Raw genomic sequence first — 65,529 nt, forward strand, 5'->3', positions numbered from 1 at the left:
CCAGCGGCCCCCAAGGCTGTTATAAACTATATTACCGGAGGTCCATCTGACGAGGAATACGACTCTAGGCGAAAAAGGCAAAAATTGTTGCGAGCCGCATCAATACGCGAACGCATAAACTCCATCCGGCCTGGGCTAACAGGAGAGGCCCTCGCCCCATAGATGGAACCATCATTTTTCCACCAGTAGATCCCACCCGGACACTGCAACCGCATCGCGACGCCCTCATCTTGTCCCTGGAAATTGGAGACTTTGATGTGCGGCGTATCTTGATTGACCCAGGCAGTTCGGCCGATCTTGTGCAAGCATCGGTCGTGGGCCACATGGGACACACTCTCACAGGCCTCGAAAACCCTGGACGAATCCTATCCGGATTCAATGGGTCGTCAACTACATCTTTGGGAGACATTGTACTGCCGGTCCAAGCAGGCCCAGTCACTCTCAACGTACAGTTTTCAGTAGTACAGGAGCTGTCACCCTTCAATGTCATTTTGGGACGCACATGGCTTCACTACATGAAAGCTATCCCCTCTACATACCATCAAATGGTGAGTTTTCTCACCAACGATGGCCAAATCGACCTATATGGCAGCCAATTAGCCGCTCGCCAATGCTATCAAATAGCACGTGAAGCAGGGGCTAACCAGGAGGATGCATCTCCCCCTGAACCCAGCATTGCACATGACCAATAGCAATTATTGGGTCCGGTGGACAAAGATCCCCCGGTAGCAGATCCCTTACAAACAATCCAAATTTCGGAGGAAAACGATCACCTCACGAACATCAGTTCCCTCATGACACAAGAAGAAACTCAGGGCATGCAAAATATTCTCAGACAGAACCATGACACCTTCGCATGGGCACATTCTGACATGAGGGGAATCCATCCCTCCATTGCATCTCACAGGCTTAACGTCTTTTCAACTGCCAGACCCGTCCGGCAGAGGATTAGGCGCTTTCACCCGGAGAGACAAAGAATCATCCGGAATGAGATTGACAAATTGCTCGAAGCCGGATTCATCAGAGAAGTGTCTTATCCGGATTGGTTGGCAAACGTAGTCGTGGTACCCAAAAAAGAAGGAAAATGGCGAGTTTGTGTAGATTACACCAATCTCAACAATGCGTGTCCAAAAGACAGTTTTCCCTTACCGCGAATAGATCAGATTGTGGATTCCACTTTCGGGCAAGGGATGCTCTCTTTCTTGGATGCCTTCTCCGGATATCATCAAATCCCCATGTCCTCGGATGACGAAGAAAAAACAGCATTCATAACGCCACACGGCCTCTATTGCTATAAAGTCATGCCATTCGGACTCAAAAATGTTGGCGCCACTTATCAAAGATTGATGACTAAAATCTTCAAACCTCTGATAGGCCACTCAGTAGAGGTATATATTGACGATATCGTGGTTAAAAGCAAAACTCGAGAACAACATATCCTTCATTTGCAAGAAGTTTTTCACCTCTTACGAAGGTATGACATGAAGCTAAATCCTTCTAAATGCGCCTTTGGCGTGAGTGCCGGCAAATTTCTAGGATTTATGGTTAGCCAAAGGGGCATAGAAGTCAGCCCGGATCAAGTCAAGGCAGTTATGGAAACACCTCCTCCCAGGAACAAGAAGGAGATACAACGTCTCACAGGCAAGCTCGTTGCGTTAGGACGTTTCATAGCCCGCTTTACTGATGAGTTGCGACCCTTCTTCTTGGCAATACGAAAAGCTGGAGCGCATGGGTGGACGGACAGTTGCCAAAGCGCTTTGGAAAGGATTAAGCATTGTCTTATGCAACCACCCATCTTGAGCAGCCCCATCCCAAAAGAGAAATTATACATGTATCTGGCAGTGTCAGAATGGGCAATCAGTGCCGTTCTATTCCGCTGCCCATCACCCAAGGAGCAGAAGCCCATCTACTATGTCAACAGGGCATTGGCAGACGTAGAAACCAGATATTCAAAAATGGAGCTAACAGCCTTAGCCCTTCGAAGCGCTGCCCAAAAGCTCCGGCCCTATTTTCAAGCTCACTCGGTGATCGTGTTGACTGATCAACCCCTTCGCAACATTCTGCACAAGCTAGATTTAACCGGGAGAATGCTACAATGGGCCATCGAATTAAGCGAGTTTGGAATTGAATTCCAACCAAGGCTGTCCATGAAAGGCCAGGTAATGGCTGACTTCGTGCTAGAATATTCCCGAAAACCCGGCCAGCATGATGAATCAAGTAAAAAAGAATGGTGGACTCTGCGAGTTGACGGAGCCTCAAGTTCATCAGGCTCTGGAGTCGGGCTCTTATTGCAGTCCCCAACTGGGGAACATTTGGAACAAGCCATCCGGCTGGGATTCTCTGCCTCTAACAATGAAGCAGAGTATGAGGCTATCTTGTCCGGATTGGACCTCGCTCTTGCTCTATCCGTCTCCAAACTCCGGATCTTCAGCGACTCACAACTCGTGGTAAAACATGTCCAGGAGGAATATGAGGCTAAGGACGCACGCATGGCGCGATACTTAGCTAAAGTAAGAAACACCTTGCAGCAATTCGCTGAATGGACAATCGAAAAAATCAAGCGAGCTGACAATAGGCGCGCTGACGCTTTGGCTGGCATAGCTGCCTCCCTCCCTATCAAGGAAGCCATTCTACTGCCCATACATGTGCAAACCAACCCCTCTGTCTCAGAAATATCAATCTGCAATACCATTGAGGCACCCCAAGCGGGCGGCCAAGAATGGATGAATGACATCACCGAATATATCCGGACAGGAATTCTACCCGGAGATCCCAAACAGGCACACAAAGTCCGGGTGCAAGCTGCCCGTTTTACCTTAATAGGGGGGCACCTGTACAAGCGATCCTTCACAGGACCATACCTTCGGTGCCTAGGGCATTCGGAAGTTCAATATGTGTTGGCTGAGTTACATGAGGGAATATGCGGAAATCATTCGGGAGGACGATCTCTGGCACATAGAGCCCATTCACAAGGATACTATTGGCCAACAATGAAGAAAGACGCGGCAACATATGTCAAAAGATGTGATAAATGTCAAAGGCATGCTCCCATTCCACATATGCCATCAACAACGTTAAAATCAATCTCAGGTCCGTGGCCCTTCGCACAGTGGGGCATGGACATAGTGGGACCTCTCCCAGCTGCACCTGTCCAAAAGAAATTTTTGCTTGTTGCCACAGATTATTTCAGTAAGTGGGTGAAAGCTGAAGCATATGCTAGCATCAAAGACAAGGATGTCACCAAGTTTGTATGGAAAAATATTATCTGCCGTTTTGGAATTCCCCAAACCATCATAGCCGACAATGGTCCACAATTTGATAGCATTGCATTCAGAAATTTCTGTTCGGAGCTGAATATCCGGAACTCATACTCCACACCACGGTATCCTCAAAGCAACGGGCAAGCAGAAGCCACAAACAAAACCCTAATCAATGCCCTAAAGAAAAGGCTTGAGCAAGTTAAAGGGAAGTGGGTGGAAGAGCTACCCGGTGTCCTATGGGCCTACCGAACTACACCCGGACGGCCGACAGGAAATACTCCTTTCGCTCTTGCATATGGAATGGATGCAGTCATTCCTACCGAAATAGGTCTCCCTACTATCCGGACTGACGCAGCAAAACAAAGTGATGCAAACATGGAATTAGGAAGAAATTTGGATTGGACGGATGAAGTGAGGGAAAGTGCGGCCATCCGGATGGCAGATTATCAACAAAGGGCATCAGCACATTACAATCGCAAAGTCAGGCCAAGAGGCTTCAAAAATGGTACGTTGGTCCTTAGAAAAGTTTTTGAAAATACTACTGAAGTGGGTGCAGGGAAGTTCCAAGCCAACTAGGAAGGACCTTATATAGTGTCTAAAGCAAGTGACAATGGAGCCTATCATTTACAAAAGCCAGACGGAACTCCATTACTTAGACCGTGGAATGTGTCTAATTTAAAGCAGTATTATCAATAAGAAAGCCAAGACAAGTTCAAATGAGAAAAGAAGTATTTTTATTGACATAGCTAAAAATATGTACAAAGGAGGTCTCCGGACCACAAAAAATACAGAAGGAAGATTACAGAAGAAGTTACAAAAAGAGATAAACTATCAGGGAGCAGGCTTGTCATGAAGTTTCTTTTCTTCACCCGGAGGAATTGAAGGCACGTCCCGCTTGATACCGTTCTTCTTCATGCAGCACCGATACCCAAAGATGAACGTATCATCCACTTGTTTTTTATATTCTGCTTCAATTTCCTCCCTCTCTGCAGCAAACTCCCGTTCTAGCTCCTCTTTTTGTGCAACCAAGCGTAGCTGCAAATCTTCCCTCTGTTTCTTTTCGATAGAAACTTTTGTCCGGAGTTGCCTCACCTCCCCCCTCAAACCAACCAACTCATCTGATGCCTCAAGCAGACGGGCATGCATTGATTCCTCCCGGCCCTTTGCATCAGCCAAATCTGCCCGGAGGGCCTCATTCTCCCCCCGGGCGGCGGATAAGCTGGCTTCAGCCTCCGCCAGTCTCAGACGCAATTGATCTTCAGCATCTTTGCGCCGAGTGGCGAAGGCCTTCACATAATCAGTAGTCCGCAGCAAGTCAGTAAAAAGATCGTATTGATTGGCCATGCCGCGGAGACCACTCACCAGCTGCAAACAAATAGCCCAGCAAGAAAAGCAAAGTTAGAAATCACACATCGGAATGACAATCAAAAAGCACAAAAACAGTTTTACCGTTTCCACCATCTCGAACATTTGGGCTGAAGGCTTGACAAGGGGCAAGCCGGGTGGAATCTGTTTTAGCTTCTCTTCCAACTCCGCGTAGCTAAAAGGGCTAGCAGAGGTGCAAGATACATCATTAACAGGATCCCCCCCTGATGAGGCAAGAGAAGAGCACTCTTGTTCCGGATTCGGGACCTCAACATCTACGGCCGGATGGACATCCCCGTGTGCAACCTCAGCATTTACGGCCGGATGGACCTCCCCGGGTGCAACCTCAGCCGGGACCACCACCGGGATGGCTGGTCTCTCAGTTACCATCTCCACTTCACCCCCCTCCGGATGAGCGTCGTGGGCAGATGAGCAACTAACTTCAATCTCTTGAAGCCGCCCGAGAAGTCCGGACCTCAGATTGCGCACCGAGCGAGGCTTCTTTGAGGGTGGCCCCGTCACCAGAACAAGAGCCAGTCGGTCCGGATCGTCAGAGGGCTGACTCTGGCTTTCTGTTCCCGCTTCCTCCATGGGGGTCGCACAAACGGCCTTAGCTGCATCAGCATCCGAATTGCGGGAGTCCGGATGGTTGACAGACGCAGCTTCCTCAGCCAAATTCGCTAGACGCGCAACCGCTGCCAGGGAGGTGCTTGAGTGGTTCAGCCCCGCAAGGTGTCCGGACCCGCTTGAGATGGAATGAGGGGCAGCATTCACTGGCTCCTCTATCATGACCTCCGCCTCGTGGATAATGGGCGGAGGAGCAAATTCCATGGGAGGAGTGGGCTCCCTCACGTCTTTCCCATTTTTCTTCACCAGCTTCCTCATTTTCACTGGAGTTTTCTCTAGAGGGGAATCTGCGTCATGTTTCTGTCCGGGAGCCTTCCGAAGGGTCCCTTCGTTCTTCTTCTTCTCCCGATCCTCCAGAAGAAGTCGACGTTTTTTAGCGTCAGCCTCTTTTAACGCCTCGTAAATCGGGAAATCCTTCACGGTATAATGTTCCCCAGGAACAACCTCCTTTGGCATCTTCCTGGGGAGAATATTGATGACATATTCTCGGGGCTCCCGGACGACCGCCGTCAGGTTCCGCGCTGTCAGCAGCGTCTTGCACTGCCTTTCCTTGGCGTCTATCTCGAACAATTTGCAGAGACAGCCAAAGAACGTCTTTTCCACCCAGTCCACAAGATGGCCCCTCAATTCCGGACCTACATTAACAGCAACAAAAGATGAGAATATCATCCGGAAAAGTCAACAAAAAATCAACAAAGTAAAAGTCGGACAATAGTCACAAAGCAAACCTACCCGGAACCACTAAGGAGTAGTTTGGAGAGAAAGGCCTCGCCGGATGCTCCAAAAGCCTCGCCCATGCACCCCGGACCACCACGTGTCCCGTCGCCCCTCCCTTTGTCGAATCTGGCAGCTCCGTCACCAGTTGGAGGGAGGGCAGGTGTGCGAACATGCTGAAGATGTCAGATTTTACCTTTTTCAAAGAATACACAAAAAACACCTCCAGCAGCGTGAGATCGAGGTTGTACAACATGTTTATGACGCTGCATCCCATCAGCACCCGGACAATGTTGGGATGAACGAAGACGGGTGGAATCTGGGTAAAGTGGAGGAACTCCTTGAACAACGGCGGTAGAGGGAACCGGAGCCCCGCGTTGAATTGTTCCTTCGAGAAGATCATGGTTTTTTCTTCTGCTTTCTCAGAAGGCACAAGCACCCTCCCATTCAGCAGTTCGACAGCCACGTTATCCGGGATACAGAACCGTTCCCGGAATTCCTTCGCATCCAGCTTATCTATCGCCTTTCCACGAACTTCGCTAGCCCGGGAGGATGAAACAGTCTTTTTTGCAGCCATTTTTTACCACAAACACAAACCAAAATCTACACACAAAGAAGCGCAATGGGTAAAAACACCAGTAACCCAAAAAATACACAAACCCTAACCCAAAAGCAGTCAGAAAAAACCCCAAAGAACCCCAGAACACCAACAAAATGCCAAAATTCAAAACAACAGACGCAAATGACTTGCCCAGAACAAATGCCCAAACCAACCAAAAACCAAGACCAAAGCACCAACAAACGCATCAAAAGGAGCAGCAACAGCAAAAGTACACGTACCAAACGAAGCTTTGAAGAAGAAAGGTTGCTGTCTCGATACAAAATCACCGGTACAAAAGCGTTTTCAAGTTTCTTTACTCAAAGAAGCAAAGAACACAACAAAAGCGAGAAGAAAAAAGGCTCTCAAAAGAATGCAGTAGAAAAAATGAAAAAGAAGGTATAGTGCGCTATTTATAGGGGGACCAGCCCTCGGAAAGCCAAACGTCCAAACAGCGCTATCATTGAAACAACATGCTGCCTGGGAATTCCCAGAGTCGACGGCTCATCATAAATGCCTTTTATGGCTTCCGCACCCCCACTCGCCACGTGGCCCAGTCAGACGAAAAGACCGCTTCAAAATTCAAAAAGCCAGTTATTTTTTTAACCCGCCCATTTTTTGGGCAAAATAGGCAAGTTAAAAAGGGGGGCAATGTAGGGACCCCTCCCTCTGGGAAACACGTGGCACGCACCTCACAGTGGCACGTGGCACGTGTTATCAGCCGGACCATCGTTATCCGGATTCTCCTAAAGATATACATAAGGCAGCTCTCCTGTCCGGACCGCCTCAAGGAAAGGCAAATGACGTTTCAACTTCTCCTATCCAAGGAAGAGCAAACGTCGCTGGCAAAGCACAGACATCCGGACAACCTTCATAAATGTATCCGCTCCACGATACATCCGGGTAATTAGCATATGCCACCCGGATATAATCGTCCGGATCATCAATCAAAGTAAAGCAAGTCTTACACGCTATCACGACAGCCAGCTATGGCCCACATCCCATGACCTGCAGAATGAGAAGACAAGAGGAAGTGACAGCAAGTCACTTCCCACGATCATTCTACATAATCACTTCCCACGATCTCTGACAGCCGCATCACCTACCATGGTTTCTGACAGCCGTTCGTAGGGTGATAATGCTCCTACCGACACCTATTATCATCATCACAACATAAAATATCTCCTCACCATTAATGAGAGGAACAGTACCCCTGAAGCTATATATATATGCCCTCGCACGAAGAAGAGGAATCCTCCTGGTAACCTTTTAATACCTGGTAAAAGGCCAACTGATTTATATTCCTCTCTCTGACCATGGCTAACAAAACCATCGGAGGGTGCGTCCGGACACCCTGTCCGGATGCCTTCTTGCAGGTATAACGGCTGGATCAAGAACCTTTATGGGTTGAGATCACGCGTCCATCCATCTATCAACTACCTGGATCACCAAAGACGTGAGACATCAACATCTATGATGATCAAAGTAGTATTTATATCATCCAAAAAGTAGTACATAAGATAGTTAAAGTTAGTACCTATATCATCGAAAGGTAATACGTGAATGGTTAAAGGTAGTATATTTGATCAAAAAAGTATATGAAATATTAATTATTTTTAGATAACTACATAAAATTTGTATTTTTTTAAACTTGAGTCCTTATTCTATGGTTTTTTATTTTTTTTATATGAGTATGAAAACACATTTTTCTCAAAAGTGTTTTATCCAAAATAGGAATGGCAACGGGGCGGGTTCGGGACGGGTCGCCACCATCCCAACCCCGCCCCGTTTAGCAAAACCAATTCCCATCCCCGTCTCGTTTAAAAAATTAAACGGGGCGGGGCGGGGCGGGTATGGGAAATTCCCATACCCGCCCCGCCTCGCCCCGTTTAGCTTTTTTTTTTTTGTTTAATTACTTTAAAAAATTTTAATTACATTAAAATAAATATATTTTATAAATAATAAAAATATTTTATTTTTTATAACTTATTTTATTAAAAAAATTTATTATTATCTATATATTAAAAATAGTAAAATTTAAATTTAAATTAAATTAAATTAAATTAAATTTTAAAATTAATTTTATATGTAAACGGGGCGGGGCGGGATGGGGTAATACCCGAACCCGTCCCGGGTTTAAAAAAAAATCTCATACCCATCCCAAACCCGGTTAATAAATTTTAACCCCGTCCCATTAGGGGCGGGGCTAGACGGGTACCGGATAAAACCTGCCCCGTTGCCATCCCTAATCCAAAAGTATCTTTCAGAGAATCATGTACTTAAAGTCATTTGACAAGTAATTTTAGAAAGTGTTTGTTATCATTTAAGTGTTAAAAATGTCAAAAACATTTTCTATAATTACTACCAAACTTACTCTAAGTATTTCTTAAAACACTACAAGTGATTTTTAAATTTTTTAAAAATATTTCTTAAATTTTATCAAAACAATTAGTTATTTTTTAAAAAATATTCTTTAAACTAAAAGTACATTTGACAGTAATTTTATGAAGTATTTCTAACATTTTTAACACTTGAAAAAATGTATTATTTAAGTGTTAGAAATATTAGAAACTCTAAAAATAATTCAAATTTCATACATTAACTAATTAAAATTAATACCTAAAATGATCAAAGTACCTATATAATAAAAAAAAAGTAGTAGATAAGATAGTTAAAGTTAATACATATATCATCAAAAGATAGTACGTGAATGGTCATAGGTATTTTATTTGACCAAAAAAATATATGAAATATTAATTATTTTTAAATAACTACATAAAATTTGTATTTTTTTAAACCGAACCCTTATTTTATGCTTTTTTTTTTTCTTTTATGAGTGTATGAAAACACATTTTTATCAAAGCGTTTTATCTAAAAGTATTTTTAAGATAATCATATATTAAAAACTTATTTGATAAGTAATTTTATAAATTATTTTTAATATTTCTAACACTAAAAACATTTTTTACTCTAAGTATTTCTTAAAACACTATAAGTGATTTTTTATATTTTTAAAAATGTTTCTTAAATTTTATCAAAATAGCTAATTAATTTTTCAAAAATACCTTTTAGATTAAAAATACTCATTAAAATAAATCAAATGTTATCGATTTTATCAAAATTATTAGACATATCACAATTATCTCTATCTTTGCTACAAAAACGAAAGTACTTGTCTTCTTATGAATAATGGGATAATTGATGGGAAGTCGCCACGCTAGGGTTTTGGGTCAAAGAGGAAGGGGTTAGTCGTGGCGATGTCTTGAGGCAAAAGACAGAGGAATCAACCACCTTATTTTTCTTTTATTTTTTATTAAATAATTATATATATATAAATTTATTCACTTGCCACGTGGAACAAACCAAGAATTGTTTGGGTTAGCAATTAGGATTTGTAATTAATACGATCCATCATTGTTACTCTCCAAAACTAGTAACAAATTGGTTGCAAAAAGTTGGTTTCACCAGAATTAAGGTATTCTCTAGAGGGATTACGATTCTCCAAGGCCCAAGCCAACCGATTCCCAGGAAACGAAAGTCCAAACGCGGGATACAAAGGGAAAAAAAAGGAGGAAAGTTCCACTCCTTGGCTCCTTGACCCCACAGCCTTTTCCCATCACCAATTCCATCAGAAATCTAATTCCGCCAAAACCGATTCCAACAGATCTCCATTACCTTTTCAAATTCCAAAAGTCTCTTAATCTCAATCAAATGTGAAGAGATTCTCAATTTGAGGGCGAGTATAGGGAGAGTCCAGAGCGAGGAAGAAGAAATTACAGTGGATCTAGTTCGATCCGTCCTCAATCGGAGAGAGACAGATGACGATTCTGTATGCGTTGGTGGCGAGGGGATCCCTGGTGTTGGCGGAGTTCAGCGGAACGTCGACGAATGCGAGCGCGATCGCGAGGCAAATTCTCGAGAAAATTCCGGGGGACAACGATAGCAATGTTTCCTACTCTCAAGATCGCTATATTTTTCATGTGAAGCGCACCGATGGCCTCACCGTTCTCTGCATGGCCGACGACACCGCCGGAAGTAAGATTTTTCTTCGTCTTCTCTTTTGATTTGTGGATTTGTTTTGTGTTTTAAGTTTTTGAATTTGAATTTACTTGATATGTTGTGGATCAAACCCTAATTTTTTCAGGAATATTTTGAATTTTTGTTGAATTTTTTTCTTTCCCTGATTTATTGGTCAATAAACACTCTGAACGTTTTTTGGAATTTGGTCGTGAAGACATCAGTGATCAGACTGATGGGGATAATAGGAATTTTCAAAATCAAACTTTGATTTAAACTTCACTGAGGCTAGTTTTGGATTATTCGTGTGAGAAGATCAATTGCCTCGCCCCATCGATTTTGAGGCAGGATTAGGATTATCTTTATTGAGAACTGGCCAGGTACGAGATGGGGTTTTTACATTCAACCCTTGCTTAAGCTAGGATCGAGTTTGATATTTTTCATTCTTGGTATTATTTTCAAATTTTTATGGCCATAGTTTTGTTTGCAAATATATGACATCTAGGAGCATATTGTCATTCACTGCATTTACTAGGATCGGATTGGGATTAATTTCAGAAGGTTGGAATTTTTTCTTTTTTCATTTTCCATTGGCAGAAGAACATGTAAAAAGCAGGGACCCTAAGTATAGGGTAGGCATAGAAAAATGCCAAAACAACAAAACAAAAAAGAAAGAAAAAAAGGAAGCCACCTCATACATGCATACAATCACTCACTCGCCCACTAGGGCACCCCAAGCATAGGGGAGGTATAGAAAAGCTGCCAAAAAAAAAAGAAGTAAGCCACCTCATACACGCACAAAATCAAACACTATCTCACTATCTAGCACTCAACCAATCTATAAATTCTAACAAGAATATGGGGTTATTTTGAATATGTTGGTGAGTCAATTGGAATAGGGAACAAATAAGGGAGCCCTTTAGTGCTTGATTTGAATTCCATCAAAGGATCTTTGGTTTTGTTCCTCCCAAATCATCCATAACAGGCAAAGAGGAGTTGTCCTCCAAATCTTCCTTCTATTTTTGCTCATGAAACCCTCGCAACATCCTTTTAGCATATAATTCATAGAAGAAGAAAGGACCCAAGAGATGCTGAAGAGAGAAAACAAAAAATGCCAAACCATTCCACAATGGATGACCATGTGGTTAGCAGCTTCTTCTGAACTCTTGCATAAACAATAATGATTAGCCAACAAACATCTTCTTTGCCTAAGCTAATCTAAGGTCAGGATCTTTTTCCCATGCAGCCTCCTAAGCAAAAAAGGCTACATTTAAGGGCTCCCGAGAGTTCCACACTACATTCAAGTGAAAATACACTCCTCTATCAGACTCTAAGGTAGAAAAGAAAGATCTGACCAGGAACTTCTCACTCTTGCTAGCTTTCCAAGTCAAGTCATCTTTGTCCTTGGTGCACTTCCTAAACACTTGAAGCCTCCTAAGTAACTCCTCAAAGCCATCCAATTCCCAATCTTGAAATTGTCTTATGAAGCCCGGGTTCCACACAACCTACCCTCTTGCAACCTCTTGAGCATTCACCACCCATGCCTCCTTATTAGCTGCAAAGGAGAAAAGAGAGGGGAAGAAATCCTTTAAAGGAGCATCCCTGCACCAAACTCTTGCCAAAATTTGAGTCTTCTCCCATTGCCTACCAAAAATCTTGTTATAGCCTGTATTAAAATGGACTATGGTTGTGTTGCGTCAGGAGGGTGCCTGTATTAAATTGTCTGGATTCCAAAACTTTTTTTTAGTCTGTGTTAAGTTTATCATTCTTAAATGTACTAGCCAAATGACAGAACTAGTGATCAATTTGGAGCAGATGACATGGGTTAAATCCTATCCTTCAACCTAAAAGGAAATTTAGGAGTAGCATATATGTGGAAGCCATTTTGAACGCACTTCTAATGCTTACTCAAAGTATTCTTGTATCAGTGAATAAGAAGCTGCAGACTTCAATCTTTTTTCCGGGTCCTTTTTATTTTATTTTAATTTTTTCGGAACATATGGTTGGTTGATTGCCTATAAAAAAATCTAGAGTTAGAGTATGTATTTCTATATACATTTAGGGTACAAGTGTGTATTTTATTGGGTCAGATATGCATGTTCCAATACATTATAGCTCCCCAGGATGGGAATTGGATATCCGATTCTCTTTTTTGGTTCATGGATAGAATTGTGTCCCAAACTTGATATATCTTATCCATTTGTTTGGTCTGCTGATGGAACTGTATCCTGAACCAAATAGGATGTCCCAGCCAAGTTTGGCTGCAAGAAAACATCTGAGAGAACAAAAGTACAAATACATGCTCAATACTACTTTAGAATTTTTTATTATTTTTTTTATTTTTCTATTTTACACATAATTTGGAAATGATTATTATATAGAAACTGGCTATTTAAACAGTGGTGAAGGATGTTATCTGGTGGCTAGCAATAGCCAGCAAAGACAATCTAGCTTTTGCAATGGTGAGAGATAGTAAAAAACTTTTCATTTGTGAATGGAGACAAGAGTCTGCATCAATCTTATATACTTAGATATGATATACCACCTATCAAATGGAATAGTTTTATCCCACCATGGGGGATAAATAGTTTGAGTAAATATTTACTGACACATATATCTGCCCAAACAATGCTACCAAGCAACAGATATAATTATTCATATCTTATCTGGTTCCGTATCTTGTTTGCCAAATACAACCAGTGTGACTCTGGTTTTAGAGCATTTCTTGGTCCAGCTGCTACTCCCAAATAATGAATTTACCATACTAAGCTTTGATATTTTATCGTGCAGGGAGAATTCCTTTTGCATTTCTTGAAGACATTCATCAGAGATTTGTGAGAACTTATGGTCGTGCAGTTCATTCAGCTCAGGCTTATGCAATGAATGATGATTTTTCAAGGGTTCTGAGCCAGCAAATGGAATATTACTCAAATGATCCAAATGCAGATAGGATAAACCGGTTAAAAGGTGAAATGGGTCAGGTGAGTTTTTAATGCTTATATGAACTTAGTTTTACTATTCTTGTGCTCATTAGTTTCTCTTTTTGTGTCTTATTGCTTTATGGGAAGAATTGCCATTCCTTTGGGCTTCATGTGCTGGCCTAAGGGTCCAGACTTATGAGTGCTTCAATTTTCACCTTGGTTAATTGCAATGCATGATTTATCCCGGATAGTACTTGTGTGTGTGTGTGTGTGTATCTCTTTGTGCTGCTTGGATAATGAGTATGTTGGATTAGGCTTCTCCATAAATATAAAGATGTGCTCTTGATTCATTTTTGACCTTTTAAAAACGTTGTAGCATGTCAAGGTTCATTTTCTTTAGACTATGTTCAGTTCATTCAAATATATTGTAGTGTATGAAGGCAGTTAATGACATTATTTTTTACCTTCTAAAAAAGTTGTAGCATATTTCATTCAAATATGTTATGTTCATTCAAATATGTTGTAGTGTATAAAGGCAGTTGAAGACATTCTATTTGGTCTTTTGATTTGACAGGTACGCAATGTCATGATAGAGAATATTGATAAAGTTTTAGACAGAGGTGATCGCTTGGAGTTGCTGGTTGATAAAACTGCTAATATGCAAGGAAATACATTTCGATTCAGAAAACAAGCCCGTCGTTTTAGAAGCACTGTGTGGTGGAGAAATGTCAAACTCACGTATGTGCTCTATACTACTATCTCGTCATATATGTTAACACTTGCACTAGGACAAGATTCTGAGTATCATTCTTTTTTGCGGCCACATTTAGGAGCAAAATTACTGGTTGCAAAATGGGGTAGAAACCTTCTTTTAGATGACTCATTTAAAGTAACTCTCATGAAAGTTTAGCCTAAAACTAAATACCAGGATGATTTACCTGTTTCTTGCCTATCAAGCGAATTTAATGATCACTTGTAGAAGTAATTAATCATCCCATTACCAATGAGCTGTGGTATCACCAGAGGATTTCATGTGATCCAAGAGTCTGAGATAGTTGTTGGGTTTTCAAGCTCTCTGAGGTATAGTACAATTATGTATCAGTATGAGTACTGGGGCAATAATTTTTCCCATCAAAAGTAAAAGTTGTTGTACAATGGTCTTCTTATGATTAGGATTTGAACATATAGTCTATTAGTCTATGAGAAAGATGGTATATCATGGTATGCTTTGAAATTATGTAAGATTTTTCCTGGTTGTTGGTGAGATCTAGATTATTTTTAGTTCTCTTTTATAGCAAATGCAGATTTTGTAACTTAAATATGTTTATATAAGGTCCAAACTGACTGCCAAATGAATTTCAAAGCCTTAATTTTAAACAGTTGCTATGAATGTAATTTAGCATAACCTTACTATGATAAGATGGAAACTCCCATATTTTCTTGATAGGATGTTGAATATTGTGTTTTGTCGTGCACTGATAAAATGCTTTCTATCTTGCAGGGTTGCACTGATAATAATCCTCCTCGTTATTGTATATGTCATACTGGCTTTTGCTTGCCATGGGCTTGCACTTCCTTCTTGCGTTAAGTGAGGGTGGTTGTGGAGTGAGCTTTGCTTGAGTTTCTTGTTTTCTTTTATTTTATTTATTTCTCTCCTTTTATTTTTCGGTTCTGTGGATTCTTCTCTTTCAGTTTCCTCTGCTGCAAGTTCCCTTGTTTGTGTAATTTAAAAGACTCATCATCCTCCTTGTCTTCGTGCATGTCTTTGTCCCTCATTCATGGAAAACTTGAACAGGGTTTGTGGCTTGTATGTTTCTTGAAGCCATTGAGTTGATAATTAATATTTATGGACTAATTTTTACTACAAATATTCTCTATAACCAGATTCTTCCATTGGGATTTTGGATGGACCAAGTAAACCACTATTACTGTTGTTTGGAAGATGAGGACTGCTACGCCAGGGTTGAAAATGTTTTTATTCAATGTCTTCCACTAGTAGTATCTACTTAAGATGTACCAAATTCTTACTGGCATATCCCTTCAAGTGATAAATAAACATTTTAAATTGCACTATGCTACTGTTTGCATGCCAAACGAACCAAGCTCTGATTATAAAAGGAGAAGTGAAGGTATCAGCAATAACTGGTTTTTATTATGGGACAGCTCATGATATTCGTGTCTATCTATGATGTGCCTCTACATCTAGTATTGGGTAGACGTAACTGTCTTAGTCTCCTGTATCATTTGTTTTATTCTTCTGGAACAATCGGTATATAAATATCTTGTATGATACCCTTGCACAACACCAACATTTACATTTACGTTTTTTTTTTCTCTATTTTTAATTTAATTCTACTTTAAACCTGAGTTTTGTCGCTTCTCTTACACCTCTTTTATAATTCCAAGAAGAAGGGGAAGGGAATTTGTCACATATATTTGATTTTCTATTATATCACCAAAAAATTTCATCCCTTCTCATGTCAATTGAAAAAGGAGCACGTTAAACGCATCCGGGTATTGCGATTATCAGATTGCAAAATCTTTCCCAGGTAAAGGAAAAGAGAAGAAGTGAATGTGAAGATTACGGAAGCTGATATGAGTTGGAAAACGCATGTGACATGGGAAGTGATATTGGTGTCAGACGCTTCCAACAAACCTCTCCATCGGTTGTCGTGTCGGCCTCCGCTTCCAGAACGAAGTTTCTCATGTGAAAAAACGGTTTTCGCAGAAATGATCCAACCAAACATAAACCTGCAATAGAAGGGTTATAGCCACAAAAAATTCCTTCCTGAATTTCTTCACAAGATAACCAGCCCCCCTGGGGGCTAAGAATGTGGGATTTGCAGGGCAAAAAGTGGCATTTAGGATGGTTAGGAGCAAATATCCATATATAAGGAAGCAGTGTTGATTTAACAAATATTTATATATTTCATGCTAATAACTACATTAGTAGTCCATGCACATTTTATGTTCTTATGTCACATTTCCTCTAAAACACTGAACTTGTTCAACAACCCTTGCAATTCATCCAATACTACTTTATAATGTTGTTGAGACAGTGCCCCTTCTTCCACAAGGGGAATGGCACGTTTATATAGATTATTTTGCCAATGCACTGGGTTATACACATCAATATCACCAGAGCCATGATCTACAACATACCTGCACTTGAAGTCCTTACTCCATCGAGGCAAAATGTAACGACTCGGGATTTCTTCCACACCATTATAATTTAGGACAGTTAATGCATGCCTGCACAAATATCCTTTAAAGTTGAACAAACTGCAAATGCATCGGATGTCTACCTGTGTTGTCTCATACAAAACCTCGTAATACCTAACCACTTTCTCCTTTCCTTCAACTTCAACTCTTTCCTTGACCATGTATGTTATTATCGGTCCATTAACGCTCACCTGCTTTGTGTTGAAGCAAGAGTACATTCCCTCAACCTCTGATTGGAGCTTCATAAATATCGCCTTTGTGTACATCTTGGAAAGCTGCACCTCGAAATTACATTTTGTTTTCAGCTCAAAACTTGAAGTTCTTGATTCTAGATCTGCCATGGCTTCTTTCAGGTGCTTCCTATGTAGAGCTAAATCATACTTATCAACAAATTCCTTAAAGGATGTATGTTTATGTATATAACCATCAAAAAATGCATTCAAGCCATCGTTTTCTTGGACAGGAATCATTCCTGCAAAAAATGTGTCTTTCAAGTAAACTGGAACCCATCGTTGCCGATCTTCATACAATGTCTGAAGCCATTTATTATCCCCAAGGTTGTGCCGTTTGATCATATCAGCCCAAGAAGTTTCAAACTCGGCTATCTTTAAGGATTCATAAACTGCTTTATTCATTTGCCTTTTAATTGTTTCAAATCCCTTCAGTCCTCCTAACTTCTCTGGAACTCGTTGCATGATATACCACAAACAATAACAATGTCGAGCTCCTGGAAAGACCTCAGAAATGGCATTTTGCAATGGTTTACACTGGTCAGTAATAATAACTTGGGGAGGGCGGCCTAGCATGCATGTAAGCCATGCCCGAAAAATCCACACAAAGTACTCCACCGACTCATGTCCAAGGAAGCCACAGCCCAACAGTACAGATTGCCCATGGTGGTTCATTCCAACAAATGAAATCAGAGGGATCTCAAATTTGTTTGCCAAGCAGCTTGTGTCAATTGCAACTGTGTCACAAAAGTAACCATATGCAGCCCTGGACCTGGCATCTGCCCAAAATACATTCCTCAACCGCCCTTCATCATCAAGATCCATCAAGTAAAAGAAGTTTGGGTTTGTCAACTTCATTCGACAGAAGTAGTTGTAAACTGCATGTGCATCCCCTTCTTTAAGATCCAAATGCTTAGAGTGATCAACAGGATTCAAACTCTCTCCCTCATTAACATTTGTGTACCCATTGCACCCGGAATCCACAACAGCTGTTCGATACAACTTAATAGTATGTACTTCTGTGACAGGCTCTGATGGGGGCTGTGCTTTTTTGGCTGCAAGAATCATTTTCTTATGTGACTTATAAAATCGCTTGATTTGTGGACTCACCTGATGGTTGTGTTCAAGCTCAACTTCAACTATTCTCCATCTTTTAGAGTCCACCAGTCTAATGACTATCATTGCAGGACAGCCAGTTCTTGTTTCTGGTCTTGGATGGTTTGCTTCGCTCTTTTTCTTGAAACCAGCACTGCTGCAGCTAAGTTTTGCTCTATATCGTTCTTTTCTCTTTGATCTAAACCACGAATTGCTTACTCGAATGCCAAAACCCTGCTCCTTAGCATAAAGATTATAAAAATCATAAGCTTCATCAAAAGAATCAAACTCCAAACCCACGGTAGGTAGTGGGGGTTCCTTCTTAGACTGTGTTTCGCTAGTTTCATCATAATGTTCCACCGTGATGCTGTCTCCCTCAATCTCATACTCATCACCTTCATCAAATACGGGCTCACTGTTGAGACAAACTTCTTCCATCTGAAAAACAAATTCAATCCCATTTTCTTTAACAAGTATTGAGAAGCAGACATGCAACCAGAACAAGAAGCAAAAATTACTGATGTTCTTTTTAATAAGTGAACCAAAAAGCTGATTTATTTTGCATATTCTTTTATGTTCTTTTCTTTTCTTTCACTCATTCAAAAAAAAAAGAAGAAAAAAAAAATCCCAAAGCAACAATTATTTATCAAAGACTCAGTAAAAGCAAATTACACATGTGCAAACATTCATCCACAGAAAGAGAAGATGAAGGAGAAGCTATTATTAGAAAAAGGTTATCCTTAGAAATGTATCAGACAATTTGCAAATAACAGTAAAGTTTGACTCCTTTGAGTTTGTAATGAAGTCACATTTTGTATTTGATCTAATGTCTACAATCTTGACAATGCCCACTTGACTAGACATCCCACGAAATAAGAATGTCTTGTGTCTGATCCTCACTTTTCTGTCCCATTCATAATTAGACACTAATCTGATGTCTACAATCTTGACAATGCCCTCTGGACTAGACATCCCATAAAATGAGAAGAAAAAAACCTTAATTTGGCAAGTGGGCTGGGGAGCTAGGTCAGTTCAAGGAGTTGAATTCCCTAAAGGCATGAGCTCATGCCCAAGTTGGTAGAGTTTATATGCACTTGCTCTCAACCCACAGGTTGGAGCTCCCAGAGCAGTATCCTCTAAAGATACCCATTAATTGATGAAAAATTTCATTGAGCGCTCTGCAAGAAAGAATTTCCAGTTTACATACATAGCCAAAGTTGCTTTCCTTTTTAATTTTAAACAACAAATTGGATGCCAATATTGATGTCAAACAAACCATAGTCCTTGGAAGGCCATTGCACAAGTTTTCTTACACTTTCCCATTTTACCCATTTCTTGGTGGATGATGATGCAAAAACCTTTTTTTTTTTTACCCTTCAAGCTCAATTCCCAAATCTCTACATGGTGGAAAGATGAAGAAACTTCCCTATCTATTCTTTGTTGACCTCTCTCCATCTTCATTTCAGAACTTCAAATTTTCTCTTAAATTTTTTATAAGAAACAACAGAAATTCATAGGATAATAATTTTCATTTGAAATTTACAGCCTCTCTTCTAAGGTAAAGCCTTCATTTGGCTTGTAGCTAATAATAAAGCTAATACCAACCATATGCTTTAGTTAAAAGACCTTACAAAACCTATAGCATGCCACTGTGTTATGTACATGAGGAGTAATGAACCAATTGGCAATTTTTTTCTTCATCTCCTTGTAGCTTTGGAGCTTTGGCATAGGTGATTCAGCATGATGGGACAAACTAGATCTCCCCCAAGAGTATGAAATATATGATAATTATCTTCTTTGAGGGTTTTGGGGGACTGCTAAGAGGCTGGGTGCTATGGTGTGTGGATAGCCTTACTTCAGTAACAACAAATTTGGCAAGAAAGGAGTGTCAGAATTTTTTAGGATAGATGGAGGTTGGTGGATACAATGTGGGATTTGGTTTTCTTCTTCTCCGCTCTTTTGACTTCTGTATCCCAAAGCTTTTGTAGACATGCCCTTAAGCCTCCTTCTGATACATTGGAACTTTCTCTGTAGGTCCAAAGGATACTTGAGGAGAAGCATCAGGTTTGGATTCCACCTTAAGAGGGTACTGGTAAGTTAAATTTTGATGGGAACTCCAAGGGCAGTCGAAGGCAAATAGGGATTGGAGAAGTGATTAGAGATCACAGTGATACTAAGGTTAAAAGTCTTTTCCAAGGCTGCTGGTCAAGTTTGGCCATTGCTGCGAAGATCCTAGCACCTTTGGAGATCCTAGGATATAACTCTGTTCAATTTCTTGGTGGAGAGAGATGTGATTACTGTCATCTAGTGGGACATCCAAAGAGAAAAGAGGGCCTAAGATGTAATATTGGTGACTTTGCCAAATTATTGGTGCCGTTAGAGACTCGAGATGCTCTATCTCTTGGACTCCCCATTAGCTCATAGCATTAATGATCTTTCAACCAAGAAAAGAGCCAGGGAGTTGGTTCCTTTTGTAGGAGAATTTTTACCTCCACAAGTTGTACAGCTTTTTTTGCATTTGCACAGTATTTAATATCCCAGTTTCAGTTTATGCAGCTTGGTCATTTATCTCTTGTAGCAGTTCATATCTGTTTTTCATTATAATTGTTTTTATCAAGTTTTATATATTTTGGAAGGATTCCCCATCATTCTTTATAATTATTAATAGCTAAAGTCGCTTTCTTCATTACTTGTTTTTATTTATCATTAGCTTGTAATTACATGTAACAAGCATAATCATTTGTGAACCTATGATTACATGTAACAAGCATACATGCATACATACACATGGAGCTCTAGGGGCATTCTAAACCTAAAGGTATTTTAACATCAACACTCCACACTCTCCCTCCTGCTCTTGATCATATTTGGTCCATTAGAAAGAAATATGACCCATATTTTAACTGTTGTATCACTTGTTGCTTTGCTATATCATAGATAAGTGTGTTGCTTGATGTGCAGAAACAAGAGTGTGGGTGTTCATGAACATAAAGAGAGTGAGAGCGCACGTGCACTCCCATTTTAAGTATAAAGTCATCAAATGAGATCGTAAGGAAAAAAGGAGGCAAACCTTTCCAAAGACCAGTAGTTTTATGATGAGATAAGCAGCCAATCACAAACTTTGAAGTCAGTTTATTTGATCAAATGGACTGAACAACTTTTTCCTTTCATGGAGAAATTAAGCAACTTTATGGCTATCAATAAATGATTGCCTCTGCTAGAGCTTCTGTATCATGCAATGGAAACTCTAAACCTCAATTCCATGATATCAATTTGGAGATACAAAGCTATGCAAGTCATCTAACCTGCCAACACAAAAAAAGGAAAGTGTCATAATCGTAGAACCAATTTTCAGTCTTTCTCTATATTTATCAGCAGTGAAATGGCAGCACTAAGACAGAAAAATATTTTCCTAATCCTTTTGTGTAACCTTTTTGCATATAGATCATATTTTTTATATTTTTTATTGTGCACAATCTTCAAAGAAATGTGGGAATATCCAAAAACCAGTATTTCAGGGTAAACTTCATTATAGAAGACAGACTGATACTACCATGTCAAAGCTTGCAGGCTTTTATTCCTTGGGAAGTAAGAATGAAAAAGGGCATTAAAAGAATCACTCCCAATGAGCTTTCATCAGAATTAAACTTTATGGATCATAGTTGATACACACATCACATAACTTTCTAAAGTATTCTATATTTCACACAATTTTCATCCTTGGATAAAATTTTCTTTTCCATTCTTCACTTTCATTTGAAATGATGTGTGTACATCCAGAAAGTAATACAAAGAATGAGAAAATTTTGAAATGATAATGAGGTTCACCAGGCCCTATCAAAAGAAAAATGATGAGGTCCACTATGCCAACAGTAAGAAAGGGAAAGGGGAAAATGCACTAGCATCGCCGCCGCTGAAACACTAAACATAACATTCAATCGGAAGAACAGGTCGACTAGAACAATAGAACAAACTCTTTCAGAGAAGTCACATCGAATTTGTAGATGATAGATCCAAGAAATAGAGAATCTGCGAATAATTCAGATGGCAAATCTATTTTTTAATAGGCAAACAAGAATATATATACATATATATAAAAGACACCAATCAAAGAATAGGGGGTGCACCATAAGCGCATGGGAGGTATACAAAAGATGCCAAACAAAGAAGAAAAACACCTCTAGCAAGCACAAAAAATACTCTCTCACTAACACACTCAACCAATCAATAAAATCTAAAAAGGAAGCATAACCATCTTGAATATGTTGGCAAGCCCATTGGAAAAGGGTACAAATAAGAGATTCCTTTAGTGCTTGATCTGAGCATTGAATTCCATCAAAGTATCATCTGTTCCTCTCTTGCCAAAGAATCAAACTGAAGCAAAGAGGGGTTGTTCTCCAAAACTTTTTTCTATTTTTGCTAACAAAACTCCCATCTCATCCCTTTAACTAATCTTTCACAGAAAAAGGGAGGACTCAAGAAAGGCCAAAGGGAGAAAACAACAAATGCCAAAGACCCTTGCCTTTCCACAATGGATTAGCAAGTGATTAGCTGATTCTTTTGAACTCATACAAAAACAATAATGGTTAGCCAACACCCAACCTCTTCACTTAAGTAAATCTAAGGTCAAAAACCTTTCCCAAACAACCTCCCAAGCAAAAGGGAAAAAAAACCACTTTTAAAGATGTCCAAGAGCCCCACACTACCTTTGAGGAAAAGACACTCCATTTGACGCTAGGGAAGAATAGAAAGATTTCACCAAAAAGTTCCCAGCATTGCTAACCTTCCAAATCAGCTTATCTTCATCCTCACTACACTTCCCAAGCACTTGAAGTCTCCTAAGTAACTCCTCAATGTTGTGTAGCTCCCAATCTTGAAACTGTCTCGTAAAACCTGGGTTCCACACAACCTGCCCACTAATGACCTCCCAAACATTCACCACCCAAACCTCTTTATTAGAAGCAAAAGAGAAAAGAGAGGGAAAAGAGTCCTTTAAAGGAGCATCCCCACACCAAAATCATGCCAAAATTTTGTTCTTCTTCTATTGCCAACCATAAAACTTGTTCTAGCCTTAAAGGCCAATCAAATGTCATTTATCATTGAAAGGGGAAAAACAACATCCACGAGAACTTCGAGGTGGTCAGTGACACTCGAGAACTTACAGAAAATTGGTGATATGATAAAAGAAAGTTCACAAAGAAATTTACTAGCTCAGCCAATGATTGCATTGAGAAGATGTAAGGATGAAGGTGGTGCTAATTATACATCAAAATGTGAATTAGAAGGAAATCTGGCCAGGAAAAATAGGATTCATGTAGAAACCCCCAAATAGGTAAAGACAAAGTTAAATTGTGTAAAGTTGGGCCCAACAGAAACCCCTAAATAGCTAGGTTAAGTTACATTATGTTGAGTTGGGGTAATTGTTTAATAGTCATCTACTTTCAAGAATTCATGTCACTGCATATTCAACAGCTATATCACCACACCAATCAGAACTTCCTTACCGCCACCAACCTCCTAGAATCATGTTCTTTATGGCTCTGCAAAGCAGATAAGGATGATGAAATTCTGTTCAGAAGATATAGATGTGCATCAAAGCTCAAACAGTTTGGAAATTAACTTGATGGAGAAACTTTGTATGTGTGAGTGTTTGTGTATGTATTATTCATGCTAGTGAGTAAGATGGACTCCAAGGTGATCTTTTGTTATCACACAGGGAGGAAGTGGTGGGCGCCAACAACAGCAATGGCAATGGTGATAACGGGGGAGGGAGTAAAAAGGTGGCACATGTAACCACTGCCATGATACTTATCAAAAAAAAAAAAAAAACTACTGCTATGATGATGACAATGGTTTTTGTGATCAAAATATGAAGGCAGCATGGTGGCAGTGGGATGAAGGTGCCATGGTGGTGACAGCAGGCCTACCAGCAATGAAGGTGGAAAGGCATGTATCTTTAACAAACTCAAATGCCACTCATTCCAAGTATATCTGTAACAAATTTTCACTTAAAAACTACAAAATTCTCATAATTCCCCTTAGTGCCAAAATCACTAAAAGCCTTCAGACGGAAGAGACGGATACAGTCCTAACCTTATTGCCTTCACAAGCCTATACATTTACCATTCCACACACATCACAGATAGAGGGGAAAAAAGTGCTTACCATTGCACAAGATGACGGATGCTACTGTACCAAAGTCATTACTTTCAGAAATTAGGGTGCATTTCCAATATTTCATTCTTGGCCTGGCTAACACCATGACTTTTTTCATCTATAATGCATACAAACACACTTGTAAACAATCCCAGAAAATAAAATAAAACCAAAGCAAAGCAAAGAGAGGGAACTTTAGGTAATATAGACAAGCAGTAAATGTTATTTAGAAAAGGAGAGAGATAATAGAAGAGAGAAAGCCTTCAAGAAACAATTTGGGAAACAACAACATAACATATGGAATTTTCTATTATAAAAGACAAGAAAAAAAGATAAGAAAATCTCCAACATCTTAAGTTTCAATTCAATAATTTTAATACTTCCCAAAGTTTCCTTAAGGCTGTAATTACTTGGGATCAGAAAGCTGGAGAATGAAGGGCAGCAGCAGCATTATTATCCTGTGATAGTTCTCCAGCGTTTGAACAGCATGAAAGTTGGCACTTTCACATGAACACATGGAATTATCAAGGCCCTTTTTTCTGTATCCCTCCTCAACCATTTCTTGCAAATTTTACACAACACCAAAACTTTCTCAGGAAACACAGAATCCCCTGTCTTTGCAGTAACTCTTAAGTAACTAAAAGAAGTCTAAAGGACTAAAGTAAATAAGAGAAAATTCTGATGGAATACTAAATGTAATGTTCTAGAATGGAAATATTTTAACTTTTGCATCGTGTATCTAGATTGGAATTTGCTAAGTTTCTTGCATTTTATGAAGCTCTTAGGTAAAAGATGGTATTATGATGGAGATGTTGCCAACACTGGCTGTCACTGGAGTATAGACAGAATACTTCCAATGTGATTATGTTACAACTACTTCCATTTTGACCTGTTGAGTTCTAAAAGATATGATATTAATTTACAGTGTAGGGCTATCTGTCAATGTGTGTACAAAGGCCATTGTCATCTAAAAAGCAATTTTTAGAAAAGCATAACACCGATATCAGAGGTATTTTCATTTTCCAAATATTTAATTCTTTTCTTAGGTTTCATTGATACAAAATTAACCTGATGGGCTTTCAGGCTGCAATTTTTTTTTTCTTGGAAGTTACTAGAAGCATTCTCTTTTTCTTTGATGGGTAAATTTTTGTTCCCATTGAGACTTGAACATGGAACCTGGAAGCCTTCTTACTTAGGCAAGTCCCTGTTCAAGATATTGAAGTCTGCCATGGGCTAAGGTTCTTGGTCTTACCAAAACTCTATAAATGTAAAATGACATTAGAGAGTTAAAAGAAACATAACATGGAGAGAGCACACCATTCAATGAGTTAACCAGTTTCATAGATAAGTCACTCCAATTTCAATTCAAGGCATAGAGTGGAGATGTTATTTACAAACCACACAGAGATATATCCAACTCTAAAGCAAAAGGTCAACTTTGATTCAACATTCATATGACAAACTAGTATTGAATATTTTCCAACTAGATTAAGTGTATCCACCTCGAGTGAGTTCAAGGCTTCATTTAGTTGAATGTAGTTGTTAACTTGAGCCGACATTAAATAACAATCACAGTCCCAAAATTCCTTGAGCATTTGTGAAGTTTTGTATTTTAGACCCTAGAAGTGAACAAGGAGAAATTTTCTCATAAGCAATCAGAAAAAATTCACCCATTCTTTTATAGGTAAAGATTAATATGACTAAACTAGATCAAGAAAAAAAGAAAGAAACAAAAGTCCGCCACTTTAGTATTTCTAATTAAAATTAGCTGACAATTTGGACACATTGTTTGATTAGTTTGGACTGTACAGAGCAACTTAAGTGTTGGTTACAAACTGGAATTCTCAGCTGTAATATGATTATGAAGGGGAACTTCCATTCTCAACTGAATGTCTGATATAATGGAACGAGGCAGTCACTGGTTCAGTGTTGATCCAAAATCTATCGAGATTTCAGTTGAGATGAACAAAGGAAAGGTGGTTGGTAAGGTGTTGCAGGGGAGGTCATGCCTTTTTTTCTTGGAATAGATTTGAAGGGAAAGGACTCGCCCTGTTGCTGGAAAGGGCAGAGTCTTGTAGTGAAGAAAATGATTGGAAAGCTTTTAGGGAAGTTAGGATGGAGGGAGGAAGGGATTAAAAGCCATAGTTACATAGCAATAAAGCAGGAAGGTTCCGACTGCGCTGTCTTATCTGTGGAAGAAAAGAGGTTCAACTTGGTTTTTCCATAAGGTAGTGGATATCCAGGGGGTTGGAAGAATTGGGCCACTAAGCTAAGGAGCTTAGGAATAATTTCTTGTCAGAGGATTGAGCTACAGGAGGGGGAGTATGGGGAGGAAGCTCCTGCCAAAGGAGTTTCTCATGCTGAGATGGTGAGGAAAAATCAAGGTAAGGTGGGAGATGCAGTGTGGATTCAAATAGGAATGGAGGATATCAGCCTCCATTGGTTCCTTGTGGAAAGATTAGGGGGGGCACTTCAGATAAGGTATTGGATCTGCATTCTTTGAAATCATGGGCAGTATTAACCTGGCACTTGAAGAGGAAGCTCCGCATGGCTTTGATGGGAGGATCCCTTATTTTGTTCCAGTTTGAGAAGGTTGTTGAAGAAGACAAAGTGTTACATTTGGGTTGGAGATATTACAAGGAAAAACATCTACACCTAGAGAGATGGGCTCCAGAATCTAGGTGGTTTAGGAATGCCTTTTGCGCATAAGAAGCGTGGTTGAGGTGGTCAGGCTGCCAATCCACCTGTGGGGAAAGTGTGGAAAAATGAAATTAGGAAAGTCGTGATTTTGTAGAGAGAATTAGGTAATCCTATAATCAAAGGGATTTGATGGAATTAAGTTAGGAAAGTTCCTAATTTAGATGCTAGGAATTTTTGTATATATATGTGAGTTTATGTACAGGCTAAAGATCAAGGAAGAGAATTTTATATCTTGTATTCCTTCCATCTCTCTTCTTCTACACTATTGATGCATTGAGACAAAATGTTCTGAGAATGCAACAATCCTAAAGATTTACATCGAAAAGGATCGAGTTTTTGATTTCTTAGTTGGTCTCCTCTCAATGTTGAGTTTGACCAGGTTAAAGTTCAAATATTTAGCAAAGACCTTCCAACTTTGAATGAGACTATTTCTATTATCCGAGCAAAAACAAGCAAGAGGAGTGTCATGCTTGAACCTTAGAATATGGAAGGCTCGGCCATGGTTGCTAACAAGGGCATGATCAGAAGGCTAGCACTACTAATAACAAAAGGGTTGATCAGTCAAGGGCTTTAAACCGTGATAACAAGGATAAATGATGGTGCACTTACTGCCAGAAGGCTAGACATACACAGGAGAAATACTGGAAACTTCATGGTAAGCCAACCACATCTAGCAAAAAGTGAGGTTACAATAGAGAGAAGCAAAGGGATAATAGGCAAGCACACTTGTCTTATGTTCAATCAGTTAAAGGAAAATCCTTGGAACAAGGCGGATTCAATCAGGAGGAGATTGAAAAGTTGATAGCTTTGTTGACAACTCTTGAGAAACCTTCAGGTGCATGCCCACTGGCACTTTCAGGTCAGTTTCCTATTTCCATTAGATTAAAAGTTTCAAATGAAACCTTTGCCAATTCTTGGGTTTTAGATTCAAGTGCCATAGACCACATACTCATTCATCACACCAATTTAACGACTATAACGCTTGACCAAGCAATAGGAAAATAGTCACAACGGATGGTTCATTAACCATTGTCATAGGTGTAGGAGATATCCAAAATAGTCCGACACTCACACTTAGAAATGTGTTTCATGTTCTAAAGTTGTTCACTAATCTTGTCTCTATACAAAAGCTTACACAAGATTTGGGTTGCAATGTGACTTTTTACCCTATTCAATGTGTATTTTAGGACCAGAACTTGGGAAAGATGATTGGACTTGTTAGGAACAGAACAAGCTATAGTACCTTGAGAAACCAAGTGAGTCACCCGTATCTTCTCTTTCTGAGCACCACCTTTTCAATAAAGGCAAAATTTGGCCTCATCATCATAGACTTGGGCATCCATCATTCAGAACTCTTAAAATCTTGTTTCCTTCTCTATTTGTACTAGGGTCTCTTTCTTACTTAAAACACAAATCTGACGTGAGTTTTATTCTTCCAAATTTCCATAACATGATTAAAAAAAAACCAATTTGGTGTCACTATCAAGAGGTTTCGATCCAAGAATACCAAAGATTATTTCAATCAAATCCTCACTACATATTTTCAACATGAGAGAATAATTCATGAGTCATCATGTGTCAACGCCCCACAGCAAAATGGAGTTGCTGAGAGAAAAAATGGCCACCTCCTTCATATAATACGAGTTTTTTTGTTCCAGAAACATGTGCCTAAATCTTATTAAGGGGAAGTCGTCCTAACCGTCACACATCTCTAAAACCAATTACTTTATAGAGTCTTAGGTGGTGTTTGTTTTTTTACTTAATTCTAAATAGAACCTTAATACTTAATAGTATTAAATATTAGGTTGTTTGTTTTTATAGTATTTTATTTCTATTAAGTATTAAAAAGTAAAAAAAACCATTGTGTTATTTTTTCTATTTAGAAAAAGCCACATATTTTGGCTTTTTCTATTTAGTAAAAAGTTTATAATAAGTTATGAAAAAGTAAAAAAACAAACAACCTAAATTCTAAAACTAAATGGTTTTCAGCAAAAAGCCAAAAAAACAAACACCACTTTAGATTTCAGAAGTCCCATAGAAATACTCTTATCGTTTTATCCTAATATGAGAACCACGAACCATTTCATTCCTAAGATATTTAGGTGTGTCCTTTGTGCATGTTCACAACTCAAATAGGAGAAAATTGGACTTAAGTAATCAAATTTATTTTTGTGGGATATTCTTCAACTCAAAAAAGATATAAGTGTTACCATCCACCATCTAAAAAATTTTTTGTCTCAACGGATGTTACTTTCAACAAGAGTTAGTCTTATTTTCTCCGCTACTTATCTTCAAGGGGAGAATTCCATCAACGAAAACAAGGATCGGGATTCCTATTTCATTGATCCCTTTCTCATTGACCCTTCTAAAGTCTCTGGTCCAGTGTCTAATATAATATTTGTACCCTCCTTCTCTGAACCTGAATTGTCGTCTTTTGGGCTTGCTCCTGAGAATTGAATGACTGACATAGTGTATTCAAGGAAGAAAGTTGTAGTCTATAGACTTATACAAGTCTAAGAATCTAAGAAGGTTGGGGATGCTTGCAAGGATTTTGTGGTTGTGGAGAAGGACATAGAGTTTTAAAGCAATATTCTCATTAGATCTAGTAGGAGAAAGGTTCCAGCCATTATGCATGTGGTGATGGGACTTTCGAGTTTTTCCATTCAATTTTGGTGGGAGGTTCTATCATGGATGGCTCTGGTAGAACCAAAGAGCTAATGGGCTGGTGGTCAAGGAAGGTATGGAGGATATCTCATGCATAGGTAGAAGCATGGGGATGGTCAGAGAATCTCTTGAAAAAAAAGGAGTGCACTAGTGTCGACTGCGGGGACAAAGTTCCTGTTCAGAGCTGACCCAAGTTTGAAAAAAAGGAGTGCACTAGTGCGGCAAGGCCAAGTTTTTTAGCTCATGTTTGCCAGATGGGAAGTGGGTCTAGTAACTTTTGCAGCAAGGGAGACTCTGTGTAAAATTTACCCAAATAATTAAAACATAAAAAATTGGATTGTTGAAATCACCAACTGATGCAATTCAGGGCTGACCTCATCCCTATGATCAGATGCAGTAACTTTTTTTTTTTTTTTTGATAGGTAAGAAATTGTATTAAAAAAAAACGCAAAAAGAGCGCAAGAGTATACAAGTCGTATACAAGTAAAACAAGCAAAAAGTAAAAAAGGAGGGTACAAAGAAATACTCCCTCCCTCACCCAATGCCCAACCACTCTATGAAATCAATCAAATTCGTATATCCCCTGCCTATATACACCATCACCTACATAGAGAAATTGTTTAGGAATAAACTTTTTAGTCTTTGATCCGACAATTCCTCACTATAAAAAAATCTCCTATTTCTTTCCCTCCCTCAGATGCGGTAACTTTGTATACATTCATTTACATTTACTCAATTTTTCTCCAAAGGGCAAATACAAATAATGCCTTCTCCAACTAGGAAATAGCAATGCCAAAAGATGTTTTTTTATTGATAACCATTTTTTTGGGTACTTGGTTTCAAACCTTAGATATCCTAATACCCACCCCAAATGTTTGCCACCTTAGCCAAGCCTTTGGTGCAATGTCAAATAACTCATTACTATATATGCATCTTGCCAAAAAAATAAGTTCACAATTTATTATAATTAAAACCAGTTAGTTGTTATAGAAGAGAAGATTTTGTTCAACAGCCATAGACATGCCACTCATCAACCCTAATGGGAGTACTACCCATCATAGATTCCTCTTAATAGAAATACATACATACATACATACATACATACATACATACATACATATATATATATATATATATATATATATATATATATATATATATATATATATACACACACACATATAGATGAAACAACATGACGGCTAATATCAAACATCAGATTAATGACATGACTTTGGATACAGGTGAATAGCATCAATGAATTCAAGCAGCGGCTGACGCCAAAAAGTAGTTATTAAGGTTTTGTTGAGTTGAATTTGAGCATGCGTACAGATACTAACGCAATAAGCGTCCAGAAAAAGCAATACAAAAGAACTAAATAATTCACATTTGGCATAATTATTTGTGAAGCCCTACTAAAAAAGAATCCCCCCTTCACAAAAAAATCTGCTCTCTTCTAGAAGAAACCACAACCCCCAGTTTGGTTACTGAGAAAATGAAGAAACAGGAAAATAAAAGAAGGTAAAAGAAGAAGAAAATTTCCCATCTTGGATTTTCAACTGTTTATAACCTTAGCACTCACATAATTAAACTAATTACTCTGATCAAACGTAAGATCAAAAGTTTTCTTTTCTTTTTCTTTTTGTTTTTTTTTTTTGCTTTTCCAGCGTTTTCTCAGAAACCAAACAGAACATAAGACGAAACCCTAACTCAAACAGATTCAATTTATATTAACCATAAAATTGGGGATTGAACTGAATTTGGAGATGATCTTACAAAAATTCACTGAGTTGGCCGGGGACAACGATATCGCCGATAAAATTCGCGGCGAGACACTCTGATTCTTTGTCGACGGAAAATGCCAGTAACACTCGGTCACACAGAGGTTTCATAGATCTATCGACTCCTCCAGCTGACACGTGTGCGTACAAATCTTAGGTGAATGGTTGTCTTCAAAACGCTCCGTTTTAGATTAAAAGGGTTGGTATAAAAAAAAAAAAATAAGAAATTTAAAAAATTTAAAAACAATAATATTGCTTTAAATTTGTCTACGGAATCAGATTCCATGTTTTATCCTCCATCATTCTTATCTTTTAGAATTCATTTGTTAATATTTTTATTATTAAATAAATAAATAATAAAATTTTAATAAATTACATATAAAATTGGATGATACCTTTTAATAATATAATATCGACGTTACCTTTCTTTCATTTCATTATATTCAACATGTAAAACTAAGAATAAAGTGGTTAAAATAAAATATGATATAAAGAAGTTAACAAACCTTTTTAATATTTACATCTTGGAAACCATAATATGATGGAGTGAATTATGGTACTTTATGGAAAAAAAAAATTGAATCATAATCTTTAAAAATTGAGTTTTAATTTTCATCTAATAACTCATTCAAATTCAATTTTTATATTTTCTTGGTAAGGTACTCTTAAAGAACTAGAGAATGAAACAATTGATTCTCAAATTTGTATTTCTTGATTATGAGGATTGGACATAAAGGCTTAATTACCAAATAGGTTTATAACTAACTAATAATGGAACCATTAAAGTAATGGCATGTGTAAACTATATTTTAATAGCTTTTAACTAATTATTACAACTGGTTACTAATAAAATCAACCGATTGTTATTATTAACCATATCCCCTCCTTCTTCCCCTCTCAAAAGTGATATATTTTCTACTCTGAGTTTGTTTTTCATTGCTAGAAACTTAGAGCTTAAAATAGTTTTGGTGAGGACATTGGCAACTTGACCAACGGATATAAATAATACAAGTTGAATTTTTATCTTTTTTTGTAAGTCTTTTTCATCGACAAAATATGTAACAAGCTCTATATATTTTTCTTATGATATGAAGAATTAGATTAATTGCAATCATTATTGTGTTCAAGTTATCACGTCAAATGATACAAATTTTTAAGAAACTTACTTTCGGTTCATCAAGTAAGGGTTGTAGCTAAGAGATTTCCGCAAACAAGTTTGTCAAACTCTTACTACTCTTCTTTTATAGAAGATCTAGAAATGGTGCGTTGCATTTTAAATGTCTCGAGATCGTATTTGGTTCTAAATACATCATAAAAACCAACCAAATCCAAATCTTGAGTTGAAGACTTCCCTAAGATACAACCCATACTCCAAAGTTCCCACCAAGTGCCTTAAGATTCTCTTTACTATCTTCCAATGGGCTTTAAGTTGGTCTTATATAAATTGGCAAACTCTCGTCACACTATTGGCAATCTACAGGCAAGTAATTGTCACATACTATAGTGCTCCCACTATGCTTCTATATAATTGAACATTCTCCACAAGATCACAGTCATAAGCTCTAAGTCTTTGAGGACTCATAGCAAAAGCAATAACACTACAAGCATATTCCATTTTTGCTTTACACAAATGATTTGCGATGTACTTTGTTTATAAGAGGAGAAGTCCATCAATAATGTGTTTTATTTGAATTCCCATAAATTAATCTCTCTCCAATATATTTTAAAGAAAACCTATAATTTAACTATGCCATTTGTGTTTGAACCATCTCACTATTACTTCTCGTAATAAGTCATTAGCACATACATGTACAAAGGTCTTAACCTTGAAGAGAAGTCTAAATAAAGAGTGACTTTTCAAAATTTGGAGAATGAAATCTAAAAGTGAGTAAAACATTGTACAACTTTTCAACCCCATGCTCATGGTGCTTGTTTAAGACCATGGAAGAACTTGTGAAGTTTGCAATCTGACTCTAATGCTTTCGTACCTTTAAAACTAACATGGTGCTCCATGAACATTTCCTCATGTAGTTCTTCACTGATAAAGATACTGATAATATTTAACTCTCTACTAATCAACTTTATGCTTAAAGCTACTATATGTACAATTATGATTGTTGTGGGCTTTTATAATGGGACCCAAGGTTTCTTTGAAATAAAACCTTGCCACTTACAGATTGACTAATATGCTTAATTAGGAAACCCTCACAATTGCTTATGTGAACTTGATTTGAAGTAAAGGATTTGGTCTTAGTCAACAAGTTGGCAACACCTAAGGTAAATTATGATTGGCAACTCTAAGGTCAAGATACCAATTAGCATCACATGTGACTTTAGGTGTAACGAGCATTGCAACCATCTGAGACCTTTTATTGTATTAAGAGATATCACCTTGAAATTGGAACAATCCTTGAAAGTACAAATCAAAATAGTAGTAGTATTGCATTACAACCAATTCAACTACAATTTAACACCGAGGTTTATTCTCATTCCCAAAACCTCCATCGAAACTAAATCCATGAGATCCACTTCTTCCTCACCCAATGAAAAACCACCTTTATATTGGAAAGTTGTTTGAAGATTAAACCCACACAAATTTTGTTACCCATTAAAGCCTTAATTGTAATTCTGATTCCTACCAAGGTTATAAACATTTTTATTTTGTTGATTACCTGTAGAAATAGTAGTTATATTGACCATACTAAGATTAATAGAATCCACAGACTTGTTGTTTTTCTAAAGTTGAACTACTTGAGGAAAAATAAGGGACAAAATTTCATTTACTTAATACACATTAGAATAAGAATTAATAGAAATTATAGATGTCTCATACTGGAGTTGTTATCCCTAAAAAATTGCATCTATATAAACTTTAACAAACAAATTATATCAAACTAGTGCAAGTAAATTAGCATAACCCTTGATCTTTAATAGATAACCATTAAAGTTCCATTTTTAGTATTTTGTAGTTGTGTCTTAAATTGTGTAACTTTAGCATGAATTTAAATAACAAAATATACCCCCCCAATGTATTCCATATTTAAGCAAACAAATCATTATTCATCATTCAAGTGAGAATTCCATCGAATATGGAAGAAAAACAGCCACAAAACAATCCATTGACCCCATTACTCTGAATTCGAGAAATCCAATTTCATTATTCAACGAGCTTTATCCTCTGATGTTAAGAACTCCAATGGTGAAGGTATAGATTTGAAAAGGAAATATTGTGATCGATGATCATGTATTATAGTTAGAACTTACTTTCGCTTAACAAGAAAGTTATTGTTTTCCAACTTTGAAGAAATTGGATGAGAAAATAAAATTGGAGTAAAAGTGGAAGAACTTGTTATGACAGCCATGGTCATCGTGGATGAACTCTCCACTGTTGGAGTTGAATGCTTTTATGCTAACTTAAAGAATCATTTTGAATTTTAGAAGTTCAAAGGGAATGTACAAGCAAGAAAAATAGAAAACAATAAAAAAAAATCAAAAGTATAAGAAAAAGAGTTACTAAATTTCTTTTATATAAATTGTTAAAAAGAAAAGCAAAATAAAAATCACATAATTTAGATATTGGAGTAATTTAAAATAATTCTATCTAATTGTAAAATCAAAATCAAATTCTATTGCATGCAACTACTATTTATGCCTTATAATTCATTTAATTTTCAATAAAATTATATCTCATAAATGTTTCTAAATTCCTCATTTAAAATAAAAATAAAAACATTAAAATCATAAAATTTATTTAGAAATTAATTTGCTATGGATTTTCTACATTCAATTCTTACTACACAACAAAACCAAAATAAAGTATGATCAATTCCAATGAAAATTTTATTTAAAATATTAAATAAAATTTATTATTTTTTAAAAATAAAAAAATTAATACTTTTTTTCCAAATTAATAAAATAATTTCAATAATAAAACACATATTTCAATCACAAATTCATAAATATCATAATCAATATTTTAAAAATCAGACTGAACTGGTCGGTCTAATAGGTATGACCGTCGACCCATCACTGTTCTAGTCTGGTTCGGTCAGTTGAATTGGAAGGGCTTTGAACTGCCCATGAACCGTCGAACCCGACGGTCAAACCGGCGAGCCAACTGAACTGGCCCATTTTTCATGAACCAAATGGTTCGTAAGCTTCCCCATTCTTCCTCACGCACTAAAGCCCTAACTTGTCACCCTTATCTTCTCCAACTGTGCTACTACACCTCCAATTGCAGTTGCAACCATCGCTAGCACCTACACCGCTGGTCGACGGGGATGCCTCTTATGCCAACAAATTCCAATGGTTGTAACAATACTCACTCATTTTACCCTGTATAGCTCTCTCTTTCCCTTTGCGCATTGAATCCCAAACTCGTCACCCTTCTCTAGTTCTACTGTTGCACCTTCGGATGCAATTGTAGTCATCACTGACACTACTAGTTGACGGGGATACATTTGATGCTAGCAAATTCCAACAATTATAACAGTGACCTCTAACATTTTCTTTATATTTTTTAAGGTTTTATTTACTTTATTTTCATTATTATATTTTTATTTTTTAACTTTTTGATATTTAAAATTTGTGATTTAATCATTTTAATCTAAATTAATAAAAACATTATGATTTTAAATAAATTTATGAAATTGATCAAATTTTAAATAAATTTATGATTTTATTTTATGTTTATGATTTAAAAATAAAATTTATTTATTTTTTAAAATTAAAATTTTGATTTTTAATGTGATTTTTATAGGTAAAAAAATTTGTGAAAAAGTTCAACAAATAAAAGAAATACTGTTAAAATTTCTATAAAATTTATCATTTTTATTTTTTTATAATTATTTTAAATTTTAATAATATATAAATTATATATTTATGATGTTACCAGTTCGATCGCATTTCAACCATTGGTCCGACCGGTGAACCATGAATCGATAACCTTTTCTGTTTGATGATCAATGTGGTTCTAAAAACATTGATCACAATATACCATGTAGAAACTAGTGAATGATTAAATTTTTACATAACTAGAAACCCCAACTAACTAGTTCCAATTTCTAAGTACTCATTCCCAATTTTTAATTACCAATTTATTTACGAACTTAACAATGATTATGCAAAGTATGAAACATTAAGAATTATTATCACATTTATCTACTCTTTGGAAATAAAATTTATTATTATTTGTTTCCATTCCTTTATTATTATTGTTGTTATTATTAATTTTGAACTCATATTATAACATGTAAAACACAAAAATTAAAAATATGTTTAAATATGATTTTAAAAATTGTTTCCAAAATTTTAATTAAAAAATATTGAAAAACAAAAGTGGAATCAAACGTGTTGGTGCATAGATGACGAGGGTAAGGTTCAACTAGTTTCCAAGATGTAGACGACACTTCGTCTTGCACAAAGGAATGTTCATATGAGTTTTTAAACACATCCCTCCAAAGCTTAAGTTAGAGAGAGTAGACTTGAGCAAGAAAATATTGTTTTGGAACAGTGGCAGCATACATTACATTTCTTATGGACATTGGTGGTTATTTATTTTTGTTCATGTGTAGCTCCTCCTTATGCATTTTAATGGTGCTTTAATTGTGCTTGATTGTGCATTACTATGACGATGATTGTTGACCCATTTGAGTATAATACCCGAAGTACTACAAAAGTTGTAGTGACTTTTTCACTAATTTTTCTTGACTAGAATTACTACGTAAAAAGACTAAGTATTTTGGTACAATAGAGAAGTTCGGTCAGACCCATAACAATTGTCTTGCCTTGATGAGCCTTAAAGACTGACGTTTTATCCTCGTAACGGCTGCATCAATTAAGGTTCACTGTTTGGGTGCGATTAATGCTTGGAGGCTACTCAAGTGCCATTTTCGCTACCCAGTTGTTCGGAATAATTCGTTCATTAACCTGGTAAATGGACTATATGTTCGACCTTATGTTTCATCATCTAGATGGTTGGGTCATGGACGCAGGCAACGATAGGGCATGGAACGGCAGTGAGGGGCCTATAATATGCCCCATAAGTCTTGTAGTTGTGCTCAGATAGGGAGTAGACGACTATGTGGAAAAATTGAGTCACTTGAGACTTTGAAACTTTTGGCGCTAGGAGACACGTGTCCATAGCTTGTGATTCGAGGGATCATATTGATCAAGATGACTTGTCAAGCGGCACACCCCCTCGATGCCTTGATCTTCACACCTACACCTTATATATGTTAGTTGCTTTTTGGGTTTTGTTTCATTTCCTCTTTGTGCCCTTTGCTCCATCACCATTCTCCTTGTGCTTTTATTTTCTCCATTGCCGGTGACGTTTCTTGTTGTTGGTGGTCACTATTAGCGATGGTTTCTTTCATTGATTTGCATTATAAGTAGTCACAGTTTCCTTTACTAAGTTGTTTGGAATGGTGATAACATACATTTCCTTTAGACATAGGCGACTATTTATTCTTGCTTTTACATGTCTCCTCAGGGGTTTTAATGGTACTTTAATTGCATTTGATTGTGTGTTACTTTGGCAATGATTGTTAGCCCATAACTATTGTCTTGCCTTTATGAACCTTAAAGGCTAGCATTTTATCCTCGTAACGACCGCTTCAATCATGACTCTATCTGAGCGCAAATAATGCTTTGAGGCAACTTAGACATCATTCTCACTGTCTAGTCGTTCGAGATAGTCCATCCAATACTTTGATCCTAGACAGACTATCTGCTTAGCCTTATGTTTCATCATCCAAACGATTGGGTCATGGACGCAAACGACGATAGGGTACGAAACACGACAATTAGAGCCCCACAAAACATACTTTGAATGATATAAAAATTTATTTAATTAAAGGTTGATCTTATATCAAAATAAAATAAATTGATTAATTTTGTTGAAGCCTTTATTTTGATAAATATTTATATTCACAATAATTTAATAATCTAATTTATTAAATACTTACATTCTATTTTTAAATTTCGTAATATCTTTGAAATCATAGTTTATCAAACATTTAATTGATTTCCGCAGCAGATTTTTTAAAAAATAAAATAATTTTCCTAAAAGCTACAACAATATCAATTTGGTCCTTAATAAGATTTATTTTATTTTATATGTTTTTAACTTTATAAGGTTATATTTGGTTCCAAAAAAATTGAAAGAAAATGTGAAGGAAATAAAATAAAGAGGAAAAGTAAAAATGAAATAAAAAACGAACGAAAATAATAAATAATTTAAATTTCAATATATTATTTTTATAATTTTTTAAACTCATTTTAGTTATTTCTTTCTATTATATCAGTATTAAATAATTTAAATATATATAAATTTTAAATTAATTTTAATCATATTTTGATTTTATTTTTTATAGTGAAACCAAAAAATAACAAAACCATTTTCTAGTATTTTATGTAACCAAACATAGACTAAATAAATTAACCCATTTACGGCTAATGAATCATTTTAACAGACCAGATATTTTGGAGATTTTAATGTAAATAACGGGACCCACGATCCTTGTGTGATGCTGGCGTGGCCCGAAGAAAACTAGAGTGAGAGGGGTATAGGTGGAGGCACGTGACTAGTGCCAACACGTGCACTGAGGATGGGTCGTAGCACTTGTGGGTCCAGGGAGACGTGCGTGGATTCTGTACGCAAGAATTACATCAGGATGCAGTCTAGTCTACCCAACCAACGGCAAGTGTACATGCGTATTACGTAGCAAAATTGCATCCACATGTAGCATATCATCACCATCCCTTAAAAGCTTGGGCACACTATAGGCCCATCTAGCAAGGGTCCCCCTAAAAAGATAATGTCCATGGTTCAACATTTAGTACACCAATGGTACAAATTTAAATTAGTATTTTTTTTTTCCAAAATTTCTCCCTAACTTCACTTGTATTTTCTTTTGGTTCATATTTTTTTTACCATATCTCAAATCATGAAATTAATATCATTTGTAATAATTTATATTTTGCTTATTATTTTTTAGCACATATATATATGTTCACATTTTAAGATTTTGATGGCGATATTTTTAGTAATTCACATTTTATATATATATATATATATATATATATTATTAATTATCCTGATAAATAATATCTCAAATATGCTAAACCTCTTATATGATGGTCCTAATTGTATACCCTCGACTTAATCAATATTTTTAAACATACAAATTTCTTTTTTAAATTGATTAAAATGGTTGGGATGAAAAAAATTATCAAAAGTTAATAAATCATGTTGCACTTTTGCAAACAACATGACATTACATTTTGTTCAAAAATTCGGGGACATTCGTCGATTGCATTAGTTTGGAGAGACCATGGTAAAAAGGCAATGCTACACTTGTAATGTTGATTGAATCTATTTGAATACTTAAAATTATTCTCTTAAGGGAATATAATTATTCATTTAATGCTAACAAAAATATCGTGTTATTGTCCTATAAAACCATAGATTTGCAAATTTTTCTTCGTTAAATTTAACTTTCTTATTGTTAACACGAATTTTTTAGTCTTTAAAATCAAAATTTTTGTTATTGAAGTAAACTATATGTAAGTATAACTATAAACTAACTTTGTTGATGACAGAATGTAGAAGTAATTTTTGTGGAACCATAATATTCATAATATACTAATTTTTCTTAATAATTACAAATTTAATTTTAATAAATATACATATTGTTATATTTTATTAAAAGAAAAAAACGGTAAAACATGGCTTGAATGAAGTAATTATTGGAGAAATAATTTAAAAATACAAATGGAAAACAAAATGAGAGGAAAAATTTGATAGGGGAGGGTGAAACATGTGAGAAGGGGATGATATTTTGTAATGTGAAAACCTAACGAACTGTAGAACAAGGGCAGCCCAGCGTAAGTATCATGCTCTCCACTTTGTCCAAATCCCTCGTGGTACCGTCTCACCACACATCTCAACACACCCTTCCCCCCTCTCGCTCTTTCTCTCTCCCTCTCACTGTTTTCTCTCTCTAAAACCAGACCTAGAGAGAGAAGATATATAACCCAAAAGGACGTCGCGCAACAGCAATGAAGCAGCATCACACTTCCTCAGAAGCAGTATCCTCATCGTCAACGATATCATCGTCGACAGTACCATCATCATCGGAGCAATCGCAGCCGCCCATCGCCACTCCGTCGCCGAGTCCATCAATGGGCGACGATCCCTCCCTGGCCGCCTCTAGAGACGGCCACGGCCAAGAATCGGTGACCGTCGATCGCCGCACCGACTTCTCCGCCGTCTGCAAATGGACGGTTCACAATTTCCCCAAAATCAAAGCTAGGGCACTGTGGAGCAAGTACTTCGAAGTCGGTGGCTTCGATTGTCGTCTCCTAATCTACCCTAAAGGCGACTCTCAGGCTTTGCCTGGCTACATCAGCGTCTATCTCCAAATCATGGACCCTCGCGGCTCATCGTCCTCCAAATGGGACTGCTTCGCCAGCTACCGCCTCGCAATCGTTAATCACGCCGACGATTCCAAGTCTATCCACCGCGATTCGTGGCACCGGTTCTCCAGTAAGAAGAAATCGCACGGTTGGTGCGATTTCACCCCCTCCACTACGCTTTTCGATTCCAAGTCTGGTTATTTGTTCAACAATGACTCCGTCCTCATAACCGCCGATATTCTTATATTGAATGAATCCGTAAATTTCACTCGCGATAATAATGAATTGCAATCGGCCTCATCCATGGCTTCCATGGTTGTGGCCGGTCCGGTGTCGGATGTGTTGAGTGGAAAATTTACTTGGAAAGTACATAATTTTAGTCTATTCAAAGAAATGATAAAGACCCAAAAGATAATGAGTCCCGTTTTCCCAGCAGGAGAGTGTAATCTTAGGATTAGTGTCTACCAAAGTTCGGTTAATGGGGTTGAGTATTTGTCCATGTGTTTGGAGAGTAAGGATACGGAGAAGGCAGTGGTGTCTGACCGGAGTTGTTGGTGTTTGTTTCGGATGTCAGTTTTGAACCAGAAACCGGGGTTGAATCACATGCATAGGGACTCGTATGGTAGGTTTGCAGCGGATAATAAGAGTGGGGACAATACTAGTTTGGGGTGGAATGATTATATGAAAATGTCAGATTTTATTGGATCAGATTCAGGGTTTTTGGTTGATGATACTGCAGTCTTTAGTACATCCTTTCATGTGATTAAGGAGTTCAGCAGTTTTTCAAAGAATGGGGGTTTGATTGGGGTAAGGGGTGGAAGTGGTGGCACACGGAAGTCTGATGGGCATTTGGGGAAATTCACTTGGAGGATTGAGAACTTCACAAGGTTGAAAGATCTTCTAAAGAAGAGGAAGATTACGGGTTTGTGCATCAAGAGCAGGAGGTTTCAGATTGGGAATCGTGATTGTCGCCTGATTGTTTATCCTCGAGGTATCGTAAACTGTTACATTGTAGACTTCTCTTGTGTCTGAATTTTGTGGTTTATTGATTACATACTATTATTAGATAGAGTTGTCTGCTATCTTATTTTTTTTGCGTTTATTTCACCAATCTTCTTTCTTTTTCTGTGCTTCTTTCCATTTTTTGTTTAAAATGCATGATGAAAGAGGCACATTCTCAAAATTTTCAATTTAAACATTTTGGGATGTTAACTAACCCATTTGTGAAAATTTTGTTTAATAAAAATCACAGAAGACAGGAAGGGAGGACCCACTTTTAAAAGCTTTGCCAATTTTCAATCTAAATGCCTTGGGATGTTAACATACCCATTTTTGGAAGTGAATGCAAATGCACCTTTATTCTTTCCATTCTTTGAAATGCAAATACAAAAGATCTGGTAGTACTCTGCTTCTCATTTTACCCTGAGGATTTCCATTGAGTCTTTTTGTGCTAGACTACCAGTTGCTTAGGAAAGTGACCTGATGAACCCTATGCTTGATGGTTTCAGGGCAGTCTCAGCCACCATGCCACCTTTCAGTCTTTCTCGAGGTTACAGATTCACGAAATACTTCCAGTGATTGGAGTTGTTTTGTGAGCCACCGATTGTCGGTTGTGAACCAAAGGATGGAAGACAAGTCTGTTACCAAGGAATCTCAAAACCGCTACTCAAAAGCTGCAAAGGACTGGGGCTGGCGAGAATTTGTGACACTCACTAGTCTCTTTGATCAAGATTCTGGATTTCTTGTTCAGGACACTGTTGTGTTCTCTGCAGAGGTTCTTATTTTGAAAGAGACATCCACAATGCTGGACTTGACTGATCAAGACAGTGAGTCAAGCAACAGTGGTTCCCAGATTGATAAGATTGGGAAAAGAAGTTCATTTACATGGAGAGTGGAAAATTTCATGTCCTTCAAGGAAATAATGGAAACTCGAAAAATTTTTAGCAAATTCTTTCAAGCTGGTGGATGTGAGCTTCGAATTGGTGAGTTGTTGTTTCTTTTAATTTTGACTTTCTTTGTTGAAATTGTGGTTACAATTATTTACCTTTCTTTTATTCATTGATAGTTGGTTTTTTCATAATGCAGGTGTCTATGAATCCTTTGACACCATATGCATATACCTCGAGAGTGATCAATCAGTTGGGAGTGATCCTGATAAAAATTTTTGGGTCAGATACAGGATGGCTGTGGTGAATCAAAAGAACCCTGCCAAAACTGTGTGGAAGGAGTCCTCTATTTGCACAAAGACATGGAATAATTCCGTTCTTCAATTCATGAAGGTATCGGATATGCTGGAGGCAGATGCAGGATTTCTTGTACGTGACACAGTTGTTTTTGTTTGTGAAATCTTGGATTGCTGTCCGTGGTTCGAATTTTCAGACCTAGAGGTTAGTATATGTGGGCTAATTTTTTCTATATGTTCCCTGCTATTTATGATAAGTTTTTTCATGTTCTTACAGTGATTCAAAACCTGTTAATTGTGAATTTTGTATGTATTGAACTTTTGGATTCCCTTAGCTTTGGTTGACCTTTTAGCACCTTTGTGTACATCATGTATACTTTTGTGCACTGTTTTGTCATGTGCTTATATATATGTTGATAGTCAACAAGAGCATGTATTAAAAAGTGCCAAAGAGAGGTGCTTTTAATATATCCGATCTTTATGTACCAAAAAGAAAAAAAAGAAAGGAAAGAATGTAGTGAACTTTTGGATCTGCTACAGTGTCTTTATAACATTCATTGATTTCACTGGCTTCATGCGAGGATCTACCTTTTTTTCCCCTTTTTCTTTTTCCTTTTAGGCTACTTACCTAATTCAGCTTTGATATGACATGAATAATAGAAATGCATACTAAAGGTTGTTTTAGTGATGCTAATGGCTTCTATTATGTGACTGCAATGAGTTGAAGAAATGGGAGATAGAAGAGGGAGGATGAAGAATTTGAGCAAACTTGAAGAATGGTTGAACAGACTAATGGGTTGGTGCCCTCCTTAAGTTTGAAAGGGTGTCTTTGCTAAAAACTGCTTATGTTCACAAAGTTTTATGTACTGGTGACCTGAAACGCTCTCCTCAAACTGGAGAGGAAATACCTTCCACTAATAGCTTGTTACAAATGCCATCAAATTATGTCTTACCCAAATACTTTGTAAAGACACCACAAGCTGATTTGCATGGATTTGAATTAGCCATAATTTATTATTCATATCCATGGCCTTGATAAAGGTGGATTTTTCTTCATCAGAAATATTAAATCTTTTCCATTATTGAGAAAAGATCAATAAGGATGAGACATTCCTCTACAATATAAAAATCTGATCAAAACAAGAGGAGGAACTCCTTCAAGAGAAGCCATATAAGCAGGACAGCTAAGGAAGCTTACAAAATGAGTGAGTCATAGCAAACAATAATGACAACTCAACAAGGAGAAAAATCCCCAACAAAAGATACCAAATATTTAGCTCCTTTCTTTGGCTAAAATGTATGTCACTTGATTGACTAAGCAAGGAACCCAACAAAAGGAACACCCAACTTCACAACAATATCGAATATTTGGCGGATTCACTTGTCAAACCTACATGAGTCTCTTTTCTTTGTAGTCAGCCATGCAATGGCATTAGCAAAATAAGGTGGAAATTTACCATGACTGACATAAGTAATCTTTTTTCTAGGCTACTATTCTAAATCAGCTTTGATATTTGTAAGAATAGTAGGAATGCCTTGTAAAGGTTGCTTTAATGATAATGACCTCCTGTAATGAGTTGCAAGAACGGGAGATAGAAGAGGTAGGATGAAGAGTGAGAGCAAAAAGTGAAGAATGGTTGGACAGACTCATGGGTTAGTGCCCTGTTTGGTTTAAAAGGATGTTTTGGTTAAAAATGCTAAAACACACAGTTTAAGTACTAGTGAGTTAAAACACTCTCCTCAAATTGGAGAGGAAATACCTTCACTGATAGCTTGTCGGAGAGGTCATCAAATTGAGTCTTGCCCAAAAACTTTGTAAAGACATCCTGGGTTGACTTGCACAAATTTGAATAAGAGGCAATTTATTTGTTCTTCATATCCATGGCCTTGATAAAGGTGGAAATTTACCATGGGTGGCATAAGGATATGTCTCAAAGTTGTCAACCTTGAAACTTTACATATGATGCCCTGCCACAACCTGATCATTGACATATCAATTGCTTAATCAAATAGTTGCTTCATGGAAAATGCTGAGTAACTTATCATTGGCTGTTTCCTTGAAATAGGATGTGCTAATATGGTTTAGAATTTGTTTTAAGGATGATTTTTGGTTGGCTAGGAGATTGAAGTTTAAGATGGGTTGTCATCTTGGAACATAGTTATAAATTCTCACGAGATATAATAGTACCCATTGAATTGCAGAGAGAAGCTAAAAAAAAGTATAAGCATGACATCTTCTACTCCTTATTTCTGAGTGTTATTGTGATTTATAACAAATTTTAGAAATATGTGATTTCTTCAAATTTCAAATTATGATGCAGCTGTTGGTTGGCTGTATCAAACTGAAACAAAATCCTTATGATTCAATGAGTTCTATGGTTCAATGGGTAAAATATGGATGACTTTAGAGGAATGAGCTATATGCACTTTTCCAAAGGACTAGTGTTATGGAAAAGACAATACATTTCCAAAGGTGGAAGACAATACATCTTCTACTCCTTATTTCTGAGTGTTATTGTGATTTATAACAAATTTTAGAAATATGTGATTTCTTCAAATTTCAAATTATGATGCTGCTGTTGGTTGGCTGTATCAAACTGAAACAAAATCCTTATGATTCAATGAGTTATATGGTTCAATAGGTAAAATATGGATGACTTTAGAGGAATGAGCTATATGCACTTTTCCAAAGGACTAGTGTTATGGAAAAGACAATACATTTCCAAAGGTGGAAGACTTACCCTAATCTGTAGCATCCTTTCTAGCATGTCTATATATTTTATTTCCCTATTTTGCATCCTGAGGACAAGTTGAGGTTAGAGCAAATCCAAAGGGACTTTCTCTGGGGTGGAGGGGCCTTGGAGTGGAAACCACATTTAGTATGGTGGGTTATCATCTACTTAGACAAAAGAAAGGATGGTTTGGGGATTAGGAATCTTTCGTCCCTTAATAAAGCCTTGCAATGGGAAAGAAAGAGGGCCCTTTTGACATAAAGTAATCAATGGAAAATATGGGGAAGGGAGGGAGGGTTGCGATCTCATAATGTGAGAGAAGGGTATGGAGTAGGATATGGATTGAGACATTGTGAGTAGTAGAGTTGCTTTTTCAGTGGGTAATTTTTTTGATAGCTAAGCACAGAGAAACTTTTCAGTGGGTAACTTAATGATTGGGAGATGGAAAACTTCTTGTTGTGTTTGAGTGGGAAAAGATTGATTGTGGATGAGGAGGATAGGGTGAGGTGGGTGGAATCAAAGGATGACAATTTTTTGGTAAAGTCTCTTTACAAAGCCTTAGAGCTGGACTCAACAAGGTGTTTCCCAATGAAGATAATATGGAACTTCAGTGCGCAGCCAAAAGTAAGCTTCTTTGCTTGGGAAGCGTCATGGGGAAAAGTTCTAACTTTGGACCAGGTTTAGAAGAGGGGTTGGGCTTTAGCAAATAGATGTTATTTGTGTCAAGTGCATGAGGAGTCCATAAACCGTCTTCTTCTCCATTGCGAAAAGACAAGGGAAGTGTGGAAGCTGTTCTTTACTTTGTTTGGAGTGTTTTAGGTGTTTTCGTCCTCTGTTAGGGAAGCCCTCTTGGGGTGGAAAGGGTGTTTTGTGGGTAAGAAGCACAGAGCAGTTTGGAATGCAGGCTTATTATGCTTGTTTTGGTCAGTTTGGAAGACAAGGAATAGAATTGCTTTTGAAGGTGGTGTGCTGTCCATGCAAAAGCTGAAAGCGTTTTTTGTATGTTTACTTTGGTCATAGTTGAAATTGTTTATAAAAGATGGTCCTTCGATGCTATTTGATTTTATTGATTGGGTAGGTTCTTGTTGAGGGGAAAGTTGTTTTTTGTACATCTTGTTGAACAGTTTTTTTTGGTTTCAATTGTAAGGGAGTGAGTGTCTCTTTCTTGTACATCTCAAGCCGCTTTTTTAGCGCCTTTTTGTAATACAATACTTGACTTACTTATCAAATATATATATATGAAAAGAAGAAAAGGGTGCCTAAAGGCTAACACAAAGCATACAGGGAGTATGCAAGAGGTGCCAAAAAGCACGAACAAAAAAGAAGAGGAGGTACAAAAATACATACCTGCCCTTATCTAGAACCCAATCAATCAAAAAAATTGATTAATTTTGGATAATTTTTTCAATGGATTATGAAAGGGGGGTGAGCTCTTGGAAGGACAAATGGTGTGAAAACGAACCACCAAGCATCTATTTTCCCTTTTTATTTGCTTCAGCTACTCTTAAGGAGGCTTAGGTGGAGGATGTTTGGTAATTCTTCAACTGATGGGGGTTGTGCGCCTCACTTTTTTAGGTGGCTCAATGATTGGGAGGTGGAGATTGTGGAGTGCTGGAGTGCTTCCTCTTGAAGTTGCAAGGGTGGAGGGTATGCAAGGATGAGCAGGAGAAGTTGTGGATACCGGGCCCTTTGTGCATGTTTTGGTCATTTTGGAAGGCTAGAAACAGAATTGCCTTTAAAGATGGGGTGCTGTCCTTGCAAAGGCTGAAAGCTTCTTTTGTTTTTTCACTTTGGTCGAAAACCAAACTGTCTATAAAAGTTGGTCCTTTGACATTAATAGATTTCATTGATTGGGTGGGTTCCCAATAGGGGGGGGGGGGGCTGTTTTTTGTACATCTTGTTTGGAAAGTTTTCTTTTTGGTTACAACTATAAGAGGGCGAGTTTCTTGTTTTTATACATCTTGGGCTGCTATTTTAGCGCATCTTTTTAATTTAATACCTTTGCTTACTTATAAAAGAAAAGGAAAAGTTGTGGATAGGGGCAAAGAATGAAAAATTTCCTGTAAAGCCCTTTATTAGGCCTTGGAGCTGGGAAGTTATCTTGCTTTTCCAGCAAGGGTTATTGGGAACTCTTGGGTGCCACCCAAGGTGAGTTTCTTTGCATAGGAGGCTACTTGGAATAAAGTTTAACCTTGGATCACATTCAGAGAAGAGGGTGGTCCTTGACAAACAAATGTTTCCTTTTTATGCAAAGGAGGATTTAATTGATCGCATTCTTATTCATTGTGACAAGACAAGGGTTTTATGGAATTTTATGTTTTTGCTATTTGGCATATCATGGGTGCTTACCTCATCGGTGAGAGATGCTTTTAAGTTGGCGCTGGTTCGTGGGTTAAAAAATTGAATTCTTTGTCTTTTTTAGACAATTTGGAAGGAGAGGAATGGTAAGACGTTCAATAACGAAGCACATTTTGTACATGGGATTAAATTTTCTTTTCTTTGTAATCTTTGGGCGCAGTCCAAATTGTTTATAGCTCTTGGCCCTTTTTCTATTGTAGATTTTGTGGATTAGATGAGATTTTGTTGAGTTTTTGTTGTCCCTCTTTGTTTTTGGGTGGCACTTTTAGGTGCCTGTTGTATACTCTTTGTGTACTTTGGGGCACTTCTTTGGCGTTTCTATCTTTTAATGCATGTTTTTCTTTATCCATCAAAGGAAAAAAAAAACACTTTTTGGATTGTTTGTCCTCTTCACATGGGCAATTAGCAAAGTCTGTTTGTTGTTAATGTTGTTTACTAGTTCTGTGTTGTTTCTTTGGTTAGATTATAGTTCTAGTACATCTCCTCCTTATGTGTGTATGTGGGATATACCTTCCATTGAGAAAATGGTATAACCTAATGCATCTCGTATATTGAATATAGTTAGGATGAGTACCTTAGGCTAATATCTGTTGTAATTTCACTGAAATCGGATGCCCTTTGTGCCAGTGCCAACTGATTTCTGAACTCATCTGTTTGTGATACAACCATAAGTTGGTGACTATTGAGAAAGAAAGGAACAAATGACATTTGGCTAATGGATACTTTAAAAGTGTGATTGTGTTAAAAAGTTTGCGAGTACATGATCATAACATTTGGTGAAGGTTTCAAAGAATGTTAAAATTTGAAGCCTAGCAACTAAGCCGATCTTAGAAAAATCAGAATCACAACTGACCCTTTGGCAACGTGGAATAGACTACCTCTTGAATTCGAGCCAATAATTGTGTTGTTAACAGCTTCAAACTGTTGATGATGAAGCTGCATCTTATGCTAAATATTCATCTTCCAGTTTTTTATTGTTTATGTTTATCATGGAATTATACACTCATTGGAAACATCTTTTGAACTATATTTCCTCTATTTTCATGTCAGTTATGTTAGCTCATGTTCAAACTTTAATCTTCCTTTTGTCAGGTTTTGGCTTCCGAGGATGACCAGGATGCTTTAACCACTGACCCTGATGAACTCATTGATTCAGAAGACAGTGAAGGAATAAGTGGAGATGAAGAAGACATCTTTAGAAACCTTCTTTCCAGAGCTGGCTTTCACCTCACATACGGAGATAATCCTGCACAACCACAGGTCACTTTGAGAGAAAAGCTTCTAATGGATGCTGGTGCCATAGCTGGTTTCCTGACTGGACTTCGTGTTTATCTCGATGACCCTGCTAAGGTAAAGCGCTTGCTTCTTCCAACCAAACTCTCTGGCAGCAATGATGGAAAGAAAGTCACAAAGACTGATGAATCTTCCCCCAGTTTGATGAACTTGTTGATGGGAGTTAAAGTGTTGCAGCAGGCGATTATTGATTTACTTTTGGATATAATGGTTGAATGTTGCCAACCTTCAGAAGGAAATTCTAATGATGATTCTTCTGATGAAAACTCAAAACTTTCTCCTGGTGGCAGTGGAGCTGTCAGCCCACTGGAATCAGATCGGGAAAATGGAGCAACAGAATCTGCAGAATTCCCTGTATATGAGAGATTGGATTCTGGGGTATATGAAAGTACCAATGTGTCTGCTGTACAAAGCTCAGACATGAATGGTACTGTTGTACCTGAAAAAGCTGTTCCTGGACAGCCTATAAGTCCACCAGAGACATCTGCAGGGGGTTCCATCGAAAATGCTTCCCTTCGCTCGAAGGTATTAACATTTTAACAGGAAATATTTTGACTCCAAGCCGGTGTGGAAGAACCTCCTGCTATCCCATCATGTGGCAGGGGTTGAATGGGAATTTATTTCCTTTAAATAATTGGTTTATGTTTTATGTTCTTAAAATCATATGATCAGTTGCAAGATATGTGCTCAAATATCTATAATCTACTCTAACAGTAGGACAGTTGGAGGTTCCTCCACATTGGTGAGGAGCCAAGTGTTATTTTTATGTAACTGCCATAAGTTGTGGACTTCCTGGTTCTGTTTTCTGGCATTAACTGTTTTGAATAATCCTAACTTCCAGACCAAGTGGCCAGAGCAATCTGAGGAACTATTGGGATTGATTGTGAATTCACTGAGAGCCCTAGATGGCGCGGTTCCACAAGGTTGTCCCGAGCCAAGGCGACGGCCCCAATCTGCACAAAAGATTGCTCTTGTATTGGATAAAGCTCCCAAGCACCTGCAACCAGACCTAGTTGCTTTGGTACCCAAATTGGTTGAGCACTCAGAGCATCCACTTGCTGCTTGTGCACTTCTGGATCGACTTCAGAAGCCAGATGCTGAACCTGCATTGCGGATACCGGTAAGAGAATATCTTGAATTTTCTTTTCTTTCTTTTGATTTAATGGCCTTATTAAGAAGTTCTTTTAGCATTCCTTAAGAAGCATATAAGGAACATAGACTCAAGTTAAACATTGTCCTCCGTTCTGGGTTGAACTTTGTTAGATTAGTTCTGTGCTCAATCTTCCATCTCTTAATTATGATATTTTTGTTCTTCAGGTTTTCGGGGCTCTTAGTCAACTGGAGTGTGGCAGTGAAGTTTGGGAACGCATTTTATTCCAATCTTTTGAGCTTTTGAGTGACTCAAATGATGAACCACTGGCAGCAACCATAAATTTCATCTTTAAAGCAGCATCTCAATGCCAACATCTTCCTGAAGCAGTATGCATAAACATATTTTGAAAGACTAAATGGGACCTTTTCTCATATTATAGCCCGTTTTCTATTCCTTTCTGTGCTTTCCTTTATTCAGATTTAACATTTTTGTTCTTTTTTGCAGGTCAGATCTATACGTGTTAAGCTAAAACATCTAGGTGCAGAAGTGTCTCCTTGTGTCCTTGATTTTTTGAATAAAACTGTAAATAGTTGGGGAGATGTTGCTGAAACAATACTGAGAGATATTGATTGTGACGATGATTTTGGTGACAATTGCTCAACAATTCCTTGTGGGCTTTTCTTATTTGGTGAAAACGGGCCTACTTCCGAAAGGTTGCATGCAATTGATGAACAGGCTTTCTGTGCTACTCGGCATTTTTCAGATATCTATCTCCTGATTGAGATGTTATCGATACCTTGCCTTGCTGTTGAAGCTTCCCAAACATTTGAGAGAGCTGTAGCTCGAGGGGCCTTTGTGGCCCAGTCAGTCGCCATGGTCTTGGAAAGTCGCCTTGCTCAAAGATTGAATTTTAATTCCAGATTTGTTGCTGAAAGTTTTCAGCACACAGATGTTGTAGTAGAAGGAGAAACCAATGAGCAGCTAAGAGCTCAACGAGATGATTTTTCTTCAGTTCTCGGTCTTGCTGAGACATTGGCTCTCTCTCGAGATCCTCGTGTAAAGGGATTTGTCAAGGTGCTTTACACTATATTGTTTAAATGGTATGCTGATGAATCATACAGAGGCAGGATGCTTAAGAGACTTGTTGATCGCGCCACCAGCACTACAGACAGTAGTCGTGAAATAGATTTAGAATTGGAAATTTTGGTTATTTTGGTTTGTGAAGAACAAGAAATTGTTAGACCAGTTCTGAGCATGATGCGTGAGGTTGCTGAACTTGCAAATGTTGATCGGGCAGCTCTTTGGCATCAATTGTGCACCAGTGAAGATGAAATTATTCGCATGCGTGAAGAGAGGAAAGCTGAAATTTCCAATTTGGTTAAAGAAAAAGCTATCATATCACAAAGGCTTAGTGAATCTGAGGCTACCAGCAACCGTCTTAAGGTATCTGATCTGTTCTAACTAATGATATGACTATATATTCACCGTCTTATCTTGTTCATTCTTCTAGGGATTCTAAGACTTCACATTTTCCATGAAACGACAGTCTGAAATGAGGGCTGAGGCGGATCGGTTTGCTCGAGAAAAAAAGGAGCTTTCTGAACAGATACAAGAAGTTGAAAGTCAGCTAGAATGGCTTCGATCAGAGCGGGATGAAGAAATTACAAAGCTAACTTCAGAGAAGAAAGTTCTTCAGGATCGCCTTCATGATGCAGAGGCACAACTTTCACAGTTGAAGTCTCGAAAACGCGATGAATTGAAGGTAATAAAATATGATTTTCTTCTAGTCTCATTGCATTTTGTTCTATTGCAGCTATTCTAACTGAAAAGAAAAAAAAGATACTCCAGTATGATTGTGTTGGACACTACGATATGAATTTGGCTGGAACATATCCACATTTTTTAGGTAATTACGTAGATCGAGAAAAAGAAAGTGACAAAATGGGTGTAGTCTATATGTGCCCCTAAGAAATGCTCAACGGAATGAAATGAAATGAGGAAAGAACACATCTGCAACCTAAGATTAGATTGGAACCTAAATTATCAGTGAAATCTAAAAAAGGAACCCTCTTATCCCTAGAGTTTTGAAAGGCTATTGAGGCTTACGCTTTGAAGCTCACCTCAAGGTGAGACTCTACAAATTAGCCTTGAAACTATAACCTCAATCAGGGTAATTGAGGCTTAAGTGTCACAAGGCTATTGAGGCCCAAGCCTTAGATATCCAAAGGGTTTTCGGCCTTTATGGGTGTTTGGTATATATTTTATAATAGGCAAGTCTCAATTTTTAATGAGTTATAATGGCTATTCTTTTGTGGACTTTTGATATAGATTTAATAAGTTTTGTATTGGTTCCCTACTTGGTTAAATCTTTTCAAAGTAAGGACTTAGTTAACTCAATGAACCGTTTAAATGGAAAGGAAAAAGAGAGATTGATAAGAATAAGGGAATTGATGGCTATCCTTGTGGTTGATCTCATATATCATCTAATTATTCATAGATAAAAAAGGATACCACTAAAATGTGGGCAAAGAAGAAGGAAGGATGGATGGATATTAACACCAATGGGGAAGATGATATAGCAATTGAATATGATTATATTCTTGGAGGATCCTATTAGTGTTAGCAAGTGTAATGTTGAAAACAATTTGATAAAATCATGAAGTTTATGTTTTTTTATTATTTAATTTTCTTGTGACTTTATGAGTAATTTTTTTGATAATTTTTTATTATTCGTTTGTTTAAGTTGAGGCTTATGCCTCATTCTACCTCAAGGCTTATGCCGCACCTCATTTAGGCAACACGTCTCAAGACTACCTTTAACCTTTTAAAACATTGATTATCCCCAATAACCTTAGCTGCCACACATACAAGGAAGCAACTCAATGTCTTCCACTTTCTATCTGATGCATATTAGTAGACATATCCAACATGTTTTTTTCTCTCTCTTTTTTCATAATATTCTGTGTAACTTATATATGTCTCTGTAGATTTTTGCCATGATATGGTCTCTATGCATGTGTTATAAGAAGCATAAAATAGGAAGCTTTTTGTTCTTGAATTTTATTTTATAGTTTTGCATTGCATGTTTTAATAACCATGGTAATACACGTTATCTTTTGAAGTTTGGAATGAATAAAATTGATTTTGTACATTGCTTTGATGGAATTCGGTCCACAATGCCCATTTTTCCCCCAATTCCATCATTGATGGTTCTAAATTTCTGAGAAAGTAGTTTGAAATGTTATGTCTGAAATATCTTGAGAGAATATGAAAAACTACCTGTGGTTAGAGCAGTGACTTTATCAATCCTTGGCATGGCTTGCTTTCAGGATTATTAGGATATCTTGGGCAGGATGTAACAAGAGTTTCTTGGGGAGTAATATTATAATGGTATTTGATTATTTCTAATGCATAACTACTGCAAGTTTCATTATTTTTATTTTATTATTAGTTTAGTCAAGAGTTGTTCAACAGATCTGTTGACTTGGAGGTAACCTTTTGATTGATTCCTAAGAACAAGGTTCTATGATAAGTATTTTTAATCTGTTAAGCCAGTGACTGAAATTTGTGAAATAATTTATTAGGTCCTTTGCAAGAAGTTGTGGCAATGTTCATTATGAGAAGATATCTAGGTCGAAAGGCACTTTTGCTAAGGTTAAACATATTTTGAATTTTGCTTTGGTGGCCTATTGAGAGGGAGAGAGAGTGTTGGAAGTATAAGGAAGGTGTTGCTTCGTAGATTTCATTGATGTTTGGCTGTTCTTAGGGTACAAAATATCCTTTTTTGTTTTCTTTTTTGACATCTTGTATATGGTGTTCCATATTTACCTCTTGTACTCAGGTATAGTGCCTCCGTACTGTCATGTGGTTGGGGCCTTGCATATTTTGCAGATGGAGGAACTAGACTGTGAGCTTTTTACTGTTTTTTTTTTTTTTTTGAAGGATAAAGAAATACAAAAGAAGGATGAGCTAAAAATACAACAAACTAATAAGAAATATGTTTGAAGCCTCCAAAGTATTTAGTAAACATATACAACAATAAAGTACCACATGAGAATATACAAAAAACAATTCATAGCTCCAACATTAGAATAATTTCCTTCCAAACAAGACCTATTCAATGCTCCTCTCTTTGCTAACCCACACCTTTCGATCTACACATAGAAAATCAATCAAGTTGGACAACTTTAAGGGGAATTCCAGTAACTACTTAGGTGCAAGAGGCCCAAAAGGAGGCAAATAAATAAATGGTATCCCAAAGAGCCTTTGAAGTCCTTGCCTTGTCTTAAAATATCCTACCATTTCTTCCTGCCAAACAATCCTAATTAATGCCGAGACAAGCAGTTTGCCAAAGAACCTTGCCTCCAATGGAGCTTCCCAATCCTTTATATGAGATGATCATCATGTCACAAAGGATGACATATTCTTTTGTTTGTAATTTTTGGTCTTGGACTAAGTTGTATATAGATGAAGGGCCTAATTCTTTAATTAACTTTTTTGATTGGTTGGGATCTAGATGAGGATGGGTGAGATTTTTTGCACCCCTCTTTCTTTTGTTTTTTGCCTATAGGCCAATTGTATACTTCCCGTACACTTTGAGTTAGCCTTTGGGCGCCTTGTTTTTTATTAATATATATTTATTCTATGCTTTTACCTATCAAAAAAAAAAAAGGTCAGAAATACTCCTCAGAGGAACCCAATCCAAGTTAGCCAATCTAAATAGTTTGTACCATAACCTCAAGTCAATGGACAATGTAAAAAAAAGACGATCCACCATTTCTTCACTCTCAATACCTAATAAGCAAACATTGGAACTAAGGGCTTTGTAGAATCTTCTCAAATGTAGCATGTCATTGGCGTTTACCTTCTTCCGTGCCATTAGCCAAACAAAGGTCTTAACCTTAGATGAGATTTTAGATTTCCATAGAAATTTAGTTGGATAGAATGGAATTGGATCAGATTGATTAGACAAGACTAAAAAAAAATGATGTTATAGTAAGTAATCCTGATGAAGATAATAACCAAACTCTTGAATTTGGGAAGGTCCTAACCCTAGATCAACTCAAAAGGAGGGTTTAGAACATAGCTAACAGATGTTTCCTTTGTTGTGATGAAGAGGAGACGATTGATCATATTCTTATCCATTGTTCCAAGGCAAGGGTTTTGTGGGAGCTTGTTTTTGCACTGTTTGGTGTGATGTGGGTCCTTTGGCTTTCGGCTAGAGATACTCTTCTAGGTTGGTATGGATCCTTTGTGGGCAAGAAGCGTAGAAAGGCTTGGATGACAGCTCCTCTTTGTTTATTTTGGTCGGTTTGGAAGGAAAGAAACAAGATAGCTTTTACTAATGAGGATATTTCGATTCAAATGATGAAATATTCGTTTGTTTGTAATCTTTGGTCTTGGTCTAAGTCTTATTTAGATGTAGGACCTTTACCTTTAATCAACTTTTTTGATTGGTTGAGTTCTAGATGAGGGCTGATGAGTTTTTGCTTCTTTTTTGTTTTTGCCTTTTGGCGCCTCTTGTATACTCCTTGTATGCTTTGGGTTGTCTTTTAGGCGCCTTTTTATCTTAATATATTTTTTCTGTGTGTTTATCTGTCAAAACAATAAAAATAAAAATTGGGAAGCATGGAGATAAATACAAACAAGTGAGAGAGGACATGAGTCTTTCAAGATCTTCTATCTCCAAGTTAGAAAGGTTATGAAAAAAATTAAAGTTCCAAGAGAAAGGGTAGGTGAAGCCAAGAATTGATGAGATAGGAAGGTTTTTAATTGTGACAATTCTGAATAGACTTCGGAATTGTGAGCACAAAGCTTTTACTATTTTTGACTTTAGTCCTTTATTAATTGCAAGGAAAAAGGCAGTTTAGAGTCTTTGGAAGAATCTTTTGTTGATCTCTCCTTTCAGTTCACCTTATTTTTTAGTGTTTAAATGAGAATGGTTTGAGGTTGGTTTGAAGATCAGGAGTAGGATTCATGTTTTGTATTACAGTTTTCCAATGATACCATTTTCTTCTTTTTACAAGGCTAGAAGAGAATGGTGAACCTTAATCATATCCTTAAGATCTTTTTAAGGGTCTTTGTCTTTGGGATCAACAATTCTGAAGTTCCTATATACCTGCCATGTTCTTGGGGTATGCTCCCCTCTTTGATTGCCATCTTTTATATATTCTTGTTTGCCTTTAAAAAAAATGGCATTCTGAAGTTCCTATTGTGAATATACATATTGACCTTGCTGTAAATTTGATCTTTAGAATGAATTTTCTGAAGTTCCTCTTGTGACTACGCATATTGGCAGTGGTAGATTAGATCTTTAGTTCGCCTTTGGCTTGCTTGGTCCTGGTTTTAGTATATTTCATCAAATACTTGGGTGATACCCTGTGAATGTGTGTATATGTGTGTGTGTGTATTTGATAGGCATTTCATAGATGGTTAATTTTGAATGTTTTGCTGATACCCTGTGAATATTGAATTTTTGGACCCCTACGGTAGACACAGTGAGTACAGGTTGGTCAGAAGGAGGCTTATATTTATTTGGCAGGCTGAGTTGCCCTTATTTAGTTTGTTTTAGGTAATCTTTGTGTATCTGTATTTCAGGAAAGTTGATAATTAATTTTTGTGGTCTGGGTGGGTTTTGGATCAGTAAGACATCTTGTTGACTGGAGTGTTGTTTATCTTCTCATGATAGTCCTGCCTTCTTTTGTTGAGTTACATTGTGACGGGCTTCAGGTTTCCTCTTCTCAATATCAGTCTTGGAATTTTAACCGTCTGTAAACTGAATTATAGAGGTATTTACCATTCAACATCCTTTTATCCTGAGGTGATATGGATTTTAAGGTACCTCAAAGGAAAAACTTTTAACTTAGCCTTCAACTCACACTAAGAGGAGCACTAATGATGTGCTTCAAGGATGAAAACAAGAAAACCCTTTCTGCTGAATGCATGTATTATGTGTAAGAATGAGAATAAGATGGTGGACTTCATATCTATTCCTTTACTGCGACATTCAAGTTGGTAGAAGCCTTTTGGTATGGCTGAGATTAGTTGGTCACCTGTTCCTAATCTTCTTTGTAATGGAGCCCTCTTTTTTGTCTTTTGGTCTTGTTATGTTTTGTGCTTTGTGTCTTTTTTTTGTTCTGTTTTGGGAGAGAGATATTTTTCTGTGCTTTGTTAGGGACATGGAGTTGAAGTTATGCTTGCTGTTATCTGTTTCATGAAGGGGAAGAAATATAGTGATGAGTATGGGTCAAGTGGATAGTGTTGGGCCAGTGCTTAGCTTGTAATTGGTTTCTCACTAGGACATGTTAAAGAAAACATTCTCTTTAAAGGGTATGCTTGGTTTGGTAACAAGGTCAACATTTGTTGCCTATAAATTTCCTGCCTTTCCTAGTGCCTAAAAAGTTAAAATATCTGTATTTCAAGCCAGTGAACTATTCTTTGGAACATCATGAATATGTTACTGGACAGTCATAACATTAAGCAATTTATTTGCTTATCATAAAAAAAAAAAAAAAAGAAGATTAGGCAATTTGTTCACCATGAGGCTAAGCAAGCTGGAAGTTTTGTTTTGGATGAGATGGGTCATAGCATTAACTATTAAGTGATTTATAATCCAGATAAAATTTCCTGTTGGCTTTTTAAAGGTATTCAGGGAAGATTTTATGGGTAGAGCAGTGCTAAGGATGCATCTTGAAGAGGTATGTTTGATCTGCCTGCTTGGTGGACCCTGATTTGAAGGGGTCCTGTCTCTTCCACTCTAGACCATTATCAGGAGTGGGAATGAGAGAAACTGAAAAGGACAGGATGAGTGCCTCTTAATTGGCCATCTTCTCTAGCTTTGCAGTTGTAGATCATTTAAGCTACAACTTAGAGTACTTGATTGTGGCAATTATTCTTTCATTCAAGCTTGACTTTTCGTTGGTCATTATCTCCATCACTCTTCTCTTAGGTGGCGTTCGCTGTGGAATTTGGATTTGAGCTCCCAAAACCTGATCCATTCTAATCCATTGCTGCCTGGATTTAGAATTCAAATCCCGAAGTGAAATCCTAGTGTGCAAATTATATGAGCATGCTCACTTGATTTTGAACTTGGAAAAAGTGTTGCTAAGTCAGTGTGTGCAATCCTTCATTCTGTATGGATTTTCTAGGATTATGAGTTGGATGCATTATATATTTCCATTTCCTGTGGAGCTTGTAGTCAACTCCTCAAGCTTTATTTGTGGATTTTCTTTCAAAAATGTTGGAAGGACATCTTTATCTCCATCATTTGGCATATGCAAATGGAATTCTGTTGCTTGTCTGGTTTCATTAGTTTTTTATTTTCCCCTTTGTGTGGTGTTGAAGAGGGGGGAGGATGGTGTTGGTGGTCAAGGGAAGGGTAGGTGCTAATAATTGATTAAATTATTTGTGAAATTGTTTTTGTAGTTATGCTGCAAATGCAGTTAATGCCTTTTCTGACAACAATTTATAAATTTCACAGAGAGTAGTGAAGGAAAAAAATGCTCTTGCTGAAAGGTTGAAGAGTGCTGAAGCTGCAAGGAAAAGGTTTGATGAAGAACTAAAACGTTATGCAACAGAGAATGTGACAAGAGAGGAAATTCGACAGTCACTTGAAGATGAAGTTCGACGGTTGACACAAACAGTTGGCCAAACTGAAGGAGAAAAGCGGGAGAAGGAAGAGCAGGTTGCTCGATGTGAAGCATACATTGATGGAATGGAATCAAAATTGCAAGCCTGCCAGGTTTTTGCCTTCTACACAGCTTCTGTAGTTTTTTTCTTTTCTCATTTCAATCTACTTGGTCAAAATCACTTGCATGGATTTGAAACTACTTTATTTTTTGGTGTTTCCTTTATCAATCTTACCATTGCATGGTTTTCTTTTAACTTCAACCTGTTAAAATCATGTCTTTCTGCTTAAAGCTCTTAGGCAGAGAATGTTTGGGTTTAGAATTTAGCTTCTAGTTAGCATCATAATATTCACCTGGTAAGATAGTTTATGCAGTGCAAATTTTTTTTGCTGTCTCTGTTTGCGTGTGAAAGTGTGCACTGATGGTACTCATCTGTGTGGGCTTCTGTAATTTTCAGTCCAAAGAGAAATATCTAATAGCCCTTCCTTTCTTTTGCAGCAATATATTCACACCCTCGAGGCTTCGCTCCAGGAGGAAATGTCCCGACATGCTCCTCTATATGGTGCTGGTTTGGAAGCACTATCAATGAAGGAACTGGAGACATTGGCCCGTATCCATGAAGAAGGGCTTAGGCAGATTCATGCCATCCAACAGCACAAAGGGAGTCCAGCTGGCAGTCCTCTTGTGAGCCCTCACACCCTTCAGCACTCCCATGGGCTGTACCCTCCTGCACCACCTCCAATGGCTGTTGGATTGCCCCCTTCTCTCATTCCAAATGGTGTTGGGATCCACAGCAATGGGCATGTGAATGGGGCAGTTGGATCCTGGTTCAACCATAATTGAATCCTAGGCTTAAAGGCTCCTTTTTGCCAATATAGGCAGCACCCCTCTGATTTGTCTAGCTGGCCTGGTTTCCTCTAATAGAGCTGGGTTGACATCTCAATATGAAGGGGTTTCTTTCTTTATTTTTTTTTTTCTGAGTTCTTTCTTGGCATTTTGACTGGTAGAGCTGTTGGAACACATTGTGGGAAAAGAAATGACATAGAATCTCAAGTGAAAGTTTGGATGGAAAAAGGGTAGTGCTCTTTAAGTAAGCATGTTAGAAAGCTGCGTCCAATAGAACTAGCAGTTGCAAATGCCATACTTTTTTGCCCTTCTTTTGAAGTCAATTATAGGCCTCTTTTGAAAAGTTGTTTTAATCATCTCTCCATCCTTCTGTTTTTAATTTGATTGATGCTTGGGCTGGTATAAAATTCCAGTTAGCTTCATTTTTCAGGTAGCATTTGGACGTCTCATTTCATCCAGTTTTTGGGTTTTAGACTTATTTTATCTCAACAACTGTTGTATGTCTTGGGACTCTTGGCAGGTTGATGCACAATGGGACTTTATGAACCATTAACAAATGGGCAATAATTGCATGAAATGTGTTGCCGGTTTGAGTATGATCTCCTGAAAAAACAAATGCTCCTCTTAAGGCCAGGTTTGGTTTAGTTCCACTCCAACTGGTATGCAATCATCCATACCTTTACCACCAAGATCTTTTATCAGGCACCTTCCCAGAAGGTGTTCATCCGTTCAATGTATCCCTTGTGATGGAAGGAATCTAATGGTTAATGACTCAGCCGCCCAAACAGGGTCGTCATTGGATCAATAAGTCAAAGGGCTCAGGGCTCTGATAGTAATGCCATGGTCATCCGATCCACCTATCAATCATATGGCCTTTGACCCATTCCCAATCGTGTCGTGGTGGGGTTATTAACAAGTTTTAACACGTTTAAAAGAAGATAATGATGATGTAGAAAAGATAATGATGATGTTGGGGAAATGCATTGGAATGATCAACAAGCTCCAATATTCTTTCCTTTCCTTGACATTTCTGGGGGTAGGAAGCAGAAGAAAAGTTCGATGCCCTCACGAGTCACGACGTCACAAGGAGAGTTGGGCTAGAGGGCGAGGGCCCTTTTTTCACGACGTCACAGAAAGCCTTTCTTCGCCTGATTGAGTTGCCCAGAAATTTGGGAAGATTGTAATGTTGCGTGATAGAGAAAGAAGGCAAGGAGAAGGGGTGGTTTGCATGGGAGGCTAAGAATACATGGGAGATATGTGGGATTTGAGAAATACGAGAAAAAATCAAAATCAAATACGTGGCTGATAAATTTCATTTGACTAGCACTTGTCCCCTTCCCTCAACACTCTTTCCAATTCAATCTCTTCCACACGTTCTACTCCGTTTCTATTTAAGCTAATCACACTCATTCACAAACCCCACAATTAGCATCTCTCTCTCTCCCCTTCTTTCTCTCTTCATATATATATATATTTGTATTTACGGCAAATTAAAGCTCTCATTTCTTCTTGAAAGTCTCCTTTCTTCATCTCCAGAGAGAGAACTGACAATCTCTCTCTCTCTCTCTCTCTCTCTCTCTCTGCATTGCAGGATAGGTTATGAGTTGGGTTTACCCCTAACCGAATGTCAACGTAAGCCCTCTTCTTAAACCCCCATTTTCTAAGCCTCTTCTTATCAGTTATCCTCTTCAAGTTTTTTTTTTTTTGAAAAAATTTAATTTTGCTGCAAATACAATAAAAAAACTAGACCTACACAAACACCCCACCCCATCAACCCAGATAGGAAATGTGCTAAAGTTAGTCCTTCTATCTTCTTCATGACGTCATTTCATTCAAATACGATGAAGTAAGAATTTCCAAATCTTCATCAGAAATCTAATTTGATTTCTTCTTCTTTTTCCTCAGCATGAACAAGGTTTGTTCGCCTTACTTTGATCCCGAGTTTGACGAGCTCCCAGAGAGAATATTCGGCCCAACGTAAGTGATATCCCAAAACCCTAATTCATGGAACCCCTTTTGATCATTAGAGATAAATGAAAAGCGTCCCTTTCTTGTTTCCCTTACAGTTGCAGGGTCTGCATCGACAATGAGAGCTTGGAAGATTGCACACTGGTAAAAGTACGTACGATGACCCCCCACCTCCCCAAAAAAAGGTTTCCTAGGGGCTCTCAGCCATGGATCAATGAAGCTAATACCGTTTTGTTTGCCCTGGTGCTTGCAGGTGAACAGCATAAACAAGCAGGGCATTCTCCTGGAAGTGGTGAAAGTGTTAACAGACATGAATCTCACCATCTCCAAGAGCTACATTTCATCTGATGCAGGATGGTTCATGTTTGGTATGCTTCCCTCACCCTCCAATAAAACACTAATCCCAATAAGTTACATAGCCTTTTAAGGGCCAATTCTATATGTTCATTTGCAGTTTTTCACGTTAGGGATGAGCATGGCAACAAACTCACGGATCAGAGAGTCATTAACTATATCCAGCAGGTAATGCAAGTGGTGGAGACATGGGCATACCCACTAGATTTTTATTTTTTATTTTTTATTTTTGTTCAAAAGGAAAATCCCAATCAAAAAGGGGTGGACCCATTGAATTTTTATATGAAAAAAAATGCATACATGCAGGCTATAGGGACAACTAGGGAGATCCCAAACTCCCTGACCTATGTCAACAACGTTATAGAATCCGAACCTGCGAGCGAGCACACAGCCATTGAAATGAGTGGAGCAGACAGGCCAGGTCTGTTTTCTGAAATATCGGCTGCTCTAGCTGATCTCCAGGTCAACATTGTGGAAGCTCATGCATGGACCCACAATGAACGCCTGGCTTGTGTCGCCTACATTACTGATCAATCAACGGACAGCCGAATTGAAGATCCCCATCGCCTTGCCAAAATCGAAAACCACCTTGCCACAGTACTTGGGGCAGCCAATATCAGCCGCGCCAACCATCAAGAAGTCAAAGGCGCTGATCTCCATGTAGGGGAAGCCACCACCACCTGTGCGGAACGCCGGCTGCATCAGCTCATGCTTTCCGTCGAGGATTTCGAAGGGCCGTCTGCGCCCACAACAAGTTCATCGGAGACGCCATTGGGATTGGACGAAGATGATGATGAAGGAAGCAAAACGATTGTGTCCATTGAGAGCTGCAACGAAAGGGGCTACTCCATTGTGAGCATAGAATGCAAGGATCGGCTGAGGCTCATGTTCGACGTAGTCTGCACGATTACTGATATGCAGTACCTGATTTTCCATGGTTCCACAGCTTCCCATGGAGGTTATGCAATGCAGGTGTGTTTCAACCACCTAATATCACCATCATCATAGTTAAATTTGGGGAAGATGATATGTTGATTCACCTAAAGAAACTCACAAAATTGAAATCAAGTTAGGAGACATTTATCCAAGAAGGTATTAATTTAATAATCGTGTTGTTACAGGAGTACTTTATCAGACATATAGATGGGTGCACTGTAAACAGTGAGGGTGAAAAGGAACATGTTGTGAAATGCCTAGAGGCTGCTATAGAGCGTCGAGTCTGTGAGGTAAGCAAGCATTAAGCATTAACAGAAGAATCATGCACAAGTTTAATTTTATGGTTTGATAATGGGTGTTTTCGTGTTTGTGAAGGGGGTCCGGCTGGAGCTATGTGCAAATAATAGGTTGGGGCTGCTGTCTGATATAACTCGGGTTCTGCGAGAGAACGGGCTTGCCGTAGTTCGGGCAGATGTGGAAACGCAGGGAGAGAAAGCGGTGAATGCTTTCTACGTGAAAGACCTTTCAGGCAATGATGTAGACACGGAGTTCACAGAGCCAAAGAAGAAAGAGAAGTTCATAGAGTCAGTGAAGAAAGAGATGGGTCCAATAGATCTTGCAGTGAAGAAAGAGATAACATCAAGCCCAAGCTCTCCTGATCATAGGCCCCGCTTCTCTGTTGCAGACATGGTGAAATCTCATGTTGATCGCCTGTCCAATAATTTCATTCCCATCAAGAACTGATGAATACTGTAAATATGAAGTGAATTAGCAGGGAGTGGGATTGTACCCTAAAATAAACTCATCAGGAATGTAAAGGGGTAGGGTTATACAAATTGTACAGATGCCAGACTTTTAGGTCTAGGGCATGGATTGTACAAATAAAATTTGTTCCCACTAGGTTCATTTGTTGTACTTTCTTTGGTAGGTTTATGTTGTCATTTGTCCCTAGGTTGTAAATATGAAGAATAATATCATCTTAGAACAATCAGCGTGCCAAACTCTTGGGACACATTTTGATGTGTGATGGAAACATTAGTGTGTTCCATAAGACTAATGTTCAGAAACTAAAGAGAAGACAACAATTTGACGAGCCTAAAGAGAGCTGATATTCATTTCTGAGGGATAAGACCAGGTTGGGTCTTGACAAATTAAAGGCTAAAGGCTAAAAACTAAAACCCTAATTGGTACAGTAATCATAACCACAAGGCCAGAAATTCCTAAGTTAGAAATTTGGCTATGTTAAAAATGTCTCAAATTCCTAATTAATATGAATTTCTTTTTGTAAGAATATTTTCTAAATTATTATTATTGTACTATTATATTTCCTTATAAAGTAAGGAAAGTTGTTAAAAATATCTCTATAAATATTTTAAATCGAGAAAAAGTTATGAAATAGAGATGAATATATGGTAGATAGAGATGTGAGGAAGGACAGGATATACCCGATGGAGCGAGGAGGCTCGTGGTTCAAAGGATATGAATATAAAAAGTGGGAAAACATGAGATGTTTTAGGAATTTAATAATTGTGTCTGATTCTATTCTTTATAATGTTTTCTATTGTATAATAGAATGATTCTTTCTTATTCGTGAGCGTAGGTATAGTTGGTTAAATCATGTTAAAACCTCGTGCACCCTTATATTGATTATTTTATCTTTATATTCTTGATCTAACATTGTTTGCGTTAACAATGAAACAATATGCTTATGTCATGTTGCTCGACAATCAAGACAGAATGTTAATAAGTAAATTCAATGAGAAAATGGGGAAGAAGAAGACGCCAAAATTAGAGCTAACTTGGTGGAGTATAATTGAGAAAACCTCATCCAGTATTGCGGTCGATCGAGTAGAGCCAAGAAGAAATCTGACAAACTCATTAGTCATCAGTCACACCATTTCACCCAAACTGCCCTGAGCCCTAAAGATGGGCTTTCTAAATGAATTGCTTCACTTCTCAAAGCAACCATTTTATTTTTTAATGAGCTTTTGGGCTGAGATCAAGCTTGGTATCAATTGCAAATGTGTTCAAGAAGAAGGTGCGTAGTTGAAATTTAAATATGTTAATGAAGTAATTCGAGAAAGGATTAGTGGACGCAATTTATCTTCCGATTTTAATTGTTTGTAGGCTTGTGGTTTTGTATTCAATCTTGAAATTATTCTCTCTCTCTTTCCCCTCATTTGTTCTTCTCCACTTGTTTGTCTTTGAACTTATTAAAGTCATACTCTTTTGATGTCTTGGTTGGTTGGTTAAAGAAATGAATTGAAATTTCATCATGAATATTTAGGAAAACTTTGATATAATTTCAGGTTTGGTTATGATGCCAAAGGATATTTAGTAATAAGACTATAATTTGGGTGTACTGGTTGTATG

At 37.7% G+C, this 65,529-nt stretch overlaps 4 protein-coding genes across 6 annotated transcripts; 3 read left to right on the plus strand and 1 right to left on the minus strand.

Annotated features, from left to right (window-relative positions):
* Positions 1 to 9,923: 9,923 nt before the first annotated feature.
* Positions 9,924 to 15,370, plus strand: LOC100257603 (vesicle-associated membrane protein 711). 2 transcript variants are annotated; one of them, XM_002285171.5, is made up of 4 exons: positions 9,924 to 10,599; positions 13,372 to 13,562; positions 14,077 to 14,240; positions 15,004 to 15,370. In XM_002285171.5, the coding sequence occupies exons 1-4, from the start codon at positions 10,383 to 10,385 to the stop codon at positions 15,092 to 15,094; spliced, it is 663 nt and encodes a 220-aa protein (XP_002285207.1). In that variant the 5' UTR covers positions 9,924 to 10,382; the 3' UTR covers positions 15,095 to 15,370. The 2 variants fall into 2 exon arrangements, with proteins under 2 accessions (XP_002285207.1, XP_059592238.1); XM_059736255.1 differs by having other exon boundaries at positions 10,065 to 10,599; positions 14,077 to 15,370.
* Positions 15,371 to 16,406: 1,036 nt separating this feature from the next.
* Positions 16,407 to 31,504, minus strand: LOC100242411 (protein FAR1-RELATED SEQUENCE 6). 2 transcript variants are annotated; one of them, XM_010650374.3, is made up of 4 exons: positions 31,346 to 31,504; positions 24,215 to 24,323; positions 21,120 to 21,354; positions 16,407 to 18,487 (listed from the first exon to the last, which is right to left on the minus strand). In XM_010650374.3, the coding sequence occupies exon 4, from the start codon at positions 18,485 to 18,487 to the stop codon at positions 16,481 to 16,483; it is 2,007 nt and encodes a 668-aa protein (XP_010648676.1). In that variant the 5' UTR covers positions 21,120 to 21,354; positions 24,215 to 24,323; positions 31,346 to 31,504; the 3' UTR covers positions 16,407 to 16,480. The 2 variants fall into 2 exon arrangements, with proteins under 2 accessions (XP_010648676.1, XP_002282775.2); XM_002282739.5 differs by lacking the exon at positions 24,215 to 24,323.
* Positions 31,505 to 40,184: 8,680 nt separating this feature from the next.
* Positions 40,185 to 60,251, plus strand: LOC100259525 (uncharacterized). Its single transcript, XM_002282753.5, has 10 exons — positions 40,185 to 41,758; positions 42,276 to 42,749; positions 42,853 to 43,154; positions 49,132 to 49,857; positions 50,174 to 50,452; positions 50,650 to 50,811; positions 50,930 to 51,868; positions 51,972 to 52,187; positions 58,905 to 59,165; positions 59,551 to 60,251. Exons 1-10 carry the CDS (start codon positions 40,411 to 40,413, stop codon positions 59,893 to 59,895), a joined length of 5,052 nt encoding a protein of 1,683 aa, XP_002282789.2. The 5' UTR covers positions 40,185 to 40,410; the 3' UTR covers positions 59,896 to 60,251.
* Positions 60,252 to 60,362: 111 nt separating this feature from the next.
* Positions 60,363 to 64,157, plus strand: LOC100852414 (ACT domain-containing protein ACR2). The gene is made up of 8 exons (XM_003631749.4): positions 60,363 to 61,530; positions 61,804 to 61,875; positions 61,965 to 62,016; positions 62,120 to 62,234; positions 62,321 to 62,388; positions 62,527 to 63,192; positions 63,342 to 63,446; positions 63,532 to 64,157. Exons 1-8 carry the CDS (start codon positions 61,523 to 61,525, stop codon positions 63,898 to 63,900), a joined length of 1,455 nt encoding a protein of 484 aa, XP_003631797.2. The 5' UTR covers positions 60,363 to 61,522; the 3' UTR covers positions 63,901 to 64,157.
* Positions 64,158 to 65,529: the final 1,372 nt, after the last annotated feature.

This window comes from Vitis vinifera, chromosome 4 (assembly GCF_030704535.1).
Source record: "Vitis vinifera cultivar Pinot Noir 40024 chromosome 4, ASM3070453v1".
Classification (NCBI taxonomy): Eukaryota; Viridiplantae; Streptophyta; class Magnoliopsida; order Vitales; family Vitaceae; genus Vitis; species Vitis vinifera.

What these genes read in the sequence shown, in the direction of transcription:
- LOC100259525 (XM_002282753.5), top strand. Translation starts at nt 40,411, where the DNA reads ATGAAGCAGCATCACACTTCCTCAGAAGCAGTATCCTCATCGTCAACG. An exon ending in TGGATGTGAGCTTCGAATTG is followed by an intron (nt 42,750 to 42,852) that starts GTGAGTTGTTGT and finishes TTCATAATGCAG; the next exon opens with GTGTCTATGAATCCTTTGAC. An exon ending in CAAAATTGCAAGCCTGCCAG is followed by an intron (nt 59,166 to 59,550) that starts GTTTTTGCCTTC and finishes TTTCTTTTGCAG; the next exon opens with CAATATATTCACACCCTCGA.
- LOC100852414 (XM_003631749.4), top strand. An exon ending in TGCAGGATGGTTCATGTTTG is followed by an intron (nt 62,235 to 62,320) that starts GTATGCTTCCCT and finishes GTTCATTTGCAG; the next exon opens with TTTTTCACGTTAGGGATGAG. An exon ending in TCATTAACTATATCCAGCAG is followed by an intron (nt 62,389 to 62,526) that starts GTAATGCAAGTG and finishes GCATACATGCAG; the next exon opens with GCTATAGGGACAACTAGGGA.
- LOC100242411 (XM_002282739.5), bottom strand. Translation starts at nt 18,487, where the DNA reads ATGGAAGAAGTTTGTCTCAACAGTGAGCCCGTATTTGATGAAGGTGAT.
- LOC100257603 (XM_059736255.1), top strand. Translation starts at nt 10,383, where the DNA reads ATGACGATTCTGTATGCGTTGGTGGCGAGGGGATCCCTGGTGTTGGCG. An exon ending in GGCCGACGACACCGCCGGAA is followed by an intron (nt 10,600 to 13,371) that starts GTAAGATTTTTC and finishes TTTATCGTGCAG; the next exon opens with GGAGAATTCCTTTTGCATTT. An exon ending in TAAAAGGTGAAATGGGTCAG is followed by an intron (nt 13,563 to 14,076) that starts GTGAGTTTTTAA and finishes TTGATTTGACAG; the next exon opens with GTACGCAATGTCATGATAGA.